The sequence below is a fragment of the Chiloscyllium plagiosum genome, unplaced genomic scaffold (genome assembly GCF_037043375.1).
Source record: "Chiloscyllium plagiosum isolate Xiang-an unplaced genomic scaffold, Cpla_swu_hap1 HiC_scaffold_35, whole genome shotgun sequence".
Classification (NCBI taxonomy): Eukaryota; Metazoa; Chordata; class Chondrichthyes; order Orectolobiformes; family Hemiscylliidae; genus Chiloscyllium; species Chiloscyllium plagiosum.
In genome coordinates, this window is record NW_028270173.1 from 5549096 (window position 1) to 5611969 (window position 62874).

The 62874-nt window shown below is 45.4% G+C and overlaps 1 protein-coding gene, 1 long non-coding RNA gene and 1 pseudogene across 3 annotated transcripts in view; 1 reads left to right on the forward strand and 2 right to left on the reverse strand.

The window, feature by feature from the left end:
• Positions 1 to 3926, forward strand: part of LOC148139993 (early estrogen-induced gene 1 protein-like) — a 42588-nt pseudogene extending 38662 nt beyond the window's left edge. Inside the window, exon 11 of the transcript XR_015752996.1 lies at positions 534 to 3926. The product of XR_015752996.1 is annotated as an early estrogen-induced gene 1 protein-like (transcript). The remainder of the gene's footprint in view (positions 1 to 533) is intronic.
• An 11219-nt stretch (positions 3927 to 15145) lies between these two features.
• On the reverse strand, positions 15146 to 42772 carry LOC122548334 (uncharacterized). The gene is made up of 6 exons (XR_015752941.1): positions 42674 to 42772; positions 41164 to 41335; positions 26107 to 26156; positions 19917 to 20012; positions 18765 to 18830; positions 15146 to 15307 (listed from the first exon to the last, which is right to left on the reverse strand). It is a non-coding gene; the product is annotated as an uncharacterized LOC122548334 (long non-coding RNA).
• A 9056-nt stretch (positions 42773 to 51828) lies between these two features.
• Positions 51829 to 52333, reverse strand: LOC122548340 (histone H4-like). Its single transcript, XM_043686879.2, has one exon. It carries the CDS (start codon positions 52331 to 52333, stop codon positions 52022 to 52024), a length of 312 nt encoding a protein of 103 aa, XP_043542814.1. The 3' UTR covers positions 51829 to 52021.
• Between the last annotated feature and the right edge of the window lie 10541 nt (positions 52334 to 62874).

The window sequence follows — 62874 nt, forward strand, 5'->3', positions numbered from 1 at the left end:
CACTGCTGGCTCACAGCGCCAGAGACCCGGGTCCAATTCCCCTCTCAGGCAACTGTCTGTGTGGAGTTTGCACATTCTCCCCCCGTGTCTGCGTAGGTTTCCTCCGGTTTCCTCCCACAGTCCCGAGCTGGCCATGCTCAATTGCCCATAGTGCAAGGTGCATTCGTCAGGGGTCAACATAGGGTTGGGGAATGGGTCTGGGTGGGTTACTCTTCAGAGGGTTGGTGTGGACTTGTTGGACTGAAGGGCCGGTTTCCATAATGTAGGGAATCTAATCAACAGCTTCTTCCCCACTGTTAGTAGCCTTCTGAATGGACGTCTCAAATTTAACAAGGATCTCTCTCTCTCTGTGCACATTCTTTGCAGCCATAACATAATATTCCTAACTCTGTTCTATCATTGTAATGCACAGTGTACGATCTGCCTGTACTGCATGCTAAACAAAACTTTTCACTGTACCTAGGTACATGGGACAACAATAAGTCAAAACAAATCTCACCACCTGCTCTCTCTCTCTCTGTGTGTCCCTGCAGGCAGTCTGTGAGTGACTACGTGCCAGTGGTCATTGGGAATCACTGAGGTGACAGCCCATTGTGGGATCGGTCTGTGCGCTGAGCTCCGCCAGAATCTCCATTCAGCTGCTGCCGCCCCGAGAACAACGGATGGGCAACGGACTTGGGGTTGGCTCAGACTCCTGGAAAACCATGCTTTGGGAGGGTGAGGGGTGGGATGTGGACAGGGCTGAGTTTGTGCAGGGAACTGAGGAGGGGAGGGGGTTAAAGAGGAGGGACAACCCCCTCCAGCCCCTTCTGAGCTGAGGGAACGGTTTGTTCCTGACCATTAACCCTTCCAGAGACAAGGCCGAGCCCAGGACCCTCGCTGAGAGGTGACCGCTCATGTTCACATTGTGGGGTGGGCCAATCATTCGGAGATGTCTTTTTGTCACCTCCTCCCACCCTCACTCCTCATCTCAGCAACCCCACCCCACTCTGTGCACTCTCTCCACTGCCCCCTCCTATCCACCTGCCCAATCCCAACTTTCCCAACTGAAAACCCCCTCAACAGTCCTTCACCACCCTGTCACCAGGCCCTCAACATCCCCTCACCACCTCGTCACCACCCCCTCACCAACCCCTCATTACCCCTCACCACCCCCCATGGAATGTGCAGCAAACTTCCAGGCTGGTAGGATTGGACACAACGTCGTACACAGGTGCCCCTTGTTCCTCCTGTCATGCTGGCACAACTGAGGGGCAGGTGTTGGTGGGCTCAATTGGAGGGGTGCCCGGTTTGACAATGGCAGGGCCTGTGACTTGCAGAAATGTGGAGGTGTGTGTATAATTGTGTGCATGTACATGAGCATGTGTATAATTGTGTGTATGTACATGGGTGTACGTATGTGTGAACAATTGTGTGTACGAGTGTGCTTATGTGTATCTAATTTTGTGTGTGTGCGCATAATTGTGTGTGCAAGTGTATAATTATGTCAGCGTACATGAGTGTGCGAGTGTGTGCATAATTGTGTGAATGCACATGCACGTGCACGCACACAATTGTGAGTGTGTGTATAATTTTGTGTGTGTGTGAACGTACATATGATTGTGTGTGCACAATAGTGTGTGCGTTTGTGCATATAACATTACACACGTTCACATACACTCTGAACCAGAGGGTAAGAATGCACACTTGTGTGTTAGTACATGTGCAAGGACATATCTGCGTAAGAGAGCATAACTTTGTGCGTGAGTGTATATATAATTGTGTGTGCTTGTGTGAGAGTGTGCATGTGTAAGTGTGAGTTTTCTCTCCCAAGTGAGTCTCGCTGGGCTCCCTGAGTTTAATGCCCACAAGGAAAGATGAGGGGGCTGCCTTCCTGTTTGTGGGGTTATCTCTGAGGGGCTAGTTTTTGGATCAACAGTCAGAAATCCATCCTATGACAGAGGCCATTCATTTCATCTTGTCCGTGCTAGCTCTTTGGCAGAGCTTTGCTTGCAATCTCACTGGCCTCTCCAGATCCCGTCCCTGCAAGCCGCCTCCTCCCCTTTAGATATTTATCCAGTTCTCCCAGGCTTTCACAGAACCAAAATGTACCCCCCCACCACCCCGAGAGGGGGTGTTGAATTTATACTGAGTGCCCCAATCCCTCACAACCCTTTCTTAAATTTAAACCACACATTGTTAGCAGGTTGAAGCTTTTCCTGTTGTTAGGTACATCAGGAAGAAGGGAAGAAAGCAAAGATAACAGCTGTGGAGGTGGTGTGCCTGGTTTGGATTTAACCTGATTATCGCCAGGCGAGGGAGGGGAGAGGAGTTTGGATCAGGAACCCTTTATTATAACACCCACTCCCTCCCCCACCCACCTCATTTGACTACCACAAAAATATTTAATGACATTTTAGCAAAAAGCAATGTCTCACACTGTGAAGATCTTGGAGCTAAAAGAGTCTAAGATTGATCATCCAGATATTACTGCCAGCAAGACAGTTAACACTAAAAAAGATAAATTTAAAAAAAAGCGTGGTGGTGGTGGGGGGGGGGGGAGGGATGCCCATTCAGCCCTGCTCTGCTGACCATCCAACTCAGTCCCCCGTTCCTGCTTTCTCCCTCAAACCCTGTGATCCCTTTAGCCCCAAGTCCTGTATCCAACTCCTTCCAGAAGTCATACAATGTTTTAGCCTGCACTGTTTTCTGTGGGAAGAATTCCACTGGCTCACCCTCTCTGCACCCCTCAGTTCCAAAAGGGTTCATTTCTGACACGTCTCCTTTTACCAAACAATTATTTCAACCAACCAGGACCCTCTCCCCAAGCGTTAAGAGGCCTTGTCTCTTTACAAAGTTGTTTCTTTTCCCCATTTGCATTTCAGTCCTCACGGACACAGGACAGAAAACTCTCACTGCATATCTTTGTTTTTGGCTGAAGTTCTGTACTGTCCCAGCAAGAAATTCATTCAGACCCATGCAGCTGGAGCTGGATTGAAATGGATCAGGGAATGAACTTGCTTTTAATCTCCCCCCAGAGGTAATGGCCTGGTCTCTGGCCTCTGTAGCTGGATGTTTTGGGGTGGAGGAACACATACACTGGCCATCTACCAGATACAGAGGATGTTTCTGAATTGCAAGATTGCGATATCTCTGTAGTGGAACCGATGTATAACAGCCGAAAAGGTGGATGACTCAATGTAAACGGACACTCTCTGGGGCTATACTGAGATGTATGGATGCTCGCTGAGCTGGAAGGTTCGTTTTCAGATGCTTTGTCACCATAATGTCATTGAGCCTCCGGATGAAGCACTGGTGGGATGGCCCACTTTGTGTGTTTAGGTTTCCTTGGGTTAGGATGTCATTTCCTGTTTTTTCAGGGGCTGGTAAATGGGGTCTAACTCGATGAGTTTGTTGATAGAGTTCCTGTTGGAATGCTATGCTTCTAGGTATTCTCATGCGTGTCTGTTTGGCTTGTCCTAGGATGGATGTGTCATCCCAGTCGAAGTGTGTCCTTCCTTGTCCGTATGTGAGGATACTAGTGAGAGAGTGGGTCATATCTTTTTGTGGCTGGTTGATGTTCATGTATCCTGGTGGCTAGTTTTCTGCCGGTTTGTCCAATGTAGTGTTTGATACAGCTCTTGCACGGTATTTTGTAAATATTCAAAAAGATCGGGTACCCAATGAACACAGCCCGCTGATTTCTCAGCAACAAACCCAAACAAGCAGACAGAACACATCCAGAAATCCTAGCCACTCTCCCCTACATCAAAGGCATCTTAGAAATGACTGCCAGACTACTCAGACCCCTTGACATCGTGGTAGCCCACAAACCCACCAACACACTAAAACAGCAGCTAATGAACTTGAAAGACCATATACAGGCAACAAGCAAAACTAACACCTTGCAAGAACTGTATCAAACACTACATTTGACAAACAGGCAGAAAACTAGCCACCAGGATACATGAACACCAACTAACCAAAAAAAACACATGACCCAGTCTCACTAGTATCCTTACATACAGCTGAGGAAGGACACCACTTTGGTACAACACATCCATCCGAGGACAAGCCAAACAGAGACACGCATGAGAATTCCTAGAAGCATGGCATTCCAACCAGAACTATCAAACACATTGACTTGGATCCCATTTACCACTCCTTGAGAAAAAGGAAGAGGAAATGACATCAAAGGAAATGACACCACCACCTCAAGGAAACCTAAACACAAATAGAAAGTGGGCCATGCCGCCAGTGCTTCATCCAGAGGCTCACTGAAGAGGTTATCTGGTATGGTGATGAAACGTCTGGAAATGAACCTTCCAGCTCAGCAAACAAATTTACATCCAGAACCTCAACCTGAGCTACAAATCTTCTCAAATCTCGCTAACTGAGATGTATATTTAAATGTTGGAGATCTTAATATATTTTGATACTCAATGCTAGCATTTGGCTTGTCTGTGAATATTCAATGATTTTCTGAGTGCATTGTGATTGTTTTATCCCACCTGAGGGAGTCGAGGTCACGGGGGATTGGACAGGCAGCAGAGTAGGTCATTCAGTTCTGATCTGCCATTCTATGTTATCCTGGCCAATCCACTTACCTCAACACCACGCTCTCCCTGTACCCCTCAATACAGTTAGTTCCCAGAAACCTTGAATATATTCAGAGACTTGGCCTCCACAGCTTCCTGTGGTAGTGAGTTACCATTTGTACATGGGATGAGGCCATTCAGCCCCCTGGGACTGCAATGGCTCCCCAGATGAACAATTCACTTACTGCTGTTCTCTCACCTTCTGCTCACAACCCTGCACAGCCTTATTTCTCTAGCTGTCTTTTGAAAGCTTCAAATGAATCTGCCTCCATCACATAGACAAAGTTTGTTTTTTTCCTCACATTAGTTCTGCTGATTTTTTTTGGCTAAACCTCATCTCACTTCAATAAGTAGGAACAGTTTCCCCCTAGCTATACCATGTCAACTCTGAACAGGTCAAAACGTGGATGAAAATAACTTCTGGTGTGGGAGTGGATTTTTTTTTAAAAAAGTGAGAATGTGGAAAATGATTTTGAAACATAAGAGGTCAGAAGTCACACAACACCAGGTTATAGTCATTTGAAATCACAAGTTTTCAGAGCAATGTCCCTTCGTCAGGTGAAGGATAGAGTTTACCCCTCACACGATGAAGGGACAGCGCTCCAAAAGCTGGTAATTTCAAATAAACCCATTGGACTATAAACTGGTGTCGTGTGACTTCTGACCTTGTCCATCTCAGTCCAACACTAGGACCTCCACATTGTAAATGATTGTGGTCAAGATTCATCATGCATATTTGGGTTCTAAGCTGGGAGAACCATGCACAGTTTTAGGTTTAGTTTGTATTTCAATTTTGTATGGGCTAAGGAGGTAAGAACTTAGTTTCATTTTTGAATTCTAAGAGGAAGTGTGTTTATATCTATTTAAATGAAGCAGTTTTTAAAACTTAAAAGACACTTGCGGTGAATAGCTCAGTGCATTAGAAAAAAATGTTTCTGGGAACGGAAGACTTGACTTATGAAGGAAGGCAGGATAGGTTGGGATGTTTTTCACTGAAGGGTAGAATGTTGAGAGATAATCTTAGAGATTTATGAAATAATGAGGGATATAGATAGTGTTAATGGTAGCTGTCTTTTCCTTAGGGTGGGGGAATTTCAAGACTAAGGACACAAAGTTAAGGAGAGAGATTTTGAAAAGGCATGAGGGGCAAAGTGTGTTTTACATGGAGGGTGATATGTGATGAACTTCCAGAGGAAGTGGTGGATGTTGGTACAGTTACAATATTTAAGATATTTTGATAAGTGTGTGAATGTGAAAGGTTTGGAGGTATATGGGCCAGGAGCAGGCAGGCGGGACTAGTTTAGTTTGGGATTCTGGTTGGCATGGATTGGTTAGATCAAAGGGTCTGTTTCCACATTCTCCCAGTGTCTACGTGGGTTTCCTCCGGGTGCTCCGGTTTCCTCCCGCAGTCCAAAGATGGATTGGCAGCTCAAGGTTACCCAGAATGTCCAGGGATGTGCAGGCTGGGGGATTAGTCATGGGAAACACAGGGCTACAAGTATAACGTAGGGGAAGTCTGTCTGTGGGATGCTCCTCTATGAGAGGCTGGTGTGGACTTGATGGGCTGAATGGCCTGCTTCCATAGTGTAAGGATTTTTTGCAGGTATCAATGCCATGGGGATGAGGATAGTTTAGTTAGATTTTTTTGGTTTTGAATTTATCTTGGAATGGACTTCCAGCATAACCACGATGTGGAGGTGCTAGTGCTGGACTGGGGTAGACAAGGACAGAAGTCACATGACACAAGGTGATAGTCCTGATGAAGGGACAGTGCTCTGAAAGCTTGTGATTGCAACTAAACCAGGTGTTGAGAGAGTTCTGAACAAGTGTAACCAGCTTGTGTTTGGAAAAGCAGTTTTCTTTTGAGCTCATTCATGGGATTGTGAGCATTTATTCCCCATCGTTAACTGTCTTGACAGTCAACCACATGGCTGTGGATCTGGTATGAGGTATTGGCCAGACCAGGCAAGGATACAGAATGCTCTTTGCTACAACAAGGACACCAGTGTAGCCCATGGGTTTTCCTGACAACTGACAACACTCCTCTTTATTCCACCATCTGCCATGTCGGAATTGAAACCCAGGATACCAGAACACGTACTGGGTCTCTGGATTAATAGTCTGTCCAGAATACCATTACCTCCCCACAGCTTTAGATGGAATGTAACACCTGGGGGGTGGTGGGAAGGTGGGGAGATGGGGAGACGGGGAGACTAGTGATAAAACCAGTGCCTAATTCAATCATCCACCACAAATACTACCTGCAATTAGGCACTAGGCTTCAGTGTACAACAAACACTGGAAAAGAGGAAGATTGAACTGGAACATGGGGTTAACTGGAAGCTAGACAATGAAATTAAAAGTAAATCCTCAAAAGACAGTTAACTTTGTGCATGAAGCAAACAACTTCAAAAAGGTTCTGCACTTGTGGGATATGGGTGCTATAGGTTGACCAGCATTTATCTGTCCCTCATCACCCTCAGGTTTGTTGTTACAAACGATACTTGAGAAATAACTGACTAACGCTAATGTTACGTACAAAATCAGTTGGCAGAAAAGAAAAAAAAGAGGGTTGATATGTTTGTTTGCAATACTTGCATCTGCAACTTCCTGAGAATTTCCTTCCATGTTGTAATGGGTTCCAACCTGTGCTCAGACTCCTGTTTGAAATGGAGCAGTCGAATGAACTGCCTTCTCGCCTGGAGAAATGGACCGGGGTTCACCCACAACCTTCTCCTGCTTCTGCTGGACAGTTGACAGATTCCTACAGTTCCACCTTCTACAGGATGGAGGCTGTGATATTCAGGAGACACCGATCCAGTCAACTCCCAACAATTCCCGACGGCTCAGTCAGACACTCATGGAAAGATTCCCAAGGTGGTCAGCTGTGGGAAGTGTAGAGTGCCCAGCCGACTGCAGACAGAGGAGGGGAGGGACCTGAACTTTGAGCCAAAAAGACATTGTGCTCATTTCCCAAGTGACTGAGGTGGTATACGGATTTCAGTGCCTGAGAGATGCCAGGTAAAATGGCTGCATGCCCTGGCACCCCCAAATCCCTTTAATTTGTTGCAAAAAGTCTGAAGTTACAAAGTTGACAACCTTGCCTTCGATTAAGTGGAACTGCACAACTGGTCAGCTACACAATCCTAAGTGTGTAAATAATTATGCTGAGAGCCAGTTTGGGATAGTCAGGCTGCCAGTATGATATACTCATGTACTAGACATATATTAAATAGCCAGGGCTCTGCACTTTGCATACAGAAGAAGCAGACACACTGCTGTGGTTTCACCTCAGTTGAATAAGTGACAGCAATTTGCGATCATATTTCCTCAGGCAATGCCTTGAGGAAACAACCTGCCCTGTTTAAATTTTAACAAAAGCTGACAGTCGTTAACTGGTACATTCACCATGGCAATACCTCAAAAAACTCACCCAATCACTAAACTAAAGTGATGATTTTCCCTTAAATTAACATTCTTGCAAATTTTCTTGATGAGTGCAAGATGTCAGGCACACCATGTCATTTTTCAGTGATACTCATTCTGCACTAACTGAGCAGACTGTTGTACAGCACAGAAACAGACCCTTCGGTCCAACTTGTCCATGCCAACCAGATATCCCAACCCACTCTAATCCCATTTGCCAGCACTTGGCCCATATTGTTCTAAACCTTCCTATTCATAGACCTGTATGCCTTTTAAATGTTGCAATTGTACCAACCTCTACTACTTCCTCTGGCAGCTCATTCCATTCATGCACCACTCTGCATGAAAGAGTTACCTCTTAGGTTAATAGACAGACAATAGGTGCAGGAGTAGGCCATTCTGCCCTTCGAGCTAGCACCACCATTCATTATGATCATGGTTGATCACTTTCGATCAGTATCCTGTTCCTGCCTTATCTCCATAACCCTTGATTCCACTATCCTTGAGAGCTCTATCCAACTCTTTCTTGAAAGTATTCAGAGACTGGGCCTCCACTGCCCTCTGGGGCAGAGCACTCCATACACCCACCACTCTCTGGGTGAAGGAGTTACTCCTCATCTCTGTCCTAAATGGCCTACCCCTTATTTTTAAACTGTGCCCTCTGGTTCAGGACTCACCCGTCAGCGGAAGCATGTTTCCTGCCTCCAGAGTGTCCAATCCTTTCATAATCTTATATGTCTCAATCAGATCCCGTCTCAGTCTCCTAAACTCAGGGGTATACAAGCCCAGTCACTCCAATCTTTCAACGTAAGATAGTCCCACCATTCCAGGAATTGACCTCGTGAACCTACGCTGTACACCCTCAATAGCCAGAATGTCTTTCCTCAAGTTTGGAGACCAAACCTACACACAATATTCCAGGTGCGGTCTCACCAGGGCCCTGTACAGCTGCAGAACCTCTGCTTCTCTACTCAATTCCTCTTGTTATGAAGGCCAGCATACTATTAGCTATCTTTTTTTAAGATTACTTAGTGTGGAAACAGGCCCTTCGGCCCACGAAGTCCACACCGACCCACCGAAGTGTAACCCACCCAGACCCATTCCCCTACATTTACCCCTTCACCTAACACTACAGGCAATTTAGCATGGCCAATTCACCTAACCTGCACATCTTTTGGACTGGAGGAAACTGGAGCACCCGGAGGAAGCCCACGCAGATACAGGGAGAATGTGCAAACTCCACACACAGTCACCTGAGGCAGGAATTGAACCCAGGTCTCTGGCGCTGTGAGGCAGCAGTGCTAACCACTGTGCCACCGTGCTGCCCACTGTACCTGCATGCTTGCTTTCATTGACTGATGTACAAGAACACCTAGATCTCGTTATCCTGCCCCTTTACCTAACTGGGCTCCATTTAGGTAGTAATCCGCCTTCCTGTTCTTGCCAAAGTGGATAACCATACATTTATCCACATTAAACTGCATCTGCCATGCATCTGTCCACTCACCTAGCCTGTCCAGGTCACCCTGTAATCTCCCAACATCCTCCTCCCAGCCACCCAGCTTTGTATTATCAGCAAATTTGCTAATAATACTTTTAATACCATCATCTATATGCATATTGTAAAAAGCTGCGGTCCCAGCACTGATTCCTGCGGTACCCCACTGGTCACTGCCTACCATTCCGAAATTGAGCCGTTTATTACTACTCTTTGTTTCCTGTCAGCCAACCAACTTTCAATCCAAGTCAGTATTTTGCCCTGAATACCATGCGCCCTAATTTTGCTCACTAACCTCCTGTGGGACTTTATCAAAAACTTTCTGAAAGTCCAGGCACACTACATCCACTGGATCTCCCTTATCCATCTTCAGAGTTACATCATCAAAACATTCCAGAAGATTAGTCAAGCATGATTTCCCCTTCATAAATCCATGCTGACTCAGTCCTATCCTGTTACTGCTATCCAGATGTGTCAATTTCATCCTTCATAATTGACTCCAGCATCTTTCCCACCACTGAGGTCAGACTTACTGGGTCTATAATTCCCTGCTTTCTCTCCCTCCTTTCTTTAAAAAGTGGGACAACATTAGCCACCCTCCAATCCGCAGGAACTGATCCTGAATCTATAGAACATTGGAAAATGATCACCAGTGCATCCACGATTTCTCGAGACACCTCCTTCAGTACCCTGGGATGTAGACCATCAGGCCCCAGGGACTTACCAGCCTTCAGACCTAACAGTCTCTCCAACACCAATTCCTGGCAAATATAAATTCCCTTAAGTTCAGGTCCTTCAGCCACTGTTACCTCAGGGAGATTGCTTGTGTCTTCCCCAGTGAACACAGATCTGAAGTACCAATTCAATTCTTCTGCCATCTCTTTGTTCCCCATAATATATTCCCCTGTTTCTGTCTTCAAGGGCCCAATTTTAGTCTTAACCATTTTTTGGCCTTTCACATACCTAAAAAAGCTTTTACTATCCCTCCTTTATATTATTGGCCAGTTTACCTTCGTACCTCATTTTTTCTCTGCATATTTCCTTCTTATAATCCTCTGTTGTTCTTTAAAAGCTTCCCAGTCCTCAGTTTTCCCACTTATCTTTGCTATGTTATACTGTTTCTCTTTTAACTTTATAAGTTTCTTAACTTCCCTCGTCAGTCACGGTCACCCATGCCTCCTCCTGGGATCTTTCTTCCTTTTTGGAATGAACTGATCCTGCAACTTCTGCATTATACCCAGAAATACATGCCCTGGTTCCTCCACGGAGGAGGTATTGCACCATTGAACTTTGGCCAGCTCCTCCCTCATAGCTCCATAGTTCCCTTTATTCAACAGAAATATTGTCACTTCCGATTGTACCCTCTCCCTCTCAAATTGCAGATTGAAGCTTATTGTATTATGGTCACTACTTCCCAATGGCTCCTTCACTTCGAGGTCCCTGATCAATTCTGGTTCGTTGCACAATACCAGATCCAGAATTTCCTTCTTCCTGGTCGGCTCCAGCACCAGCTGCTCTAAGAATCCATCTCGGAGGCACTCCACAAAGTCTCTTTCTTGAGGTCCATACCATCCTGATTCTCCCAGTCTACCTGCATGTTGAAATTCCCCCATAACTATAGTAATATCTTTGTGACAGGCCAATTTCAGCTCCTTATTCAACTTACACCCTACATCCAGACTACTGTTTGGGGGCCTGTAGATAACTCCCATGAGGGACTTTCTACCCTTTGAATTTCTCAGCTCTATCCATACTGACTCTACATCCCGATTCTAGGTCCTCCTGCACAAGGGGCTGAATATCATTCCTTATCAACGGGGCCACCCCATCCCCTCTAACCATCAGTCTGTTCCTTTTAAATCTTTCCCCTCTCACCCTAAACCTATGCCCAGCTAGTTCTCAACTCCCCAGCCCAGGGAAGAGACTTTGTCTATTTATCCTATCCATGCCCCTCATGATTTTATAGATCTCTAAGATACCTGTCAACTTCTGATACTCCAGGGAAAACAGCCCCAGTCTATCCCTACAGCTCAAACCCTCCAACCCTAACAATATCCTTGTAAATCTTTTCTGAACCCTTTCAAGTTTCACAGCATCCTTCCTATAGCAGAGAGACTGGAATTGAATGCAGTATTCCAAAAGTGGAATACCCAATGTTCTGTACAGCCACATGACCTCCCAGCTCCTATATTCTATGCATTGACCAATAACCCAAATGTACTATACTAGGAGAAAGTGAGGACTGCAGATGCTGGAGATCAGAGTCAAGAGTGGGGTGCTGGAAAAGCACAGCAGGTCAGGCAGCATCAGAGCAGAGGGGAAATGACGTTGAGCATAAGCTCTTCATCAGGAATATTGATGAAGAGCTTATGCTCAAAACATCACCGCTCCTGCTCCTCGGATGCTGCCTGACCAACTGTGCTTTTCCAGCACCCCACTCTTGACCCCTATGTGTCTCCTTCATTATCCTGTTTGATTTCAACTCCACTTTCAAGGAACTATGAACCTGCACTCCAAGGTCTTTGTTCAGCAACACTCCCCAGGACCTTACCATTAAGGTGTACAAGTCCTGCTCGGTTTTACCTTTACAAAATTCAGCACCTCAATTATCTAAATTAAACTCCATCTGCCACTTTAGCCCATTGGCCCATCTGATCAAGAACATAGATCACAGTGCAGTACAGGCCCTCTATGTTGCACCACCCTGTGAAACCAATCTAACCTACAGTATTCCATTCTCAGCCATATGCCAATCCAATGACCATTTAAATGCCCTTAAAATTGGCAAATCGTTGCAGGCAGTGTGTTCCATGCCCCTACTCCTATTTGAGTAAAGAACCTACCTCTGACATCTGTCCTATATCTATCACCCCTCAATTTAAAGCTATGTCCCCTCGTGCTAGCTAACACCATCTGAGGAAAAAGGCTCACTGTCCACTATCTAACCCTCTGATTATCAGATGACTCAATTAAATCAAATCTCAACCTTCTTTCTAACAGAAACAGCCTCAAGTCCCTCAACCATTCCCCATAAGACCTTCCTTCCACACCAGGCAACATTGTGGTAAATCCCTACTGAATCCTTTCCAAAGCTTCCATATCCTTCCTACAATGCGGTGACCAGAACTATATGCAATACCCGTAATGTGGCAACACCAGAGTTTTGTACAGCTGCAGCATGACCTCATGGTTCTGAAACTCAATCCCTTGACCAATAAAAGCTAACACACCGTATGCCTTCTTAACAATCCTAAGAACCTGGGTGGCAACTTTCAGCGATCTATGTACATCAACACCAATCTCTGCTCATCTATATACCAAGAATCTTACCATTAGCCCAGTACTCTGCATTCCTGTTACTCCTTCCAAAGTGAATCATCTCACTTTTCCATATTTCACTCCATTTGCCACCTCTCAGTCCAGCTCTACAGCTTGTCTGTCTGTAACCTACATCCTTCATCATTATCCACAACTCTCCTGAATTTAGGGTCATTTGTAAATTTACTAATCCATCCTTCTATGCCCTCATCCAGGTCATTTATAAAAAATGACAAATAGCAGTGGCCCTTGCAGTATACTACTAGTAGCTGAAATCCAGGATGAACATGTCTCATCAACCAGCACCCTCTGTCTTCTTTCAGCTAGCCGATTTCTGATCTAAACTGCTAAATCACCCTCAATCCCATGCCTCAGTGCAATAGCCTACCATGGGGAACCTTATCAAATGCCTTACTGAAATCCATATACACCACATCAACCACTTTACCCTCATCCACCTGTTTGGTCATCTTCTCAAAGAGCTTAATAAGGTTTGTGAGGCACAACCTTCTCTTCACAAAACCATGTACGGTAGACTATCCCTAAGCAATTTATTCCTTTCGAGATTGTACATTCTCTTATAATCCTTTACCCACAAACCGAAGTAAGGCTCATCGGTCTATAATTACCAGGGTTGTCTCTACTCCCCTTCTTGAAGGGAACATTTGCTATCGTTCAATCTTCTGGCACTATTCCTGTAGACAATGATGACAAAGATCAAAACCTCCCTGGCTTCCCAGAGAATCCTAGGATAAATACCATCCAGTCCAGGGGACTTATCTATTTCTTGTACTGAGTTAAACTTCTTCACTGACCACTACACCTCCAATTTGGGTGTCATCTGCAATTATTTACTAACATAAGTATAGTTAATCATTTATATAATGACGAAAAGTTGTGGACCCAGCACTGATCCTTGTGGCACACCATTGGTTACAGGCCTCCAGTCTGAAAAGCAACCCTCCACCACCCTCTGTCTTCTACCTTTAAGCCAGTTCTGTATCCAAAGTGTTGGTTCTCCCTGTATTCCACATGATCTAACCTTCCTAACCTTGGGGAACCTTGTCGAATGCCTTATGGAAGTCCATGTAGACAATATCCACTGTCTTCAATCTTATCAATTGAAAAACAAACTCAAGTTAGTGAGACATGACTTCCCACACAAAACCATGCTGACAATTCACAATAAGTCCTTGCCTTTTCAAATACATGCAAATCCTCTCCCTCAGGATTGCCTCCAACAACTTACCCTCCACACATCAGGCTCAGCAGTCTGTTGTTCCCTGGCTTTTTCTTACAGCCTTAGATAGCAGCACCACCACATTAGCCACCCTTCAGTCTTCTAGCACCTCACCTGTATCATCGATAGCCATGAGATGATACAAGGCAAGGGGCCCAGCAATCACTTCCCCAGCTTCCCACAAAGTACTGAGTACCTGATCAGGTCCTGGAGATTTATCCACCCTTGTGTTAAGATGCCCAGCACCTCCTCCCCTATAATGTGGGTACTCTAAGAAGATTACTATTTACTTTCCCAAGTTCCCTCACTTCCATATCCTTCTCCATAGTAAACGCTGATGTGAAATATTTGTTTAGTATCTCACCCCTTGACCTGCAGCTCCACACATGGTCTGATTTGGTTTTTTCGGTTAAAAATGAGGCATGTGCAACCCCTTTGATGTAAAAATCTCTTTAAAACCTTGGCTTTGTTACGATGGATTAGAAGCAGGAGACCAGTTGAGGCCTAGCCCCAAGCCTGCTCTACCTCAATGTTTGTGCCTTGATATTTTTGGAAAGGGTACGTGTTGTGCCCATTGAATATCCTCTGGCTGGAGAGAGATGGGCACCATGAGGATACAGAGCTTTATTTCCACCTCCAACTCTATTCTGATTGAACTCCTTTCCCCTCTCCCCCTCAGTTTTGAGGATTCGCTTGGCACATAATGAGCTCGGATTGTAAATAGTTAATTGTCCACACAGGTGTTTTCCTGGTGGCAGTTAGTTAAAACAAAATCAAAGTGGTTTGGTTGTGGAAAACTTGCCACGTTGTGATATAGTCTGGGTGTAAAGGCAAATCTCAGCTCTGTTACAGTACAGCCTCATGACAGGTTGGCTTGTAGCTTAAACTCCAACTTTTCCCATCTCCTGAAAGTCTAGACTCCCCAGTCAATTAAAAATCTGCCTAACTTAGCTTTAGGATGGGTGTCTGAAATGTACATGAAAATAAGTGTCTGAGAGCAAGAGTGCTAATACACAACAGAAGTGGAGGTGGGGTAGGAGGTGCAAACAAATTAAAATTCAGCTCGAGAAGTTTGGAATATAAATTTAGAGCGTTGTTCACATCGTACAGCACTTATCAACTCTGGCTAAACTTGTTATCACCCGGAGAGATTATGTGGGGAATCTCCACTTCATCCAGTAAATACTCCAGGGTATCATCAAGGTAGTCTTCGCCCAGCCTGCTGTGATTTTCCTTTGTAGCAGAGACCTGGAGGTGACAGCAAAGTAATTTGTGAACACAAGAACACTGTTCCCCTTGTACAGAGGAACTCACTCGGATGCTGCCTGAATTGCTGTGCTCTTCCAGCACCACTGATCCAGAATCTGGTTTCCAGCATCTGCAGTCATTGTTTTTACCTCAGCCATACTAACTGTCAGGCTTCCTTAAACAGTATTAAAAAGGCACAGTGAGGGAGAGACAGTGTCACCCTTGTTTCTTTACCAGGGTGGCTCAGACTTGCAGGATTCAGTCCTTACAGCTTTGCACTGTCATTCAGATAGAGATCACCAGTTGTGACCTCAACTCCACACAAATCTTGCTCAGAAAATTCCACCTCGAACACATTCAGTGACCTCCATCACGCTCTGGGAAGGATTATTTCAGTTTTGTGAATTAGTTGTCAAAGAGTGTAAAACTTAAAACTCTCGCCGTTTCCATTATAAAAGAGGGACCTCATTTTTAAAAGCTGTGACCCCACACCCAGCCACCATTTCAGCATTCACCCTCTCAAGACTGTTTGGGACCTGACTTTTCATCGAGAATCCCCTCTTGAAACGCCAACAGATACAGGCCTAGCATGTGGAAACATCCTTCCTTTTATCCCAGCAATGAGCCTTTCCCTGAACTGCCTCTAAAACACAGGAGACTAAAACAGTGCAGTGAAGACATAGCTGCAATAAGAAAAGGAAGATCATTGATATTCCTCTCCCCGTGCAGTAAAACAAACTTTGTTAGCAATATTGGTCACCTGCTGTATCTGCAAACTCATTGTGATTCAAATATCCAGCCATCCAGACCCCTCCGCACTTAAAGTAAACTGCTTTATTCTTCCCGACAAAAATGGGAACATTCAAATTACACTACCAATCCTCCCCCTCCCGCCCCCCCCCCCCCAACCCCGACCACCCTTCCCCTCTCTATCCTCAGACTCTGCCACCTTGTGGCTTATTTTTTCATCATCAACTTTAACTACCCTACATTTGGTCTCCTCATCCCAATCATTGGTACCCATTGTAAATTGAGGCTTGAGAACACTGCCTGGTAATGGAGGTTATGTTTAAACTTAAATCTGTGTAGATGTAACCATTCATCCGAAATGCAAGAAGATCCTGAAACAGCATGATAAGGGCCAAGGATAGTAATGATCCCACAACAGAGTTAACATGCAATCAACCCTCACGTGCTAAGTTGGAAATGTTACAGCCAGATAATTGAAATAGACCAAGGAGTTGGGGTCCAAAGCACTGATCCTGGTAGTACCAAACTAGCTCTTGATCTGCCTGAAATCAGAATGACCAGTTTATTCCCACGGTTTTCTGTCCGTTTATCTATTAACCTGAGAAAGTGCTAGTAATCTTGTTCACTAACCTCCTGTATTGGACCTGATCAAAATCCTTCCAAAGGAAGAAAATGACACCTCACCCACTGGATAATCCCCATTGTCTACTCCACCAGTAACAAAGATGGGAATAAGTTTGTCAAACATCTCCCTTTCATAAATTCGATTTGACTCACCCAAACAGACCATTATTTCCAAAGTATCTGGTTCCCACATTTTAAAACAGGAGACTCCCTTTTCTAACTGAGTCAGGAATAAGTTGGAAGCCTCCAGTTTTCTCCCTCCTTAAACAAGGGGCTACCTTTCAGTCTGCAGGAAACAAACCAGAGTCTGTAGAATTTGGGATGATGATTAATTATGTATCCGCCATCTCTGTAGATACCTTCAACAGCCTTGGGGGATCTTCCAAACTACTGTCCCATTAGTTTCTCCAATATTACTTTTCCTACCTGCCTCTACCTCACCCCATTCTCTTGTCTCATCCCTAGCAATGTTTCTGTATGTTCCAAATTTTTTTTGTCAGATGGTGGCTTTACACTCACATCAAATGGGTTTGGATTCAAGATAGACTGGTCAAGAATGATCTTCAATACTGGGCTTAGTTATAACATCTAAGCACGATGATGCATGGTATTTAGAGATACACCAATCATCAAATCTTGGATTACTGAAAGACTTTTCCAGAAACTACCACCCAAGGTTAAATCTGTCCACTCTGCTTACTTCCTGTCTTAACATTCAACACTAAACTTCAGGCTTCAACCTAATCTGTGCATTTCTCTTCCACCTCTACTCCACCCACACTCTACTATTTATACCCAGTGAGTAGCAGCTCCACAAGGTGGCTTCAGGGTCTCAAAGCCTTCACAAGTGAAGGCAAACAAAAAAAGTTAAAAATCACAATATCAGGTGATTGAAGCTAGTGTGCTTCCAATTAAACCTGTTGGACTATAACCTGGTGTTGTGTGATTTTTAACTTTGTACACCCCAGCCCAACACCAGCATCTCCGAATCAAAAAAGACTGTTTTACTTTACTCCTACTCCTATTTCTTAGGAACTTATGTCAGAGTCATACAGCATGGAAACAAACCCATCAGTCCAACCAATCATGCTGACCATAATCCAAAACTAAACTAATCCCATCTACCCCTACTCCTGACCCATATCCCTCCAAACATTTCCTATTCATGAACTGATCTAAGTGGCTTTTAAATATTGTAACTGTAGCTGCATCCACCAATTTCTCAAGGTTCATTCCAAATGTAAACCATCCTCAAGATGTTTGCCTAATGTCTTTTTAAAAATCTCTCCTCTCACCTAGAAAAGGGGAGGTGGAGGAGTTGTTGTTGGACTGGGGCGGACAAAGTTAAAAATCTTTAAGAATGGTCGCAGGTTTCATTTCATTAATACAAACTCCAGAACTTCTTTTAAATCACCTTAAGGTGACCTGCAACCCATTCTAAAAGATGAAAGACCTAACAATCCAGGTTTGTTCAATACTGTAAACTTTTGCCATAAATTCTGTGTCTTATGGTCTTATACTCCACAACCACATGAAGGAGCAGCTCTCCAAAAGCTAGTGTTTCCAATGAAACCTGTTGGGCTATAACCTGGTGTGGTGTGATTTTTAAGTTAAAAATATGTCTCATTGAGTCTTAAAATCCCCATCCTAGGAGGAAGACAACTACCATTAACCCTATCCACACCCCTCTGGATTTTATAAACCTCCAACCTCCAACACTCCAATGAAAAAAGTTCCAGCCTTTCTTTACAACTCAAACCTTCCATACCCAGGAACATGCTGGTAAATCTCTTCTGAACCCTCTGTACTTGATAATATCCTTCCTATAACAGGGCAGCCAGTCGCAGACAGTACTCCAGAAGAGGCCTTAGCAATGTCCTGTACAACCTCAACATGACGTCCCAATTCCTACACAAAGGATTGAGCAATGAAGGTAAGTGCGCTCAATGTCCTCTTAACCACACTACTCAGCAAAGATAGAGATACAACAATGAGCCATACAGGACAGTAACAGACCCTTTGGAGTGACTCGTTCATGCAAGTGCACTATTACGAGCATATTTCCTACGTCTGTGTATAATACCTCCTCATCATCATCAGCACCAGCTCCATGGATTTCTGTCCTGTCTTCAAAGTGACCCCTGATGCCCTGGATTGAGACAAAAAGATGCAGTGGGTATATTGGCAAGCACCTTAGCTAGGAACATTTCTTCAGGTATTTTTGTGCTTGAACAGGGGAATGTTAATTGGGGAGACTTTCCATTTCATATTCTAATGGAGATGGTCTTCCCCCAGTCAACACAGCTCAGACCAGTTTTGGACAGAAACTGAGCCAAAATGGAAATCAATACCCAGACTGCAGCTGTAATCAATCATCTTCGGAAAAAAAAGGTGAGCAGAAAATTAGAGATGGAACACGCTCTTTATATAAAAAAAGTGGATTGGGATATTCAGCTTGACTGGAATTGTACAAAAGTTGGTCATTAGATATTGACCAAAAGCTGATTGAGCTCTTGGGAAAACAAATCAAAACAAAACACATGCATTGGTCTCCTCAGTTCACATTTGTATAATTCTCGTTAGCAGTCCAATACTTGAGAAAAATGAACCCAAAATCCTCTGCTGGGAGACCTTCCTCAAAGACATGGAAACATTCCCCTCCTCTCTCCCCACCCCCCTCACCCCCAGTGGTTCAAGGCGGCAGCTCACCCCCACCTTCTCAAGGGGGGGCAACTAGGGACAGGGGCAGTAAATGCAGCTCACCCCCCACCTTCTCAAGGGGGGGCAACTAGGGTCAGGGGCAGTAAATGCAGCTCACCCCCATCTTCTCAAGGGGGGGCAACTAGGGACAGGGGCAGTAAATGCAGCTCACCCCCATCTTCTCAAGGGGGGGCAACTAGGGACAGGGGCAGTAAATGCAGCTCACCCCCATCTTCTCAAGGGGGAGCAACTAGGGACAGGGGCAGTAAATGCAGCTCACCCCCCACCTTCAAGAGGGGCAACTAGGGACTGGGCACGTAGTGTGTGGTTGCAAGGATGCCTCACGTCATAAAAGGAGCCTACCCGGAACACTAAACAAACTTCTACATATTGGGTGAAGATTGCTTTCAAGAAGTTAGGCAAAAGTTCTTCAGAGCTAATGGGGATGGGTGAAGAAATCAGGAGCAGACTTGGATGATCAGCTGTGATCATATTGAAATGACAGAAAGAAACAAAATGAGGGGAACAAACTTACTGGGGAGCACAGATATTTAAATCCACAATGGGCATCTGTCCCTTGCTGCCTCCCAGATTGTTCACCATCACGACTGACGCAGTTCGCCATCGTTTCCTGTAGAGAGCAATTACAAACCTGAAAATGACAAAAGTACTCACGGACCACTTAGTTTGAGAGTGTCTAGTGCCTGCTGACTTGAGCTCCTCAGTTTGATCAGGAGAAACATTTATGGATTGGGATGTCACTAAAAAGGGGGCAACAAGTGGACAATCGCTTGATGCTACGGTTCACAGTGTTAACATTAACAAGGTCTTTCGGCAATGCTCCAAGCTCCATGTTCCAGTGAAACCACGCTGCAGAGGGGATTGACGACAAATCAATGATGCTTGCAATCTGAAATTGCTAGTTTTTCTTTTTCTCAATTAAAAAAACAAATCACTGACTATTTTGCAGAGAGGTGACAGACCAAACTCAGGAGAAGGATAACTAATGTCAACAAAATCTGGGACCTGTCGACAGAACAGTGCCCAGCGTGGTTCAGACTTGGTCTGTATGCTCCAACATGCAATCAGGTCACTGAATGCAGGAAAGATAAACTCTTAAAACTCAGTATTAACAGAAATATCACAATCCCATAGAGTCATGCAGTACAGAAAGGCCCTTTGGCCCATTGACTCTACTACACTCCTACCTGCAGTCCTCACTTTCTACACCGTGCCCATAGCCTTAAGTGTAATGACACTTCGAGTGCTCGTGCAGGTATTTTTTTTTTTAAAAAGGTTCAGGTTTCCCATCTCAATGCCCCTCCCAGGCAGTCTATTCCAGATCCCACCCATTGGGTGAGAGAAAGCATTCCTCAAATCTCCTGCTTTGTAAGTTAAAGGATGTCCCCTTGTTCTTGACCCTTCGACCAGGGAGAACACCTGCTTTCTATCAACCCTATCCACACCCCTCAATTTTACAAACCTCTATCAGATGCCACCCCCTCCCTCCACACACCCAAGCCCATTGTCAAACTGCTCCATTTTAGGCACCCCCTCCAGTGCCATCACATCCTTCCTACAGTGTGGGTGATACCTGAGTTTGCAAAAACAACATCATCCGCTAGACCTACACAGTGCCTTTCGTGACATTCTATTTCAGCTGCTTCATTGAATGGTATGTTCCTGTGAATGAGTCAAAAGGGCAGGGAAGGGGATGGCAGAGTAGTCTTTTTGCTGGATTGTTAACTCAGAGACCCAGGGAACGTTCTGGGGACCCAGATTTGAATCCTGCCATGGCAGCTGGTGGAATTTGAATTCAATTTAAAAAACTGGGGGTTAAGAGTCTACTGCAGCCTCAACGCCAGTTGTCTCGGTTCAATCCCAACCTCAAACAAATGCTGTGTGGAGCTTGAACATTCTCCCAGTGTCTGCATGGGCTTCCTACCAAAATCCAAAGATGTGCAGGTTAGGTGAGTTGGCCATACTAAATTGCATAGTGTTCAGGGATGTGTAGGATAGGAGCATTAGTCAGGGATAAATGTAGATTAGATTATTTACAGTGTGGAAACAGGCCCTTCGGCCCAACAAGTCCACACCGACCCGCCGAAGCGCAACCCACCCTTTCCCCTACGTTTACCCCTTTTACCTAACACTACGGGCAATTTAGCTTGGCCAATTCACCTGACCTGCACATTTTTGGACTGTGGGAGGAAACCGGAGCACCCGGAGGAAACCCACGCAGACATGGGGAGAATGTGCAAACTCCACACAGTCAGTCGCCTGAGTCGGGAATTGAACCCGGGTCTCTGGCGCTGTGAGGCAGCAGTGCTAACCACTGTGCCACCATGCCGCCCACATGGAGTAATAAGTAGGGAAATGGGTTTGGGTAGGATACTCTGAGGGACAGTGTGGACTTGTTAGGTGAAGGGCCGGTTTCCACACCAAGGATTCTATGATAATCATGACCATGAATCCATTGCCAAACGTTGGAAAGACTCCTTAAGAAAGGAAACAGTTTTCCTTACCCAGTCTGGCCTACATGTGACATCAGACCCACAGCCTCTGGGCAATTGGGGATGAGCAATAAATGCTAGCCTGGCCAATGACACCCTCTTCCCCAAAACCTCCAGCTCACAGTCAGCTATTTGACCAAGCCTTAAATACCCAGTGATCAAAATCCAATTAATTGACCATGTGCTCCACCACGACAAAGCAGCAATAACTGATTGCGAACAGATCAGGAAGGATGATGGGAGGGATCCAAATAGAACTCTTCTCCACCCCCACTCCTTCCTTTCACCATCCTCAGAGCCAGGCCAGAGGAGAATATTACAGCTTTCCACAGCAATCATACCAGCTCCCATTCATTGTTCTGAGCTTTCTCACCATTTTCCCTTGGTTCTTTCCTTCCAACTCTTCCCCCTAACTTTTCCTATTTCCTGGAAACCCCTCCACCCCATCACTAACCCCTTTTCTCCCCCCCACCACTCCATCCCATCACTCCCCTAACCCCATGTGAGATTAGGAGGAGGAGGAGGAGCTTGGCCGTAGGGAATCTCAGACCTAAAGAATTCTAGCAGGGACTAGCTCAAGGTAAACAAAGGCAGGATGTTCCTGATGACCAAGGAGACTAGAATCAGGGTTGGGAGCACAAGAGGGGGCAATGGGAGGAAGTTGTCATAGTCTAAGGATACAGTGTGACTGAGGGGAGAGAAATGTATTCCCCAGAGAGTAGGGAGTCTGTGGAATTCACCCACAGAGAGGGGGTTGGGGACAAAACATTGTATGTTTTCAAGGAGGGGGTAGATATAGTTCTTAGGGCAAAAGGGGTTACAGGATGTGAGAATGGGAAGGGAGGCAGAGATAGGATTAGGATATTAAGGTCAATGATTAACCATGACCATGACCATATGGGATAGTAGAGGGGGTTCAAGAGGCCAAATGGCCTACTCCTGTAGTCGTTAACGTTTCAATGTTATGCTACTATTAACTACTGGTCAAGATTATTAGGTGCAAGAGTACCTGGAGAGATCCTCAAACCCTCAGCCGAGACGGAGGCCACTAATGAGGCAAGACTGACTCTTCAGAAACAGGGAATATCATTCCAGATCTGTCCCCACACAGAGGGGCTCAGACTAGAACTAGGGTCAGTCACCAGGGGAATGGTCTCTCCTTCCACAAGAGGAATTTGTAGATGGCTGACCTCAAGGAACATGGAGCAGCAGGAACATTCAGAGAGAACATACAGTAGACAGACCAGGATAACAAGCCCCCTTAAACCCTACCTTCTCAGCAAAGCCAATTTAACAAAGGAGGGTATTGGATTCAGGGCTTTTATCCTCAGCTCATTTACTGCTCGTTAACTTCAAACGCAGCCCAGCTGGGTAGCCTCTGTCTTAAAGAGCCAGCCACCTTTGCATTGGAATAAGGGATAACCGGTTCTAAGCCAGGCAGTGTAATAGAGATATACTGGAGGGATTAGAGAGTACTGTTGATTGAGGAGATATTGTTTGTATCTCTTTTAAAAATGAGAGGCTTTCATGAAAGTATTTGGGATAATGCAATGTTACCTGACTGGCACTTAGGAGGATTGGGTATGATTCCCTGGTCTCTGTGCTGAAGATTTGGGGTCATGTGATTTGAGGACTGAGTGAAACTACACAAAAATCACCAAGAAAAGCTCAGCAGGTTTGGCAGTGTCTGTGGAGAGAAAGCAAAGTTAATGTTTTTGGTCTGGTGACCCTTCCTCAGAATAGAAAGTGATGACAGAGGTGGGGGTAATTGGGGAGAGGGGAGAGTAAGTGACAGGTGGAGATGGAGCTCAGAGAGAAAGAGAAAACCAGTTGGACAGACAAAAGGAATGGATAAGGTCAGAATGAATACACTGATTGTGTCCTGTTAGTGGCTGACATAGGGTAAGTGTGTAATGGCAGACTGTAATAACAAGGCCAGGTGGGTGGGGCTTGGGGTAAGGACAAGGGAATAGGTGCTCTAGCCCTGAAGTTGGTGATCTTGATGTTGAGTCCAGAGGCTGTAGAGTTCCTGAGCAGAAAATGAGATGCTGTTCTCCCAGGTTACACTGAGCAAGCTGGAGACAGATGTTAGGCAGGGAATGGGGTGTGGGGTTAAAGTGACAGGGAACGGGAAGCTTGGGCTCATTTCTGCATGCAGGGTGAAGGTGTCACCCAGCCTGCATCTCCTTTCCCCAGTGTAGAGGAGACTGCACTGTGCACTGTGAGCAGTGAATGCAGGTGATTAGATTGAGGGAAGTACAGGGAAAGTATTTTCTGGGCCCTTGGATACTGATGGGGGAGGAAGAAGATGCTGTGGGACTGAGGGGGAGGTGTCTTGGGAGTAAAGAAGGATGGACCAATGTGTTCCAGAGTGAACAGTCCTTATGGAAGGTGGATGAGGGAGGGGAGGGGAATGTGTCTGGGGGTGTTGGCATTCTGCTGGAGGTGACAGAAGTGGTGGCTGGTGATCCTCTGGATGTGGAAGCTGCTGAGATGGTAGGTAGGGACGGGGGTGAGAGAGAGGGGGTGAGGGTGGAAATACGGGAGCTGAGGACCCTGTCAACAACAGGGCTAGGGAATCTCTGTTCAGGAAGGAGGTGGCTATTTCGGAGGCTCCCTTGTCAAAGTTGGCCTTGTTGGAACATATCGGTGGAGATGGAGGAACTGGGAGAGGGAAAAGATGCTTTACAGGAAGCAGTGGGTGAGGATGTATAGTGTAAGTAGCTGTTGGAGTCAGAGGTTAGTATCCATATAAACCCAATCTTCAGAAATGAAAACAAGAGATGTCAAGGAAGGGGGGGAGAAGAGAAAAGTCAGGGATGGATGGATGAGGTGAAGGTGAGAGAGGTGGAAACTGGAATTGAGGGAGATAAACTTTCCCAATTCTGGCTGAGGAGGCAGTACTAAGGACATTATTTGATGTACTGGAGAAAGAGGGAAACTTGCAGAGGGTGGTGTTCCCATGTATCTGCTGCCCCTTGGTCTTCTAGATGGAAGTGATCATGGGTTTGGAAGGTGCTGTCTGAGGAACTTTGGTGAGTTTTTGCAGGGTATGTTGTAGATAGTAACAGCAGTGTGTACCGAGTGTCGGGGGGGGGGTGGAGGGAGGGGATGTTTGTGGATATGGTGCCAATCAATGGGGGCTGCTTGTTCCTGGATGGTGTTGAGCTGTGTGGTGTTCTAAAGTATTCCATTGGAATGGAATGGAATGGAATGGAATGGAATCAAATAGAGTTGAATGGAAGAGAAATTTGTGGCTATATGTATTCTTACAACAAAACCATACATGAGAATATACAAAGTAATGTTAAGACAAAATTCATCAGAGTTCAGTTGATGGCTCCTGGGTTCAGGAAAACTGATTAAGGAATGATGGAAAACCCGGAATGTGCAGCTGGAACGAGACCCCCACACCAGGCAGTGGGAGGATCTCCACATGGTGACAAGAGTTCTGTATTGGGAGACCCCAACACCAGGCTAATGGAAACCACCTTGTTCGCTGGGCTACAGGTGAAACACACCTCTGACTTGGGCCTTGTGGACAGTCTCTGGGGAGTCAGGAGGTGAGTTAGGATTCCCAGCCTCTGACCTGCTCCTGTAGCTACAGTATAGTCCAGTTGAGTTTCTGACTGATGGTAATTACCCAGGATGTTGCTAGTGGCCAAAGAAGCCATTTTCTATGATTCACAACTTTAACTGTACTATCTCAGGATAGCACCAACAAAGTATTAACCAATGATGACAAGATGTAGTAACCAGGCAGCTTCTGGGCATGAGGCAGCTTGTTTTCCCTCCCTTCCTTTAGTTCACAGGTCAGTGCAGTATTGAGGGCTGAAGGGCCTCTTCTGCGCGGTATTGTTCTATGTTGCTCACTACCAAGGGTTGGGCCATGAATTCTATCAGCCTATGTTCAGGAGCAAAGGGCTGTAGGGGTGTGCTGCTACCTTCTGTATGACCGAGAGACCCTCCTCTCTCATTGCCTGCTGGTCACGTGTATCAGAATGATTTCCAGGTTAACAGTCACTCTGTTTGACCACATCCCATATCTAACCTTCCACAGCCAACAAGGCTTGGCATGGGGCTTCACCTCAGAGCCCCTGCTCCAGAGGTAGGGACACTACCATTTACCCACAAATACTTTAAGTTGTGTGCCTCAATATGCCATTGAACGAATAAGTGATTTAAAGGTAACTAAGGTTAAAGTGACATTACCTGGGATTGAAGGTCAATTCTTGCCCCTGCTATGGGAGTGAATGGACAACCTGGGAAATCAATGGTGAGAGTGAAAGAGATTAATGCAGATATTTGGACAATATCTTAATGCCACATCCCCTGAAGCAACATAGAGCCTTAGAGCACATTGACAAACTCCATTCAGTGAATCTAACCATAAAGAAACAGCCATTTCATTGCAGCAAACCTGACTGAGGTGAGGTAACATGAAATTCAAAGGATATGGTTTGAGTGTCTCGGTCTGGCTGCCTGGTGTCATTCCAAGTTCGGATTGAAATTTGCAATGGTTCCTGGATGGACAGGGTTTCGGGAACCTGTGAGTTTACGCTTCAGTTTGTGACCATTTGGATCTTGGATCAAAAGTTGTTCTTGTTTTGCTCCTTTGATGTTTCCTCTCGCTTTCAATAAACACTGAGAATTCAGTTGTCCTCATCTTTTGGCTGATTGTATTAGATTGCCAAGCTGGAATGGTTAGCCGTAGTTATGTCAGAGGCCATGCACAGCTGAGTCAGACTCATTTCAGGCTGTTAAAATGTCCCTTTAAAATCTGAGTTGGAGGTGGCTAATTGCTGCTTGTCACAATATCAGCTGAGGGAGTGGCAGAGGGATGGTCTGGAGAGGAGCAGAGCAGAGACTGAGATCATTGAGGGTGAGGAGCCTCTCTGATGGTGGTCTTATGATATGGGGAAATGTGAGGTTATCCTTTTGGGCAAGAAGACTAGAGAAGCTGCATATTACTGAAGTGGAGAAGCTGTGAATGGTTTTGGGCCTATTTACCTCAGGAAAAATAACTTGTCATTGGAGGCAGTCCAGGAAAAGTTCACTTGGCTAATATCAGGAATAGAGGGATGGTCTTAAGGAGAAGGTGGGCATGTACTTATGGACGTTTTGAAGAATAGGAAGTGTCCTGATTTGAAACAATGATGTTTAGAGACTTTGACAGGGTAGACAGAGATTGATACCCCTTGTGTGGGAGCATCCAGAACCACAGGGCACAACCTTCGAATAAAGGGTCACCCATTGAAGCTGGAATTTCTCCTCTGAGGGGAGTGGATCTGTGGGATTCCCTACCACCGAGGGCTGTTGAGGCTGGGGTATTTAGTATAGTTAAGGCTGAGAGAGAGATGTTATGGGGGAAACGCAGGGAAGTGGGCCTGAGGATGATCAAATCAGCCATGATCTTATTGAATGGTGGAGCAGACTGGATGGGCTGAATGGACTGTTTCTGCTCTTGCATAATAAAAACAAAAACCCCATGATTGTACAGACAATCAACGAGTGTTCCACTTGTACAACATATCCTTGATGTCCAGCTGTGAAATGGATTAATGTTCATTCTCAAAAACTCATCAAAAGTATACTCACTGACTTTACTGGCTAATTTCCGTACCACTCTCTCCTTGCATTGGTCTGTGTGAAAATACCGTGTTCCCCTGTGGGATAAATCTGTGTTCCCTGGTTGCAGAAGACTCTATGATGTAGCTGAAAATGCTTGGGCTGAGGACTGCAGCCTGAGAAACCTCCTGCAATGGTGTCGAATGGCTGCTAGGACTGGCCTTAAACAATGACAACCATCTTCTTTTTGCGCAATTTGCTAATGATTGATACCACTGACGGAGGGATAATTTGTCCTGCTACTTGAGCAATTTTTTCCACCTTGTCACAAAGATGCAACTGAGCAGGAGCAGCCTGACTGGTTGTGCAGCTATTGGAGCACAATATCTTCAGCTCTGTAGGTAGTTGTTAAGGCTCATCACTTTTGCAGGATCTGTATTCATGCCTCATTGTAAGTTAGCAACCTCTGACAGTATGGCATTACTTCAGTCTTGCACACGTGTCATCCTGAGCTACATACTGGAGTGGATCTTTTAATTTATAACTTTTTTTTTTGAATCAACGAGAGTAATAAACCCAATCAGCAGTGTTGGAAGGACAGTGCCCATAAAAGTGAAGATCTAAAGAGGTCAGGGTAGATTGTTCAGTGGTTTGAATGAGAATAGGGTGCAAGCTGGAAGGCTAACATGTTGGAAAATGTTTAGGAAAGGTGGATTAGACAAAACTATGAAATGATACCAAGTCAAAACTGAGTATGACTAGGGAGATGAAGTGATGGTAGCAAAAATAGCTATTAAGATGGTTTTGATATCCAAAACAGAGGAAAACAACTGATGTAACGTTTGTAGTTGAAATTGCAGATTATGGGGAGATCTTCATTTCAAATGATCCTAAATTTGTCTCGAGGATTTACCGAGAGGACAGTGGTTTTATCATGTCCTGCACAATCTTAGTTAATATTGACCAGGTCTGTTGTGTGTCAGACAGTTAGGTTTGCTTCGATTGGTCAAGCTAGTCTTCACACCCTCAATTTATGCGCTCAAGCAGCTTGAATGATACTTGAACTTTTATCTTCTGACTCGGGTTTTGCTATCCAATTTTCCCATTCCCCTGTTTCTGTTCTGATGCCAACTTTGACAAAGGGAGTCTCTGAAATGTCCACCTTCTTCCGCAACTGGGGATTTCCTAGCACCATAGTTGGCTGGGTCCGGACCATCTCCCACACTTCTGCCCTCACCCTGTCTCTTCCTTCCCACAACAGCAGTAGGGTTCCCCTGGTCCTCACTTGCCATCACGCTAGTACCAACATCCAAAAGATCATTAGCCATAAGTTCTGTGATCTGCAGCAGGATGCCCACCAGCTCCCGATACATATTCCTCTCCCTTTCTTCGTCAGTCTCCCACAAGGGCTGTTTGCTCTGGGACACCTTGGTCCACTCCTCCTTCTCTCCCAACACCCCCCCCATTGCCCCACGGCATCTTCCCCTGGAACCATAGAAGGTGTAACACTTGCATGTTTACTTTCTCCCTCCTCATTATCCAAGGGCCCAAACACACCTTCAAGGTGAAGCAGCACTTTACCTGCTTTTTGCATCAGAGAGCAGCGGGAGCTGGGCAGAAGTGAAGGCAGAGCGTGAAGCCAGTCGGGAAGGTAAGTGATTGTTATTTGAGTGGGTGTGTTCTAGACCCCAGGTCCTACAACATAGGGCCTCCCTCCCTCCCTCCTGCCGCCTCTAACCTAAATTAAAAGTCCACAGACTTGCCCCAAAAAGAGGGTCCAAGGAAGTTCCTGTCGATTGAAGAGTGAGGCTTTAGCTCAGGAGTCTTTGACAAGGAGGTTGAGTGAAGTGATTACACCACAGTTGAAGAGAGTGAAGACATGACTGCCCAGCTGGTTCAGTGTGTGACGTGCTTGATGTGGGAGGTCAACGACTCTGGTGTGTCTGGCTCGTATAAGTGTGGAAAGTGTGTGCACGTTCAGCTATTGACAGCATATTGCAGCGCTGATGAAAGAACTCGAGGACCTTAGGCTCATCCGAGAGAACGAGATCTTTCTGGACAAGACCTTCAGCGAGGTTATTACACCAATCGTACCAGAAGAGAGCAGACGATGAGGAAGGCAGAGAGGAGACAGGTGCAAGAGACCCCGGGGGAAGTCCCTGTCAGGAACAAGTTGAATCTTTTGGAACCAGTAGAGACAGATGACACTGCCAGTCCGCGAGGTGGCCAGGTCTGTCAATCAAAAGTTGGCGTGGAGACAGAGCAGGAGAGTGGAACATCGCACAGTGCCAAGGTAATAGGGGACTCCATCGTGAGAGGAACTGACCGGTTTTTGTGGCAGCAGGCAGGACTTAAGGATGGTGTGTTGCCTTCCTGGTGCCAGGGTTAAAGACATCACAGACAGTGCAGGAAATCCTCAAGGACTAAGGTGAAGAGCCAGAGGTGGTGGTACATGTCGGCACAAATGATGTCGGGAAGAAGAGGAGGAACATACTACAATGGGACTTCGGAGAACTAGGAAGGAAGCTGAAAAGCAGGACATCCAAAGTGGTTATCTCCAGTTTGTTTCCAGTTCCTCAGGCTGGTGTGGCCAGAAACCGGGAGATAATGGACTTGAACATGTGGTTGGGGAACTGGTGCAGGAAGCAAGGATTTAAATTCTTGGATCACTGGGGTATGTTTTGTGGTAAGCATAAATTCTACAAGAGACAGTTTGCACCTTTAATAGGTTAGGGGCCAGCAATCTGGCAGGCAGGTTTGCTACTGCAACACAGCTACGTTTAAACTAAGTTGGGGAGGGGGGAGGTGGGAGGGAGTGGACAAACTGGATGTTTAAGAAAATTGAAGGGAAAGTTAGAACAAGGGAAGTCAAGAAAGACCTCTGTATCAACGAGGCAGAAAACTCAAAGGGATCATGCTGTAAGGTTGATTGAAATAGGAGTTGATGGGAAGGGTGAGGACAGTAACAAATTAAAAATACTATACATGAATGCACGAAGCATTAGAAATAAGATGGATGTGCTTGAGGCTCTTTTGGAAATTGGCAGATACGATATTGTGGGGATAACTGAGATGTGGCTTCAAGTGGACAGGGCCTGGGAAACGAATATTCAAGGCTACATGTGCTATCATAAGGACAGACTGACGGGCAGAGGGGGTGGGGTGGCCCTGTTGGTAAGGAATGATATTCAGTCCCTTGTGCAGGAGGACCTAGAATCAGGGGATGTAGAGTCAGTATGGATAGAGCTGAGAAATTCTAAGGGTAGAAAGACCCTCATGGGAGTTATCTACAGGCCCCCAAACAGTAGTCTGGATGTCGGATGTAAGTTAAATCAGGAGCTGAAATTGGCCTGTCACAAAGATGTTACTGCAGTTGTTTTGGGGTATTTCAACATGCAGGTAGACTGGGAGAATCAGGATGGTATTGGACCTCAAGAAAGAGACTTTGTGGAGTGCCTCCGAGATGGATTCTTAAAACAACTGGTGCTGGAGCCGACCAGGGAGAAGGCAATTCTGGATCTGGTATTGTGCAATGAACCAGAATTGGTCAGAGACCTCGAAGTGAAGGAGCCATTGGGAAGTAGTGACCATAATACAATAAGCTTCAATCTGCAATTTGAGAGGGAGAGGGTACAATCGGAAGTGACAGTACTTCTGTTAAATAAAGGGAGCTAAGAGGGAGGAGCTGGCCAAAGTTCAATGGTGCAATACCTTAGCAGGGATGACCGTGGAGGAACAATGGCAGATATTTCTGTGTATAATGCAGAAGTTGCAGGATCAGTTCATTCCAAAAAGGAAGAAAGTTCCTAGGAGGAGGCATGGGCGGCCGTGGCTGATGAGGGAAGTTAAACATATAAAGTTAAAAGAGAAACAGTATAACATAGCAAAGATAAGTGAGAAAACTGAGGACTGGGAAGCTTTTAAAGAACAACAGAGGATTACTAAGAAGGAATTATGCAGAGAAAAAATGAGGTACGTAGGTAAACTGGCCAATAATATAAAGGAGGATAGTAAAAGCTTTTTTAGGTATGTGAAAGGTAAAAAAATGGTTAAGACTAAAATTGGGCCCTTGAAGACAGAAACAGGGAATATATTATGGGGAACAAAGAGATGGCAGAAGAATTGAATTAGTACTTCAGATCTGTGTTCACTGGGGAAGACACAAGCAATCTCCCTGAGGTAACAGTGGCTGAAGGACCTGAACTTAAGGGAATTTATATTTGCCAGGAATTGGTGTTGGAGAGACTGTTAGGTCTGAAGGTTGATAAGTCCCCAGGGCTTGATGGTCTACATCCCAGGGTACTGAAGGAGGTGGCTCGAGAAATTGTGGATGCGTTGGTGATTATTTTCGAGAGTTTGATCGATTTGGGATTAGTTCCTGCAGATTGGAGGGTGGCTAATGTTGTACCACTTTTTAAGAAAGGTGGGAGAGAGAAAACAGGAAATTAGACCAGTTAGTCTGACCTCGGTGGTGGGAAAGATGCTGGAGTCTATTATAAAGGATGAAATTATGACACATCGGGATAGTAGTAACAGGATAGATCAGAGTCAGCATGGATTTATGAAAGGGAAATCATGCTTGACTAATCTTCTGGAATGTTTTGATGTAACTCTGAAGATGGATAAGGGAGATCCAGTGGATGTAGTGTACCTGGACTTTCAGAAAGCTTTTGATAAAGTCCCACATAGAGGTTAGTGAGCAAAATTAGGGCGCATGGTATTGGGGGCAAAGTACTAACTTGGATTGAAAGTTGGTTGGCTGACAGGAAACAAAGTGATAAACGGCTCCATTTCGGAATGGTAGGCAGTGACCAGTGGGGTACCGCAGGGATCAGTGCTTGGACCGCAGCTTTTTACAATATATGTTAATGATGGTATTAGCAATAACATTAGCAACATTGCTGATGATACAAAGCTGGGTGGCAGGGTGAAATGTGAGGAGGATGTTAGGGGATTACAGGGTGACCTGGACAAGTTAGGTGAGTGGTCAGATGCATGGCAGATGCAGTTTAATGCGGATAAATGTATGGTTATCCACTTTGGTGGCAAGAACAGGAAGGCAGATTACTACCTCAATGGAATCAATTTAGGTAAAGGGGCAGAACAGAGAGATTTGGGTGTTCTTGTACACCAGTCAATGAAGGTCAGCAGGTAGTGAAGAAGGCTAATGGCATGCTGGCCTTCATAACAAGAGGGATTGAGTATAGAAGCAAAGAGGTTCTTCTGTAGCTGTTCAGGGCCCTGGTGAGACCACACCTGGAGTACTGTGTGCAGTTCTGGTCTCCAAATTTGAGGAAAGACATTCTGGCTATTGAGGGAGTGCAGCGTAGGTTCACAAGGGCAATTCCTGGAATGGCAGGATTACCTTACACTGATAGACTGGAGTGACTGTGCTTGTATTCCCTTGAGTTTAGAAGACTGAGAGGGGATCTGATTGAGACATATAAGATTATTAAAGGATTGGACACTCTGGAGGCAGGAAACATGTTTCCGCTGATGGGTGAGTCCTGAACCAGAGGACATAGCTTAAAAATAGGGGTAGACCATTTAGGACAGAGATGAGGAGAAACTTCTTCACCCAGAGTGGTGGCTGTGTGGCATGGTCTCCCCCAGAGGGCAGTGGAGGCCCAATCTCTGGATTCATTTTAGAAAGAGTTGGATAGAGCTCTCAGGATAGTGGAATCAAGGGTTATGGAGATAAGGCAGGAACAGGATACTGACTTAAGAATGATCAGCCATGATCATATTGAATGGTGGTGCAGACTTGAAGGGCAGAATGGCCTACTCCTGCACCTATTGTCTTCCCACAACCTAGTTTACTGCATTCACTGCTCACAATGTGGTCCCCCTCTACATTGGGAAAACTAAGCCCTGAAGAAGGGCTTATGCCCGAAACGTCGATTCTCCTGCTCCTTGGATGCTGCCTGACCTGCGCTTTTCCAGCAACACATTTCCAGCTCTGATCTCCAGCATCTGCAGACCTCACTTTCTCCCTGAAAACTAAGTGTAGATTGGTTGACTGCTTTGCACATCAGCTGTGTTCTATCTGCAAAAAGGACTGCGCTTCCAGTTTCCTGTCACTTCAACACACCCACTCTATTCCCTGGCCAGCACCTGACTCTGGCTTGCTGCAATGTTTCAGTGGCGTGCAGCACAAGCTGGAAGTCAGCACCTTGTTTTCCACTTGGGAACTCTACAGCTTTGAGTTCAACAACGTTTGGACTTGAGGCACCTTCTCCCAGATCTTTACCCCAACCTCCACACACCAGACCTTGTTATCACACCTAATATTACACACCTACCTATTGCTAGGTACTAATAGTCTGCATTAGCAAACGTCCATTCTCCCAGGTTGACCATTTATCCATTCCTTTGTCTGTTCAGTTGTCCTTTTGGTCTCTATCTCCACCTGTCAGTTATGCTTTACCCCCTCCCCACATCCTATCTTCTACATTAAAAACTGAACTTTTCCTAGCTACCAAGTGGAGAAAGTGGTGTTCCACAGGGATCGGTGCTGGGGCCACTGTTGTCTGTAATAAACACAAATGATCTGGAAGAGAGCATTGTTGGGCTGATCAGTAAGTTTGCAGATAACACAAAGATTGGTGGAGTAGCAGAAAGCATAGGAGACTGTCAAAGAATACAGGGTAATATAGATAGACTGGAGAGTTGGGTGGAGAAGTAGCAGATGGAGTTCAATCCAGACAAATGTGAGGTGATGCATTTTGGGAAGTCTAATTCTAGAGTGAATTATACAGTAAATGGGAGAGCCTTGGGAAAAGTTGATGAGCAGAGAGATCTGGGAGTGCAGGTCCATTGTACCCTGAAGATTGTTACACAGGTGGATAGTGGTCAAGAAGGCATATAGAGTCATAGAGCATAGAGATGTACAGCATGGAAACAGACCCTTCGGTCAACGTGTCCATGCCGACCAGATATCCCAACCCAATCTAGTCCCACCTGCCAGCACCCGGCCCATATCCCTCCAAACCCTTCCTATTCATATACCCATCCAAATGCCTCTTAAATGTTGTAATTGTACCAGCCTCCACCACATCCTCTGGCAGCTCATTCCATACACGTACCACCCTGTGTGTGAAAAAGTTGCCCCTTAGGTCTCTTTTATATCTTTCCCCTCTCACCCTAAACCTATGCCCTCTAGTTCTGGACTCCCCAAGCCCAGGGAAAAGACTTTGTCTATTTATCCTATCCATGCCCCTCATAATTTTGGAAACCTCTCACCCCTCATCCTCTGACGCTCCCAGGGAAAACAGCCTCAGCCTATTCAGCCTCTCCCTGTAGCTCAGATCCTCCAACCTGGCAACATCCTTGTAAATCTTGAGTATAAGAGCTGGCAGGTCATGTTAAAGTTGTACACTACGTTGATTCGGCTGCATTTAGAATACTGTGTACAGTTCTGGTATGGAAGGTGCTAGCGATGAAGACAGGTTGAGTAGATTAGGTTTGTTTTCATTAGAAAAAAGGAGATTGAGGGGGGCCCTGATTGAGGTTTACAAAATCATGAAGGGTTTAGACAGGGTAGATAGAGTTAAGCTTTTTCCCAGGGTGAAGGATTCAATAATGAGAGGTCACACTTTCAAGATGAGAGGTGAAAAGTTTAAGGGGGATACATGTGGCAAGTACTTTACACAGAGGGTGGTGGGCATTTGGAACGCGTTGCCAGCAGAGATAGTAGAGGCAGGCACAGTAGATTCATTCAAGATGCATTTAGACAGATGCATGAGTAGGTGGGGAGTAGAGGAATATAGGTGCTTAGTGATTGGATGACAGGTTTAGACAGCAGATTTGGATCGGCTCAGGCTTGGAGGGCTGAAGGGCCTGTTCCTGGGCTGCAAATGTTCTTTGTTCTTTTGTACCATCAGTTCTGAAGAAGGGTCACTGAACCTGAAACTGTAACTGATTTCTCTCCACCTGAGAACTCTGTGGGAAGCTAGCGAAGTGATTGCTGGGCCTCTTGCTGAGTTATTTGTATAATCGATAGTCACAAGTGAGGTGCTGTAAGACTAGAGGTTGGCTACCATAGAGCCAATATTTAAGAAAGGTGGTAAGGAAAAGCCAGGGAACTTTAGATCAGTGAGCCTGACATTGGTGGTGGGCATGTTGTTGAACAGAATCCTGACAGACAGGAATTATCTTTGACCAAAAGAGAAAATGTTGGAAAATCTCAGCAGATCTGGCAGCATCTGTAAGGAGACAAAAGAGCTGATGTTTCGAGTCAGTTAGACTTGAAATGTCAGCTCTTTTCTTTCCTTACAGATGCTGCCAGACCTGCTGAGATTTTCCAGCAATTTTTCGTTTGATTTCAGATTCCAGTGTCCACAGTAATTTGCTTTTATCTTGTATATCTTTTTGAAAAGGCAAGGACTGATTAGAGATGATCAATATGGCTTTGTGCTTGGGAAGTCTTGTCTTCCTAACTTGTTTGAGTTTTTGTTCTGAAGAAGTAACGAAGACGATTGAGGGCAGGAGCGGTGGATGTGATCTATATGGACTTCAGTAAGGCAATCGACAAGGTTCCCATGGGAATCTGGTTAGCAAGGTTAGATCACATGGAATAAGGAAGAACTAGCCATTTGGATACAGAACTGGTTTGAAGGTAGATGATAGAGGGTGGTGGTGGAGGGTTGCTTTTTAGACTGGAGGCCTATGACCAGTGGTGTGCAGCAAGGATTGGTGCTGGGTCTACTGCTTTTTGCCATTTATATAAATGCTTTGAATGTGAATATAGGTGGTATAATTAGTAAGTTTGCAGGTGACATGAAAATTGGAGGAGTAGTGGACAGTAAAGAACGTTACCTCAGGTGTAAGATGAGCTGATGGGCTGAGCAGTGGCAGACGGAGCTTAATTTAGGTAAATGTACAGTGCCACATTTTTAAAAGACAAATCAGGGCAGGACTTATACACTTAATGGCAAGGTCCTTGATTACATAGCATTGCCCTTTTGTGAAGGGCACTGCTTTTCACTGGCCACTTGAGTGTTTTCCTATCTTCCTGGTGGTGGAAATTGAATAAAGATTTGTGCACCTTGTGTCTCTCACTATGACGCACTCACGCACTCACGGCACTACTGCAGTTAGGTGGTAGTGTGGGGGGGGGAAAAAAAAGAAATTTTTCTTTAAAATGGTAAGGTCCTGGGGAGCGTTGCTGAACAAAGAGACCTTGGAGTGCAGGTTTATATCTCCTTGAAAGTGGAGTTGCAGGTAGATAGGATAGTGAAGGAGGTGTTTAGTATGCTTTCCTTTATTGAGAGGTCATGTTGTGGCTGTACAGGACATTGGTTATGCCACTTTTGGAATATTGTGTGCAATTCTGGGCTCCCTCCTATCGGAAAGATGTTGTGAAACTTGAAAGGCTTCAGCAATGATTAATGAGGATGTTGCCAGTGTTAGAGGATTTGAGCTACAGGGAGAGGAGAATAGGCTCTGGCTGTTTTCCGTGGAGGGTCGGAGGCTGAGGGCTGAGGTTTGTAAAATCTTGAGCATGGATAAGGTAAAGGGGCAAGGTCTCTTCCCTAGGGTGGGGGAGTCCAAAGGGGAAAGATATCAAAGGGGCCTAAGGGGCAACTTTCTCACACAGAGGGTGGTACGTGTATGGAATGAGCTGCCAGAGGAAGTGGTGGAAGCTGATACAATTACAGCATCTAAAAGGCATCTGGATGGGTATATGAATAGAAAGGGTTTAGAGGGATATGGACAAAGTGCTGGCAAATTGGACTAGATTAGTTTAGGATATCTGGTCAGCATGGACAGGTAGGAGCTGAGGGTCTGTTTTCATTTTTTTTTTTTTCCTGTTTATATTATTTTATTAAACAAATTACAAACCAGTTTACAAAAAAAACATTGACAGCTGTACACAAAAGACAGCAATTTTACAAGGGAGAGGAGCAGCAAAGCTAGGCCCCGAACCCTACTGTTCAACCATTTCACAGGGAGAGGAGGACAAACCTCAAATCCCAGTTCCACATATGACAAGACAGTGACAATGACATTTATACATTAGACAATACCGTTACATACAAAAGTGCAGACAATACAGGGTCTGTTTTCATGCTGTACATCTCTATGACTGTCACGTGTTGAACGTGTGATGGAAATGGGCGTGTCCCTCGAAAAAAACATGGGCGTGTCGAGTGAGAAGTGGGTGTGGCCGTCCCGAAGTAGGCGGGTCCCGTGAATTGGTCGCGCCCTGTGGGGAATATGGGCGTGTCAATCCGAAAACGGGCGTGTTCCGCGGAACGGGCGGCGTGTTGCGATTGGGCGGCCGCCGGGCGCCGTGTCCTCCGATTGGCTGGCAGCCCTGCGTGTGCGTCCCCGCCCCACTTCATCCACCCTCCACGGTCCGCCTTAAACCTTGAAAAGGCCGGCACCGGCGGCCGCCCTCCTTACTCCGCAGCCGCGTCTGGGGCTGCGCTGAGTTTCCGAAGGGGTGCCCCCGGACCGCTGCAGTCTCGAAATCCCCGCCGCCGAATGGTGACCACCGGCGGCCCGCAGCAGCAGCAGCGGAAGAAGAGGAGGAGGGGCACGGGCGGCTGCGGGGGAGCGGGTCGGAAGCGGCGCAAGAAAAAGAAGAGGGCGCAGACACAGGGCAACCTGCCGCCGCTGCCGCTGCCCGAGCACCTGCAGCGGGGGCGGCGGAGGAGGCGCCGTCGGACGCAGGGCATCAACGACCTGATCCTGCAGGCGCTGTCGGCCCGCATGCAGCCGGGCGGCGTGTCCCTCACCTCCCTCCGGGAGGCCCTGCTCTCCAGCGGCTACGACGTAGAGAAGAACAAGTCGCAGCTCCGCACGGCGGTCGGCGACCTGGTCCGCAACGGCTCGCTGGTGCGGACCCGGGGCCGGGCTCCAGGTCGGGGGACCCGAGGCGGGCGAGGGGAGGCGGGCGGCTGCCTGCGGCTCAGCCGGAGACAGAAGCAGCAGCAGCAAAGGCAAACGGGCACCAGAGGCAAAGGCCGGCGGGCCGCCGCCGCCAATAGGAGGAAGTCCCCGGCCGCCACCACCACCGCCGCGACCACGAGCAGCAGCAGCAGCGACGGCCGCTCCCGGAGGAAGATGAAGGCGGGCAAACCCGCCAACCCCCGAGCGAGGGGCAAGAGAGGAGCGGGCGACAGAGCGACCACCAAAACCGCGACCACCATCGCCACCTCCAGGAAAACCAAAAACCAAAGGCGCAGGAATTAAAGCCGCGCTCGCTGGCGTCTCCGCGAACCTGGAGCCGCGCCAGCACCATCCCAACCCCACAACCCAAACGGGCGCCCAGGCACAACACACCCACCACATACACGCCCACACACACATACACCCACCCACTCACACACACCCCCACATACACACCCACTCCTATACCCTCACACACACCCACACACACTCAAACAACTTAAAACCCAAAGGCTCTTTTCAGAGCCACCAAACCCGCCTCCACGAAAGCGGCGAGCACCCTCCGGGCAGACCCTGGCGTTGATCTGTTGCTGTTTAGATCAGAGGGGTGTACAGCAGCTCAGGCAGGAGCCGGAACGTCGACGTTAATTCGGATGCTGCCGGGCCTGCTGTGCTTTTCCAGCACCGCACTCTGGTCTAAACTCTGGTTTCCAGCATCTGCAGACCCCACGTTGACTTACGAGCCGAAAGCACGGCGCACGCTGGGTTGGTGGAGGGGAGGGGAGGGGCGAGGGTGAGGTTAGGGACTAAAACGCGTTAAGTTTTGGGGAACGAAGTCCAGAAATTGTTCGAAGACACTTCAGCAAGTATCTGTGTGGAGAGAGGCATCAATGAACGTTTCTCTCATTCGACCCAAAAGCTTGATGAAGGATTGCGTATAGAAGCAAAGAGGTGCTTCTGCAGCTGTACAGGGCCCTGGTGAGACCACACCTGGAGTACTGTGTGCAGTTCTGGTCTCCAAATTTGAGGAAAGACATTCTGGCTATTGAGGGAGTGCAGCGTAGGTTCACGAGGTCAATTCCTGGAATGGCAGGATTACCTTACACTGAAAGACTGGAGCGACTGGGCTTATATACCCTTGGGTTTAGAAGATTGAGAGGGGATCTGATTTGAGACATATAAGGTTATTAAAGGATTGGACACTCTGGAGGCAGGAAACATGTTTCCGCTGATGGGTGAGCGCCGAACCAGAGGACACAGCCTAAAAATAAAGGGTAGGCCATTTAGGACAGAGATGAGGAGAAACTTCTTCACCCAGAGAGTGGTGGCTGTGTGGAATGCGCTCCCCCTGAAGGAAGTGGAGGCCCAGTCTCCGGATTCATTTAAGAAAGAGTTGGATAGAGCTCTCAAGGATAGTGGAATCAAGGGTTATGGAGATAAGGCAGGAACAGGATACTGATTAGGAATGATCAGCCATGATTATATTGAATGGTGGTGCAGGCTCGAAGGGCAGAATGGCCTACTCCTGCACCTATTGTCGATTGAAGGGTGTTAACGAGTTTTGAGAAGATTTGTAGCTCAGGTTGAGGTTCTGGATGTAGGTTTGCTCGCTGAGCTGGAAGGTTCATTTCTAGACGTTTCATCACCATACTAGGTAACATCTTCAGTGGGCCTCAGCTGAAAATTTTTTGCCTGAAACGTCGATTTTTGATTCTCCTGTTCCTCGGATGCTGCCTGACCTGCTGTGCTTTTCCAGCGCCACTCTAATGTTGACTCTAATCTCCAGCATCTGCAGTACCCACTTCTGTCCAAAACGTTAACTGTGACTTCTCTCTGCACAGATGCTGCCAGACCAGCTGAGCTTTTTCAGTTTGTTCCCAAAATTTATACATTCCTCGATACTTTCTCTGCTTTTACAAAATACAAGAACCTTTGCTGCACGCATGCAACATAGGTAGGAATAATAAATAAACAGAAGGGTCAGAGCTTGTGTTCACTCTGAGAGCTGGCTCTGTGGAAGTGGAATTAGTATCCAGGACTCTCCACCTGAATGAAGGGTGACTGGGTGACCGGACACCAGCCTTTGTGGAGTTATTTCATAACAATCTGAATAGTCCTCAAAATTCCAGTTTGCCATGGCCATGTCATTAAGTATCTACTTCACCAAAAGAAAAAAAAAGAATCCCTGCCAACCTTTACCCTCCTCTCCAGTTTATAGTCCTCCCTCTCCCCCTTCATTTCTGGAAATGTTACTACCCCGTTGGTGTTTAGTCTTTATTTCCCAAACCCTGCTCTTCCTGCAAATGAAAAGTGACTGTTAGCTTCTCTTTCCCTCCCCTCGGTTTATAATATTACAATCTCTTTCTTTCTGTTCCCCACCTGTGTAAGTCAGTAAACGTTTGTTAGTGAGTTACCCTATAAAGATTGTCAGTACAGACATTTTTTATTTCATGCTAACACGGGCTATAAGAGATCTGTAACCTACACTGAGCAAGCGGCATGAATGTCCTCACCGATGTCCTTACAATGTGGAGAAACAGGCAAAACGCCAGGTTCTCATCCAGAGTGATTCTGAGATTCCTGACTCCAGTGATAAAACACTGGTCATGTTGCAGAATTTGAGATTATTGATAATTGGGAAAATAGTTGTCAACCTCAGGGAGACTGAGCAAGTGTGGTGTCATTAGTCCCAAAGACCTCATGGACCATGAAGAGGCGAAAGGAAAACAGGAGGAAAGATCCTCTGATTCATTTTCTGAAAAGTGCAACCGGTTTGTAATAGAACATTGATGCAAAAAAACAAACCTCAGGGAATCAGTGTCATTCTTCACCAAATTCTGGAGGCTTGGCACCACGCCTGGTGCTTTAAAGGTGAAACAGCTCCTCGACGGTCTTTTCTGGGTCTGAACAGCTTACCCCTGTTTGACAGTCTGAGTTGTGCAGGTTTCTTGATCATTTGTTAACCAACATACTGACCCTGTTACAAGAAGACAGGCAGATAATAAACAGGAGGAACCAATAAACAATAGACAGATATACAAGATACAAACAGTAACAGACAGATATAAGGAAAGAAAGAACAGACAGTTGACAAATAAACAAGAAACAAACATTACACAGATATACAAGAAACAAATGATAGACAGACATACAAGAAAGAAACAATTGACAGATATTCAAGAAACCGACAATGGATATACAAAAAATGAACAGACAATAGACAGATAGTCAATATATTTACAAGAAACAGACAATAGACGCACAAACAACAGTTAAGAGACAGATGGATAATAGACAGAGACAATTAGATTACTTTACAGTGTGGAAACAAGCCCTTCGGGCCAACAAGTCCACACCGACCTGCTGAAGCACAACCCACCCATACCCCTACATTTACCCAATACTACGGGCAATTTAGCATGGCCCATTCACCTGACCTGCACATCTTTGGAAGGAAACCCACACAGACACAGGGAGAACGTGTAACTCCACACAGTCAGTTGCCTGAGGCGGGAATTGAACCCAGGTCGCTGGTGCTGTGAGGCAGCAGTGCTAACCACTGTGCCACCGTGCCGCCCGAATCAACAACAAAGAACAGACAGATTGATAAAACGAAATGACATGAGCGTTCGACGATAAGGAGAGCTTTCCAGAACAAGGAGAGACTTTCAGAACGACAAGAATCTTCCCAGAAAAACGAGAATCCTTCCAGAGCAAGGGGAAGGAACAGTCCAACGATGTGCAGGGTGGGGTGTGGGTTAGCCATGGGAAGTGCAGAGTTACAGGGACAGAGTGGGGTGGGGACTCTGGGTTGGATGTTCTTCAGAGGGTTGGTGTGGACCCGATGGGCTGAGTGGCCTGCTTCCATACTGCAGAGGTTCTATGATTCTGCACACAAAGGTACACAGACAGACAGTTAATAGACGGTCAAGGGACAGATAGATCAAGAGTCAGACATTTGAAAAACAAACATGACAGGCAGACAAGGGGCAGATACAGAGAAGCTGCTGATGGCCTGCCTCTCTGAGGTAGAGATATCAGAAAGATATAGGGCTGGTGAGTCTCTATCGCAGGAGAGGAGGTGGGTGGGCGTGGCATAGTGCAGGCGCGGTGCATGGGCGTGGCCTAGCTGCAGTGGGTGGGGCGTCCGTGGCTCGGCGGGGGGGGGCGTGGCCTACCAGCAGATTGTCTCCACGCCGTCCGCTCCCTCTCTTTATATGGAGCGGCGGTGCCATTGGCTCCGCCAGTTGTTGGCGTGCGACGGGCGCGGAGTTGTGTCCGATGGCAGAGGCGGTGCCCGTTAGAGGTGACGTACCCGGGGCGGCGGCTGCGGCGGCAGCTGTCCCGGAGTCTGCTGCAGTCCCGGCCGCCGCTAAGAAGAAGGCCGCCCACCGGCTGCAGAAAGGCGGCGGCGCTACCACCGCGGCGGCGGCCGAGCAGATCCTGGAGGCGGTGGCCGCTGTCAAGGAGCGGCAGGCGGCGGCCAAGCTCGGCGGTGCCCTGAAGAAAACTATCTCGGCCGCGGGCTACGAACCGATGGAGAAGGGTGGCCCGGGCAAGGGGGGTTCGGCGGCGGACACCGGGGCCGGTACCTCGGCCACCATGCAGCCGGAACAGAAGCAGCAGGAGGCGGAGGAGGAGGTGGCAGAGGGACAACGGGAGGAAGGAGAAGCTCAGGTCCGCCCCAAGGGAAGAGCAACCAAAAAGAAAGCGGCTCCGAAGAGGGCGGCGGCGGCGGCTAAATGCACCAAGAAAGCGGCGGCCAAGAGCCCTCGGAAGAGGACGGCGGCCAAGCCCAGAAAAGCCCCCAAACGGGCGGCGGGGGGCAAGCGGGCGGCGGGGAAGAAGCGGAGGTAGAAGCGCAAAGGAGCGGAGACGGCTCAACACCCAAAAAAAAAGGCTCTTTTCAGAGCCACCCAAACATGGTCATAAAAGAAAAGCTACAACCGGGTGATAAGAAATGAAAATGCAGGAGGCAACCTGTAGAGAGAGAAAACACGGGCCGACGAGGCACCGATTGTTAAAGTTCACCTGAGAATGTAAATTAGTAGGGACTTCTGCGATTTGCGTATGAAGCCACTTCTGGAATATTGTGTGCAATTCTGGTCTCCTTCCTCTCGGAACGATGTTGTGAAACTTGAAAGGGTTCAGAAAAGATTTACAAGGATATTGCCAGGGTTGGAGGATCTGAGCTACAGGGAGAGGTTGAACAGGCTGGGGCTGTTTTCCCTGGAGCGTCGGAGGCTGAGGGGTGACCTTATAGAGGTTTATAAAATCATGAGGGGCATGGATAGGATAAATAGACAAAGTCTTTTCCCTGGGGTCAGGGAATCCAGAACTAGAGGGGCATAGGTTTAGGGTGAGAGGGGAAAGATATAAAAGGGACCTAAGGGCCAACTTTTTCACGCAGAGGATGGTGTGTGTGTGGGACGAGCTGCCAGAGGATGTGGTGGAGGCTGGTACAATTACAACATTTAAGAGGCATTTGGATGGGTATATGAATAGGAAGGGTTTAGAGGGATATGGGCCACGTGCTGGCAGGTGGGACTAGATTGGGTTGGGATATCTGGTCAGCATGGACGGGTTGGACCGAAGGGTCTGTTTCCATGCTGTACATCTCTATGACGCTATAGCTGAAACCAACACGCCCATTCTAAAAGATGAGAGACTTACCAGACAATCCAGGTCTTTTTCAATATGTAATGTCAGTTACATCACATTAGACTTTTGCGATAAATTCAGTGACGAACTTCTACTCCACAACCACCTGATGAAGGAGCAGCGCTCCGAAAGCTACTGCTTCCAAACAACCCTGTTGGACTGTAACCTGGTGTTGTGTGATTTTTAATTTTGTAGAGAGAGAAAAACAATGAATAGTATCAGAATTGACAAAATTTAGAAACATGGAGAAAGTGAGGACTGCAGATGCTGGAGACTAGAGTTGAAAAATGTGATGCTGGAAAAACACAGCAGGTCAGGCAGCATCCAAGGAGCAGGAGAATCGACGTTTCGGGCATAAGCCCTTCTTCAGGAATGAGCTGCCTGGCCTGCTGTGTTTTTCCAGCATCACATTTTTCAAAATTTAGAAACATTCAGGGGAAGTATTGTAGATGCTGGACACCTGAATGGTCAGGGACTGGAAGGTTCAGCTCTAAAGCCTAGACAGCTCTCGCTGAGCATTTCTTAACGCATTTGTTTCGATCTTTATCTTAACCAAGTAACGAAAGGGCAGGTCTGCCGTGGATAGAGGTTACCTTGGAAGAAATTTCCTGGGGGAAGGAAGAGGAGATGGGGACTGAAGTGGCAACGATAAGACATGGGAGCAGAAATTAGGCCATTCAATCATTGATTAGTTTTCCTACAGTGTGGAAGCAGACCCTTTGGCCCAACCAGTCCACATCAACCTCCTGAAGAATAACCCAGACCCACTTTCCCTCCGACTAACTCACCTAACACTATGGGCAATTTAACATGGCCAATTCACCTGACCTGCACATCTTTGTACTGTGGGAAGAAACCAGAGCATCTAGAGGAAACCCACGCAGACATGGGAAGAATGTGCAAACTTCACACAGACAGCTGCCCAAGGATGGAATTGGACCTGAGAACTGGTGCTGTGAGGCAGCAGTGCTAACCAGTGTGCCACCTGGAATAGCTGAAAAGTTTCTCAATCCCATTCACACACTTTCTCCCTGTAACCCTTGATACCCAAGAACCTATCTACCTCCATCTTAAGTATACTCAATGACCTGGCCTCCACAGCCTTCTGTGGCAATGAATTCTGTAGATTCCCCACTCTCTGATTGAAGAAGATTCTACTTATCTCCTTTCTAAAAGGGTCTTCCCTTTACTGTGAGGCTGTGTCCTTGGGTCCTAGACCCTCCTATTAATGGAAACTTCTTCCCAACATCCACACTGTCCAAACCATTCAGTATTCTGTATGTTTCAATTCGAACACCCCTTCTAAACTCCTCAGACATTCCTCATATGTTAAGCTTCTGTGAACCTCCTCTGAACATGCTCTAGGGCCAGTACATTCTTCCTGAGATATGAGACCCAAAACTGTGCATAATGTGGTCTGACCAGGTTCTTGTAGAGCTTCAATACACCCCTGTTTCTATATTCAAGTCCTCTCAAAATAAATAGCAACATTGCATTTGCCTTCCTAACTACTGACTCAAACTGCAAGTTTACTTTGAGAGAATCCTACAGTAGAACTCTCAAGTCTCTGTACTTCAGACTTCTGAATGTTCTCCCCATTTAGAAAATAGACCATGTCTCTGTTGTTCTTACCAAAGTGCATGACCTCACACTTTCCCATGTTGTACTCCGTCTGCCATTTCTTTGCCCACTCTCCTAACCTGTCCAAATCCTTCTGCACCCTCCCTGCCTCCACGATGCTTCCTGTCCCTCTACCTGCCTTTGTACCATCTGCAAACTTTCTCAGAATGCCCTCATCTAGCTCGTTAATGTATAAAGTGAAAAGTTGTGGTTCCAAACGGAACCTTGTGGAACACTGCTTGTCACTGGCTGTCATCCTGAGAAGGACCCTTTTATCCCCACTCTCTGCTTTCTGCCAGACAGCCAAGCTTCTCTCCATGCTACCACCTTGCCTCTGAAACCATGGGCCTTTACCTTATTCAGTAGCCTCCTGTGTGGCACCTTGTGAAAGGCCATCTTGAAGTCCAGGTAGATAACATTGATTGGCTCTCCTTGGTCTAACCTGCTTGTGGTCTGTAATTTTTTACCTTAATCCCTTTTTAAACGGGGTGTCACATTAGCAATTTCCAGTCCTCTGGGACCCCCTCCCTGATTCTAGCGATTTCTGAAAGATCACCACTCACGCCTCCACTATCGCTTCAGCTATCTCTCTTACAATCTTGGGGTGTAGTCCATCTGATCCAGGTTATTTATCCACTTTCACACCACTCAGGGTTTCTAATACCACTATACTCAGCTCCGCCTTCTCACTCTCTTGAATGTTTGAGATATTACTGGTGTCTTCCACCATGAAGACTGATACGAGATAATTATTCAGTTCCTCAGACATTTCCATGTTCCCCACTACTATCTCTCCAGTGTGTTTTCCAGTGATCCAAAGTCCACTTTTGCCTCTCTTTTGCCCTTGATAGATCTAAACAAACTCTTACAGTCTTCCTTTATATTACTGGCTAGTTTACCTCATGTTTAATCTTCTCTGTCCTTTTTTTTGTTGTCCTCTTTTGATCTTTGTAAGCTTCCCACTCCTCTGGTTTCCCACTGTACCTCCCCATGTTAAATACTTTCTCTTTTGCTTTTATACTATCCTTGACTTCTCTAGTCAGCCATGGTTGTCTCATCCTCCCTGTACCATACTTGTTTTTCCTCTGCTATGTGTCCCGAATTATTCCCAGAAACTCCCTGCCATTGCTGTTCCATTGTCTTTCCTACTAGACTCCTTTCCCAGTCAATTCTACCCAGCTCCTTCTACATGCTCCTTCCTTGGTCCTGCTCTTTCCTGTCAAAAAAACCCTTTAGTCTTGTTTGTTTATGGTCTGACATTTGTTTGAAAGGCTGTGCTCTCACAGTCAAAAGAGTGTGTGTATGTGTGTGTGTGTTTGTGTGAGTGTTTCTGTGATCCCTCCTGTCAATGTGGAATTTCACAGAAAGCTAGCAAGAGGCTGAACGCAGACTGGAAGCCAGGTAGAGAATATTCACAAGAGGCTGTCAATGTATTTTTAACAGAAGAACTTTAAATGTTTCTTATGCAAAAGAACCTACATTACACTATGCTGGAAATGGTTGAAATGGTCTCATTATAAATATCAGAAATAAATATTCAACCCTTGTTCCCTCAACAACAGCCTTACAGATATTCAGAGCTCTGTGAAGGACAGTTTAAAGCGCCTTGCAGTTAGTGTGACTATTACATTTGCAGCCAACTTTAATGTTTACTCATTATTTGTTTAGAAAACGCCTCTTCCCATGATTGATAGCTGAGTTGCTAACTCCTTAGCACTTGCTCCTTCAACACACATTTCACAGCCTTCTTGAATATCTTCCTCTGACACCTTAAAAGCCTTTGCATCTCATACATTTTTATTTCCAACTTATTGTCTACTTAGGACTTCTTCCACCTTGGCTGTTGAGAAAGTTAAATTAATTGCACATAGTTGTTATCAACACTTTCTCCCTGAATGAACCTGCCTGTTGCTTTTTGAAGCAAATCAGTCCCCATTTGCACTGTCATTGAACATCTATTTTCTTATCTATGCTATTTTTCTACTGCATGGAACTATTCACCTCACTGATTTCAAGGACTTTATTTAAGTGCATGTAAACGCCATAAATCTCCAGACACCACTCTCAATGAATCTAAAATGAAACTAAGGGTGAGGTGAGAGTGAATGCACTTGATATCATGGTCACATTTGATTAAGTATGACATTAAGGAGCCTGGCAAAACTGGGATCAATGGGAATCAAAAAGCAAATATTCCACTCATTAGAACCATATCTGGCACAAAGGGAAAATGGTACGGTTGTTGGTAGTCTGGCGTCTGAATTCCAGGACATGTCTGTACGGAGTTCTTCAAGGTAAACATTTTCTACGTGATCAGTTCAGGAATGTTATGACATACATCTAGAGGAGTTGGGACTTGAATCTGAGTCTCCTGGTCAAGAGGTACGGACACTGCCACTGCATTACAAGGGCCCAGTTCTTCAGTGAAATATTCCAGGCCAAGCCATTTCCAGCTGCTTCATCAATGCTCTTCCCTCCATCATAAGTTCAAAAGTGGGAATGTTCACTGACAAATGTGCAACTAACAGCATCCACAACTCCTCAGTTGAACTTCAATATAACACAATCAATTAGAGATTGGGCTACTTTAGATTTAGTACTATGCAATGAGAAAGTCTAATTAGTACCATTGCTACAATGGACCCTTTGAGATCTGACTGTGGTGTAGTTCATCCTGAAAGTAGAGTTTGAAATTTTAGTAAAGGAAACTAAGAGGGTATGAGTGGCAAATTGGCTATGGTGGATTGGGCAAATCACCAAAAGCTATGCCCGTAGACAGGCAGTAGCTAGCATTTGAAAAGATACATCGTTTATAACAGATATGCATTCTTCAAACACACAAATATCTAAATCAACCATAGCTAATGAGGCTGATACAATTGCAACATTTAAAAGGCACCTAGATCGGTAGATGAATACAAAGGGTTTAGAGGGATATGGGCCGGGAGCTGGCAAATGGGACTAGATTGGATTGGGATATCTGGTTCAGCATGGACAAATTGGACCAAAGGGTCTGTTTCCACGCTGTACATCTCTATGACTCTGCGACTCTATGTCTGAGATTAAAGGAAGTGGTTTATAAAGATGCTAGGAAAAATAAGTAAGCCTCAGGACGGGGAGCAATTTTGAACCAGGTAAAGGAAGACCAAGAAAATGATAAAGAACAGAAACACGCTAGTGAGAAACTTAACAGTGGTCTTTAAAAAGTTTCTTTCGGTATATGAAAAAGAAAAAGTTAACTGAGACAAATGTATGACCATTACAGGTGAAGATAAGATAATTTACCATGAAGAACAAGGAAATTGTGATATTTTGTGCCTGTATTCATTGAAGAAATTTCAAAATGTCTCCTGGATGTACTCAGATCACCAAGGAACTAGTGAAACCTGTATTATTAAGACTGTATTTGAAAAGCTAACTGGATTGAAGCTTGATAAATCTCTGGAATGGAAAGGCTTCTGGCTCAGGGATAGCATACCAAAGCAAATCAGCTTCACCATCACTGGATTCACAACACAGTGAAATGAAACATTCAGTGATCCCTAAATTTGACCTTGTTCCTAACCGAACCTTATAAATATCAAATCTTGGACACCAAGCCCATAATTTAAAGATAAAAATAACAATTTATAATTAATTGTGTACTTTTAGCAGATTACAGATAGACAACAGGGTAATTTATTTAATATCTACATTTTAAAGCCCAATTTTCTTTGCTCATAATCTCCATTCATGTAGAGACAGATAGCCAGAGATAGTTAATGGATAAACAGACAGAAAATAAAAGAATTGTAATTTGCTAGTTCAATAAACACTTCCAAAAAATGGATACCAGGCTTTCATGAAATCCTTGGATATTGGATTGTTCACAGGCAAGTAGAATTGTATACCTTGTTTCATTCCAAATCCAATGGTTTCAGCAAATGTCCAGAAATATTTAATTATTTCCTACAAGGTGGGATTATTTGCACAGAACATTCAACAATTCGATAACTGGAGAGAGAGAGAGGGAAAGAGAAATAAAAGAGCACAGACTACAAACATTTCACTGGTTCTTAGCAAAAGCCCAGTCAGAATGGTTCTTTGCTTCAACCAACATTCTCTGCAGTTGGCTGGTTAGTACTGGTCCCCCCTTGACTGAGATTCAACATCCAACCAGCTGCCAGCCCTGAGCATAGCAACAGTTCAGTGTCAATTCATCTACAGTTGCCCGTACAGTGTATTATCCTTCCAGGTCATTTGTCAAAAGAAAACATTTTTTTAAAAACAAGATGTTGTTCAAAGTTCAGTTCATAGTTTCAACTCACAGCTTCAAACCAAAAAGAGAGAATAAAACTGAAAGTAAAATAATGATGGTCTCTGCAGCATAAAATCGGAGTCCTCAGGATAAAACTGGGTTACCACATGAGTCATTGCTTGGCTACAACTGTTCACAATCTATATTTAGACTAATATTAATATTCCCAATTTTGCAGATGACATTGAATTAGCTGGGAAAGCATGTTACCAGGATGTCTTAAAAGTATTTAGACAGCCTAAGGTAATGGGCTAGAACATTGCAAATGTAATAGAAATAAATGTGACATTATTTACTTTGGTAGAAAAATCTGAAAGGCCGAATATTTTTTAAATGGTGAAAGGTTAGGAATATGCCATGAGTAAGTATGCAGATGTGGCAAACAGTTAAGAAAAGAGATGGCATGTTGCGTTCATTTTAAAAGGGATTTGAGATTAGAATTAAAGATGTCTTGCTGCAATTGTACAGAGCCTTGGTGAGACTTCACTTGGAATATTGCCTACAGTACAGTTTGGGTTCCCATATCTGAGGAGAGATATACTTGCCATAGACAGAGTGTAATTGATGAAGGGCTTTTGCACGAAACGTCGATTTTCCTGCTCCTCGGATGCTGCCTGAACTGCTGTGCTCTTCCAGCACCACTAATCCAGAGTGTAATTGATGCTCACCAGACTGATCCCTGCAATAGAGGGTGTTTTCTTTAGGAGAGATTGAAGCTTTATTTTCCAGGGTTTAGAAGATTGAGAATTTGTTAACTCAGAGGGTTGTGATTCTTTGGAATTCTCTACCCCAGAGGACTGTGGAAGCTGAATCCTCGAGTTAGATGAAGACAATAAAGATTAGATTTCTGGACACTGACGGCGTTGAGGATTTGGAGAATGTGTGGGAAAGAGACATTGAAGTTGATGATCTAATTAAATGCCAGGGCAGGCTCAGGACAGAAATGTTGTAATAAATTCGCTTTGCACCTTCTCAATTACATCTCAAGTAATGTGGTAAAATTGAAATTAGAGCAGTATACTCGCTTTTCTCCATCAAACAGCTAACTCAGCCTTGCGTACGTTCAGTGACTCCCTCTGGGGAAAATAATTCTGAGATTGCCTGAAGTTGCTCGCCATTATTCAGGGCAAATAGGAAGGAGGATGAAGTAGGGAAAAGTGACCAAAAGGATGGACGACATGTTTATATGAAGAAAGTGAAAGGCAACAATTAATCCCCAAATAAACTGATGCCATGATCTTGATTGCTGCACCACGGGGTGCATTATTTCGGGAAATCCACGTCAAATAAATTCCGTATAGAATGACCAACGAAATTGTGGATCGAAATTTAGGGCAGGGAACTTTGCTTAGATAATAAAGCAAAAATAAATACTGTAAGCCAATGTCTGGCTGCATCTGTGGGGACAAAGAGCTAATTTTCTGAGGGCACTGGTCCATTTAATCTAATCTAAAATGTAATGTAACCTAATCATAGTTGGAGATGTCGACAGAGCAGAGACAAATGAATGGAAATAGAGATATCCCGATTGAAAGGAAAAGAAGCCAGATTGGTTATTTGAAAGTGTGTAGGAAGGTGTAATTTAAAAAATGTGGGCGGCACGGTGGCCCAGTGGTTAGCACTGCTGCCTCACAGCGCCAGAGACCCGGGTTCAATTCCCGCCTCAGGCGACTGACTGTGTGGAGTTTGCACGTTCTCCCCGTGTCTGTGTGGGTTTCCTCCGGGTGCTCCGGTTTCCTCCCACAGTCCAAAGATGTGCAGGTCAGGTGAATTGGCCATGCTAAATTGCCCATAGTGTTAGATAAGGGGTAAATATAGGGGTATGGGTGGGTTTCGCTTCGGCGGGTCGGTGTGGACTTGTTGGGCCGAAGGGCCTGTTTCCACACTAATCTAATCTAACTCCAATGGATGCTCCAAACCTGAGGCTTCTGATCTCGTGCATCCGCAATTCTTAAATTGTATCGTTGAAAACCCACCCACAAACACCGAGTGACTCGCTTTGGGCGGTTCCACGCCGTTAAGGACCTTTTGGTGGTTCTTAAAAGAACCTTTGGTTTACAAGTCACGTTTCCACTCAGACTATCTTCAACCACCGAAGCCGTACAGCGTCCGACCTTGGCGCTTCAGCGCATACACGACGTCCATCGCGGTAACAGTCTTGCGCTTGGCATGTTCCGTGTACGTGACCGAATCCCTAATGACATTCTCCAGGAACACCTTCAACACCCCACGCACCTCCTCGTATATGAGGCCCGAGATGCGTTTGACACCACCCCGGCGAGCCAGGCGCCGAATAGCAGGTTTAGTGATTCCTTGGATGTTGTCCCGCAGAACCTTGCGATGCCGCTTCGCTCCGCCCTTGCCCAAACCCTTACCACCTTTCCCTCTGCCCGACATGACACACCAATCGCGTAAAGACAATTACCGACAAACAGCTTTCGGCCCTTTCTCTTATACCGCATCAGCGGACCTGGGTGAAGAACGAAGGAAGGCCGCGAGACTGCCCCCCCCCCCTCCAACCGCGAATAGGTCACGTGTCTCCGCTTCCGAAGTCCGCCGATTTCAAATTCAACCGCAACACTGTCCCTGACCGTCTCTTTATGTATCTCACTCCCTTGTGTCTACAGGCAATATGTTTTTGGTCATTTGTTAATTAGTATCTACAATTAAACTAAAATCAAATTTGTCTGTACTATACGATCCTAGATTATTTTAAATACCCTACCTGGAAAAGAAACAAATTTTTGGCAAGCAAATAGAAACATAGAAGAATACAGTGCAGTACAGGACCTTTGGCCTTTGATGTTGCGCCGATCCAAGCCCACATAACCTACACTAGCCCACTATCCTCCATATGCCTATCCAATTCCCGCTTAAATTCCCATAAAGAGGGAGAGTCCACCACTGCTACTGGCAGGGCATTTCATGAACTCACGACTCGCTGAGTAAAGAACCTACCCCTAACATCTGTCCTATACCTACCACCCCTTAATTTAAAGCTATGCCCCCTTGTAATAGCTGACTCCATACGTGGAAAAAGGTTTTCACGGTCGACCCGATCTAAACCCCTAATCATCTTGTACACCTCTATCAAGTCACTCCTAAACCTTCTTTTCTCCAATGAAAACAGCCCCAAGTGCCTCAGCCTTTCCTCATACGATCTTTCTACCATACCAGGCAACATCCTGGTAAACCTCCTCTGCACCCGTTCCAGTGCCTCCACATCCTTCCTATAGTATGGCGACCAAAACTGCACACAATACTCCAGGTGCGGCCGCACCAGAGTCTTATACAACTGCAACATGACCTCAGGACTCCGGAACTCAATTCCTCTACCAATAAAAGCCAGTACGCCATATGCCTTCTTCACCGCACTATTTACCTGGGTGGCAACTTTCAGAGACCTGTGTACATGGACACCAAGATCCCTCTGCTCATCCACACTACCAAGTATCCGACCATTAGCCCAGTACCCCATCTTCTTGTTACTCTTACCAAAGTGAATCACCTCACACTTACCTACATTGAACTCGATTTGCCACCTTTCTGCCCAGCTCTGCAGCTTATCTATATCCTGCGGTAACCTGCCACATCCTTCCTCACTGTCAACAACTCCACTGACTTTCGTATCATCCGCAAACTTGCTCACCCAACCTTCTAGCCCCTCCTCCAGGTCATTTATAAAAATGACAAACAGCAATGGTCCCAAAACAGATCCTTGCGGAACACCGCTAGTAACTGCACTCCAAGATGAACCTTTACCATCAACTACTACCCTCTGTCTTCTTCCAGCCAGCCAATTCCTAATCCAAACCTCCAACTCACCCTCAATGCCATACCTCCGTATTTTTTGCAGTAGTCTACCATGGGGAACCTTATCAAACGCCTTACTAAAATCCATATACACCACATCTACCGCTTTCCCCTCATCCACCTCCTTAGTCACCTTCTCAAAGAATTCAATAAGGTTTGTGAGGCACGACCTGCCCTTCACAAAACCATGCTGCCTATCCTTGATCACATTATTCCTATCCAGATGTTCATAAATCCTATCCTTTACAATTCTCTTTAAGACTTTGCCCACAACAGAAGTGAGACTCACCGGCCTATAGTTACTAGGGTTATCCCTACTCCCCTTCTTGAACAAGGGAACCACATTTGCTATCCTCCAGTCTTCTGGCACTATTCCTGTAGACAACGTGGACATAAAAATCAAGGCCAATGGCTCTGCAATCTCCTCCCTTGCTTCCCAGAGAATCCTAGGATAAATGCCATCAGGCCCAGGGGACTTATCTATTTTCACCCTTTCCAGAATTTCCAACACCTCTTCCCTACATACCTCAAAGCCATCCATTCTAATTAATTGTGACTCAGTATTCACATCGGCAACAATGTCCTGTTCCTGAGTGAATACTGATGAAAAGTATTCATTCAGTGTCTCCCCAGTCTCTTCAGCCTCCACACGCAACTTCCCACTACTATCCTTGACTGGACCTATTCCTACCCTAGTCATTCTTTTATTCCTGACATACCTATAGAAAGCCTTAGGGTTTTCCCTAATCCTACCAACTAAGGACTTTTCATGTCCCCTCCTTGCTGCTCTTAGCTCTCTCTTCAGATCCTTCCTGGCTACCTTATAAGTCTCAATCGCCCCAATTAAACCTTCACACCTCATCTTTACATAGGCCGCCCTCTTCCCTTTAACAAGGGATTCCAATTCCTTATTAAACCACGACTCCCTCACACGACACTTTCCTCCCTGCCTGACAGGTACATACTTATCAAGGACACTCAATAGTTGCTCCTTGAACAAGCTCCACATATCAATTGCGCCCTTGCCTTGAAGCCTACTTTTCCAAGCCACACATCCTAAGTCGTGCCTCACTGCATCATAATTTCCTTGCCCCCAGCTATAACTCTTGCACTGCAGTGCACACTTATCCCTCTCCATCACTAGAGTAAAAGTCACCGAAATGTGGTCACTGTCCCCAAAGTGCTCACCTACCTCCAATTCTAACACCTGGCCTGGTTCGTTACCCAGAACCAAATCCAATATGGCCTCACCTCTTGTTGGCCTGTCTACATATTGTGTCAGGAAACCCTCCTGCACACATTGGACAAACACCGACCCATCTAACGAACTCGAGCTATAGCTTTCCCAGTCAATATCTGGAAAGTTAAAGCCCCCATAACAACCACCCTATTACTTTCACTCTTCTCCTGAATCATCCTCGCAATCCTTTCTTCTACATCTCCAGGATTATTAGGAGGCCTGTAGAAAACTCCTAACAGGGTGACCTCACCTTTCCTATTCCTAACCTCAGCCCAAACTACCTCAGATGGCGAGTCTTCATCCATCGTCCTTTCCACCGCTGTAATACTATCTTTGACAAGCAATGCCACACCTCCCCCTCTGTTATATGAAGGAATTGTTGAACATGCAAATGAAATCAAAACAATTCAATATCCCACTCAACACAGTACTCTATTAAGATAAATTTCATTTCAATTAATCTATCTACTTGACACTGGCATCAAACTCCAGACGAGGAAATGCAATGACAAGAAAACAATGGATTTCACCACTCATGGGTGTAAAATTGTTTTGAAATTGGTCATATATAAATAAGAGTCTTGAATTGTGCTTTTGAGGTGTGGTCACTGTTGCCATGTAGGGAAACGATGCAGCCATTTTTATTATACAGCAATATCACACAACTAGCAATGTAATGCACATGGCCATGTTGTCAGTCTTGGTTGGGGTGATAAATGGTTGGGACGGAAGAAAACTCCCTGATCATCTTTAAATAATACAATACATTTCACATTTACCCAAGTGGTGATACAGGAACAATGTTTAAAGTCCCATTTCAAAAAATGTACAGCACTATAATCAGGGCTTGTGCTTTGTAGATGGTGATCAGGCTCTAGGGAGTCAGGAGGTGAGTTAATTGCTGCAGGATTCTCAGCCTCTGACCTGCTCTTGTTGCTGCTATGTTAATATGGTGAGCCCAATTCAGATTCTGGTCAAAGGTAACCCCCAGAATGTCGACAGTGGGGAATTCAGCGATGGTAATGCTATTGAATGTTAAGCAGCAGTGGTTAAAGAATAAAAACAAAAAGTTACAGCACAGGAAGAGGCCCTTCAGGGCTCCAAGCCTGCACCAATCCAGATCCTCGATCTCAACTGTATCCCTTTGCTCCCTGCCATTCATGTATCAATCTAAATACGTCTTAAATGATGGTATCATGCCCACATCCACAACATCCGCTGGCAAAGCATTCCAGGCACCCAACACCCTCTGGCTCTTTCACACTGAACTTGTGACCCCTAGTAATTGAGTCCCACAGTCTGGGAAAAAGCTTCTTGCTATCCACCCTATCTATATACCTCAGGTTAGGTTCGCTCTTGTTAGACGTAGTCATTGCCTGGCATTTGTGTGGCATGAGTGTAGGCGTTGAAGAAGTGTAGGTGTAAGCATAGCGCTGGAAAAGGCACAGCATGTCAGGCAGCATCTGTGGAGCAAGAGAGTCATTGTTTCAGGCATAACCCTTCTTCAGAGCTGTGCCATGAATATTACTGCCAATTATCAGCCCAAAATTGGTCATTGAATCTGTTGCATTTGAACATGGGTTGCTTTAGTATCTGAGGAGACGCGAATGGTGCTGAATATTGTGCGATCATCGGTGAACATCCCCACTCCTGACCTTATGATGGAGCGATGGACATTGATGAAGCAGCTGAAGATGGTTGGGCCTAGGACACTACCCTGAGGGACTCCTGCAGAGATGTCCTGGAGCTGAGATGACTGACCCCCATCAATCATGACCAACTTTCTTTATGCTATGTATGGCTCTAACCAGCAGAGAGTTTGCACCCGATACTCATTAATTCCAGTTTTGCTAGGCTCCTTGATGCAACTCTCGGTCGAATGCAGTCTTGATGTCAAGGGCTGTCATTCTCACCTTACCTCTGGAATTCAGCTCTTTTGTCCATGTTTGAACCAAGGTTGTAATGAGGTCAGTAGCTGAGTGATCCTGGAGAATCCAAACAGTGTGGCACTGGGCAGGTTATTGCTGAATTGGTGCTGCTTGATAGTACTGTTAATGACCCCTTCCATCACTTTACTGATGATTGAGAGTAGATGATGGGATGGTAATTGGCTGGGTTGGATTTGCCTTGCTTTTTGCATACAGATCATAACTGAGCAATTTTCCACATTTCGGGTAGATGCCAGTATTGTAATTGAACTAGAAGAGCTTGGGCTAGTGGAATTAGAACATAGAACAGTACATCACAGAACAGGCCCTTCAGCCCATGTTGTTGTGCCGACCATTGATCCTCATGTATACACCCTCAAATGTCTGTGAACATACGCATGTCCAGCAGTCTCTTAAATGTCCCCAATGACATTGCTTCCACAACTGCTGCTGGCAAAGCATTCCATGCTCTCACAACTTTCTGTGTAAAGAACCCGCCTCTGACATCCCGTCTCTACTTTTCTCCAACCAGTTTAAAACTATGAGCCCTCGTGTTAGCCATTTCTGCCCTGGGAAATAATCTCTGGCTATCGACTCTATCTATGCCTCTCATTATCTTGTATACCTCAATTAGCTCCCCTCTCCTCCTCCTTTTCTCCAATGAAAAAAGTCCGAGCTCAGTCAACCTCTCTTCATAAGATAAGCCCTCCAGTCCAGGCAGCATCTTGGTAAACCTCCTCTGAACCCGCTCCAAAGCATCCACATCTTTCCTATAATAGGGTGACCAGAACTGGACACAGTATTCCAAGTGCGGTCTAACCAAAGTTTTATAGAGCTGCAACAAGCTCTCACGACTCTTAAACTCAATCCTCCCGTTAATGAAAGCCAAAACACCATATACTTTCTTAACAACCCTGTCCACTTGGGTGACAATTTTAAGGGATCTATGTACCTGCACACCAAGATCCCTATGTTCCTCCACACTGCCAAGAATCCTATCCTTAATCCTGTACTCATCTTTCAAATTTGACCTTCCAAAGTGCATCACCTCACATTTATCCAGGTTGAACTCCATCTGCCACCTCTCAGTCCATCTCTGCATCCTGTCAATGTCCAGCTGCAGCCTACAACAGCCCTCTATACAGTCAACGACACCTCCAACTTTTGTGTTGTCTGCAAACTTGCTGACCCATCCTTCAATCTCCTCATCCAAATCATTAATAAAAATTACAAACAGTAGAGGCCCAAGGACAGAGCCCTGTGGAGCACCACTCAACACTGACTTCCAGGCAGAATATTTTTCTTCTACTATCACTTGCTGTCTTCTGTCAACCAGCCAATTCTGTATCCAGACAGCTAAGTTCCCCTGTATCCCATTCCTCCTGACCTTCTGAATGAGCCTACCATGGGGAACTTTATCAAATGCCTTGCTGAAGGCCATATACACCACATCCACAGCTCGACCCTCAACAATGTTTCTAGTCACATCCTCAAAGAACTCGATAAGGTTTGTGAGGCATGACCTGCCCCTCACAAAGCCGTGTTGACTGCATTTAATCAAGCCATGTTCTTCCAGATGGTCATAAATCCTATCCCTCAAAATCCTTTCTAACACCTTGCAGATGACAGACGTGAGACTTACTGGTCTGTAATTGCCGGGAATTTCCCTATTTCCTTTCTTGAAGAGAGGAATTACATTTGCCTCTCTCCAGTCCTCAGGTACGACTCCAGTGGAGAGCGAGGATGCAAAGATCTTCGCAAGTGGTGAAGCAATTGCATTTCTTGTTTCCCAAAGCAGTCGAAGACAAATCTGGTCCGGGCCTGGCAACTTGTCAATCTTAATGTTTGACAAAATTTTCAGCACATCAGCTTCCTCTATCTCTATCCATTCAAACATGCACACCTGCTCTTCAAAGGTTTCATTCACTACAAAGTTCGTTTCTTTCGTAAAGACAGAAGCAAAAAACTCATTTAGGGCTTCCCCTACCTCCTCAGACTCCACACACAAGTTCCCTATGCTATCCCTGATCGGCCCTACACTTTCTTTGACCATTCTCTTATTCCTCACATAAGTGTAAAATGCCCGTGTGTTCTCCCTAATCAGTATACTTTGCAGTATCCAGTGCTTCCTATCTTGAAGGAATTGTTGAAGATGCAAATGAAATCAAAACAATTCAATACTTTACTGAAGACAATTAAGATAAATTTCATTTCAATTAATCTATATTTGGCACTGGCATCAAACTCCAGACGAGAAAATGCCATGACAAGAAAACAATGGATTTTTCCCAGTTATGGGTAAATTGGAGTGAATTGAATTGGTCGAAAACTAGTATTTATAATGCTGGGGAGCACTGGAAGGAGGCTAAGAAGGATTTTCCACTTGGCACTCCTAGTTGAAGCTAGCTGTGAATGTCCAGCCTTATCTTTTGCACATGTGTGTTGGGCTCTTATGCTACTGAGGATGGGATATTTGTGGATCTCCCCCTCCAATGAGTTGTTTAGTTACCACACCATTCACTGAATAAGGAAGGATACAATTCAGCCTTGCACTGGTTCTGTTACCTGGTTCCAACCTCTTGCCTTTTTCCCCTATTCCTCCACACCATTTTTCTCCAAATGATTATCAGATGTGTCTCTGGATTGTCCCTCAATTGAACCTGCCTCCACCATGTTTCCAGACAGTGAATTCCAAACCCTATTTAATTTGTAAAGGTTTATTTTTCAGATCATCCTTGTTGCATTTGCACATCACTCTAAATCTATATCCTCTTGTTCTTTCTCAGCAGGAATACCTTCCCTTTATCTACTCTGTTCCCACTCTGATCAATGATAACCCACAGGATGTTGACAGGGGAGATTCAGTGATGGTAATGCCAATGAATGTCAATGATCAATTGTTGGGACAAGTCATATTAGAAGACAGAAATATGATGCCTGACTCCTGTCTATGCAAACATATAATCAAATAAACATTCAATTCAAATCCAGATGACATACCATGTGCTGATCAACCACAGAAAACAAGGTGGATATAGAGACAATGAATCAAGGTTATTATTTTTAAAAATCTAATGTTTTGAAGTTATGGTTATCGAGTAAAAAGAAAAGGATCCAGAATGTATTGTGTTCCTATCTGAAACATTTCCAAAGACATAGGAGCAGAAATTAGGCCATTCAGCCCATCTAGTCAGCTCCACCATTTAATCATGCCGGATAGGTTTCTCAACCCTATTCTCCCACTTTCTCCTCAATTTTCTTTTTAAGATTAGATTCCCTACAGTGTGGAAACAGGCCCTTTGGCCCAACCAGTCCACACCGACCCTCTGAAGAGTAACCCACTCAGACTCGTTTCCCTCTGACTAATGCACCTAACACTATGGCAATTTAGCATGGCCAATTCACCTGACCTGCACAGCTTTGGATTGTAATGTTGTAAAGTGACTGGCAAAGGAAGGGATTACACCGCCAGTAACATAAAATCCCTTTCTGCTTTTAGTTATCCTGTGGCGTGTGAAATGATGGTGGAAGCAAACTCAATGATAACTTGCAAAGGAGAATTAGATAGACATTCAAAGTAAGGCATTTTGCACTATTTATGGGGCTGAGGGGTGGGATGATGGAAGGGAACAAAGGGTTGGACCATTTGGAGAAGTCTATGTAAGAGCCAGTCCTGACTCAATGGGAGGAATTGTGTTGTTCTGTGTTGTAATGGGTCAATGATGCCATAGAGAATTACAGGTACAGCGTTTCTGAATAAATAGTTGCTTGGCAGTACAGAACATAAACCTTTGCAATATGGTGTAGCCAAAGCTGTTTTTTGTTCTTACAGCTTTCAGAATGAATCAGCAAGAAAATTGGAACTTTATATGAAGGAGAGAAAACAACAATTTCCTCTTCATGCTTCATTTCCAGCTTTATTTGGTAGCATCAAAACTACAGAGCATGTCCTATTTCAAACTCACAGTTGTGTTCACCTTTTGTTGTTTTTCGTCTGCAATGAAGAAACGATTATAATCAGAGTGTAATTGGAATTCCTGAGCATGACGAGAGGTGGTGTCTATCAATCGAAGGGTTGCTTTCATTGCTCAGACTTTTGAGTATAGGAGATGGGATGTAATGTTGAGGTTGTACAGGACATTGGTAAGGCCTCTTCTAGCGGAATGTCTACAGTTCTGGCCGTCATGTAATAGTAAGGACTGTATTAAACTGAAGATGGTTCAAAGAATATTCACCAGGATGTTGCCGGGAATGGAGATTTTGAGTATTGTAAAAATAGACTGGAAAGACTTTTTTTTTACACTGGAGCTTAGGAGGTTGAGGGGTGATCTTCTAGAGGTTTATAAAATCATGACGGAGATAAATAAGGTGAATAGTAAGAATGTTTTCTCTAGGTGGGGGAGTTCAAAATTAGTGGGCACATTTTAAGGTGAGAGGAGAAAGATTAAAAGAAAGAACACGAGGCCAACTATATTTTTACCCAGACAATGATTCGTGTGGGAATGAATTACTCGAGAAACTGGCAGATGTGGATACAGTTACAACGTTTAAAAGATATTTGGATAAATACATGAATTTGGAGGGATGTTGGCCAAGTGCAGGCAGCTGGGACTAGTTTAGTTTGGGATTATGTTCGGTGTGGACTGGTTGGACCTCAGGGTCTGTTTCCATGCTGTTTGACTTTACGATTGGGTGACGTCTAAGAAGCACAGGATGCTTTGATTCTGGTGTTCCTTTGCAAAAAAATAAAAGACCGTTTGAAAACTAAGGCAAAACAACAGATGAAGCTGCCTCACTCCTACTCCCCTCTTTATGAAAGGAAAATGGACGGGTGGGAAACATTGAATGTCAGTGCCTGAAACTGAGGGGGTGGCAGCCTCAGTCGAGGTTTTCCACAAGGGAATTCAGTAGTCGACCTGAGATAAGAAGAGGGAAAGCACAAAATGTTCTTTCGAAGAGACGGCACGGGCACGGCGGGCCGAATAGCCTCTTTCTTCTGTTGCGATTTTAAACAAGGGATGCCACAGAACAGTGCAGCCACTATTAATATAATATCAGCGGCTTGTTAAGACCATGTATGGTCATTGCGGGAAATCGCAATTCTTTGGTGCATGTTGTTTGGTTTTAATCCTGATGTGGAGATGCCGATGTTTGACTTGGGTGGGCAAAGTCAAAAATCACACACTGATTGTGGTCAAATAGGAAATCGCAAGCTTCCGGAGCCCCGCTCCTTCCCCAGGCAGCGAGTGAGAGAGGGAGAATACCTAGGACACACAGAATTTATAGCAAAAGATCAAACGGTGCGAATGCATTGACCAAACCGAGATGGTTATTAATCAGTTAGAATGGAGGTGTAGGTTTTGATTGATTAATATGTAAATCTCTGCCCGTTGAATTCCTTTGGCAGTTCTCCTTTAACGTGAGTGCGCTATCGGCTTTTCCTGGTGTTCATGTGAGAGGAATAGAGGCCGAATACTTTGGGAATCTTCCAGATGAGCCCCGCCCCCTTTTTCTCTTTCCCGCGCGTTTCTCTCAGAGTCGCACGAAACACGGCGCCTATCATTGATTGGTGGAGAATGCAGCCTCCTGATTTGCTAGGAAGTCGGTATCCTGATTGGTCAGCGGAGGTGCACGTTCATTGGATGAGTACCCGAATTGTGATTGGCTGGCCCTAGGTCGGAGCTGAGCCGTTTTATGCAAATGAGCTGAAACGGTCTCATTGCGCGAGGGAGACTTGAATTTTCAAATTATCAGCACGACCCAACGGTTTCTAACCGTCTAAGACGTCCAGTCACCTCCAATATGTTTCGTTTCTGTATCCTCTGGGAGAAAACTAATTACCTCTATAAGCCAAGCACCATATCACACGCTAAAATAAAAGAACTGCGATTGCTTGACATCTGCGACAATGTGTTTCATATCGTACATGGTCCTGCGAAGTTTCTTCAGAATTTGTT

Excerpts from the sequence above, each read along its gene's own strand:
- LOC122548340 (XM_043686879.2), bottom strand. The coding sequence starts at position 52,333 with ATGTCGGGCAGAGGGAAAGGTGGTAAGGGTTTGGGCAAGGGCGGAGCG.